The sequence below is a fragment of the Amblyomma americanum genome, chromosome 1 (assembly GCF_052857255.1).
Source record: "Amblyomma americanum isolate KBUSLIRL-KWMA chromosome 1, ASM5285725v1, whole genome shotgun sequence".
Classification (NCBI taxonomy): domain Eukaryota; kingdom Metazoa; phylum Arthropoda; class Arachnida; order Ixodida; family Ixodidae; genus Amblyomma; species Amblyomma americanum.
In genome coordinates this window covers 533,549,686-533,609,218 of record NC_135497.1, presented here as the reverse complement: position 1 = coordinate 533,609,218, position 59,533 = coordinate 533,549,686, and the positions used below count along the sequence as shown (strand labels likewise).

Below are 59,533 nucleotides of genomic sequence, written 5' to 3'. Positions count from 1 at the left end.
TAGTGTAGTAGATCAAAGCACTGTGGCTCTTCTTCTGTATGCACGATGCATGGTCACTGCTAGACACGACAGCTTGAACTACATCTTCAGCTTCACTGACGTTTCCGTGGTCAAGAAGGTCATCTATTTTGTCTGAAAGGAACTTACTCGTAGTTTCACACACCTCATTTAGGCTCAGCAGTGCTTTGATTACGTCTGGGGTGCAGTTCACTCCTCTAGGTGGCTTTGCCAGTTTGTAGAATGCGAGTAAATTCACAGTCATCAGAAACTGTGATACTGTCGGATGGTCGTTACAGCCAGACGACTGTCTAATTATACCAAAAAGGTTTTCAAGCTTATCCTGGCTTAATCTGGATGTTAAAAGATACTTGAAACCCACAGTCGACGTCAGGTAGGACAACAAGCCAAGTGTACTCTTGATGGTAACCCTTAGCCCAGCAGACGTGCTTTCTGTAAGAAAACCACAACCAGCTGGTTTTGCAGTTTGCTCCCATTCTTGCAGATACTCTAGGAAGCCTTTCAGAAATTGGCACATTTGGACTGTCAGGCTTGAGTTCCTTCTCGCTTGTTCACGATGTCATAACACGAATCAGGCGATTCATTTCTTTTACGAAATCTACTATCGGCTGCACGGTCCTATGTGAGGCTTCAATGTGTTCTCTATAAATGAAACGTCCTTTGATGATCTGGTCGCTGAAGAGCTGAAATGCGATGTCCACTTTCAGTTTTTCAAAGCAGTTTGGCTTAAGGTGTGCATTTGTCAGGCTTGGCATAACTTTCAGTGTAACATTTTCTCGATCCGCTTTGAAGGCTGCTAGTACAATACCAATGTGAACATGCCCAGCTGGTGTCAGGTGGTGTCATGACTGCAGATTTTCCCTTACTAAACTTGAAACTTAATCTATCTCTCTCGGTACTGCACATTTTTATAAACTTCTGCAAATCTTCCTTGTTGTCAGCTATTAACACTATATCATCCACGTACATTAGTCCCAGTAATGACTGTTTAATCCATTCTCGTTGCTTGAAAAAAGAAAGCTTGAAGCCCAGTCCGATGCTCTCTAGTTTGGTCTCTGACAATTGCAGGTTCAACGTGAGCAACAAAGGAGATGGAGGATGTCCTTGCCTAAGCCCCCATGTATCTCTGTTGGCCCGGATACATTTTCCCCTTTCTATAAGCACTCTGTTACCTTAATATATATCTTTTAAAAGATTAATTACTCTATCTTTCACATCCGGTGTGCCCAGTATGTCCCACAAATCCCCCTGAATAATGATGTCGTATGCTACCCTAATATCGAGAAATACTAGCAATAGGGGCCTGTTTCTTTTCAGCAATCGCTATACACTGTGCCAATGAAAACAGATTGTTTTCCGACCTCCTTTGTTTCCGGAACCCATTTTGTAGCTCCCCTAGAAACTCCTCGTTCTCCACCAAAGCCTGCAATCTGTCCTTTATAATCTGCATCTCCACCCTGTAAACCACAGATGCCGCTGTTGTGGAACGGTAGTTGCTTATGTCATCTTTGTCCCCTTTTCCCTTTTATATCATGTTCATTCTACTTAACTGCCACTCATCGGGGACTTTCCCAACCACTATCATTTTATTCACTACCTGTATTAATGTTTGGTTGGATTTTGGTCCTAGCTTCTTTATTAACATAATCGGAATACAATCTGGTCTTGTTGACGTGCCTCTAGGAAAGTTCTCTGCCCTTTCCCACTCTCTTTGCTCAAGTGAAGTAATTGCAGTTACTGGTTTATCCTCGTTCAGCAAATTATGTGCAACATTCCTTTCTTTAAATTTTTCTGTCATCCTTGTTCCTATGTGTTTCATTTCTTCATCCCCTTCTAGTTGAATACCCTGATCTGTAACTATAAACCTTTGCTCTAGCCTTATTACTCATTGTATTTAGATGTTTTCAGAATTTCTGAGGTGCTTTTCTAACCTTTTTATTTACTTTTGACATCCATTGGGCACCATTTCCACTAATTTTCTCATTAATCAAATAGGATGGTTCCCTTCTACACTTCATGAAGGTATCCCATTTTCTGCCTACTTCAGCTTCTGGTTTCCCCCTCTGATTGGAATATATGTGTTCACTGAACGCTTCCTGACGTTCCTCTATCTCCTTCTTCACCTCCTCATCCCACCATCTCTTGGGCTTGCGTCTTTTCCCTTTTGGCTTGACTCGCACCTTAGCTAGCTCTAACTCAAGTAATGGAGTTAATTTGGTTATAGTGCATTCTGTTTCACTATCCTCAAAAATTACTTTCTTAATTTGTTTGGCTGCTGCTTCCAATTGCTTTTCTAAGTAAAAATTCCCCTCTGATTGTTCATCTCGCTTTAGTCCTACATTGGTTTCTCTTCTGAAACTGAACTTGATACGTTCCTGGTCATTACCTAGACTGCTGGAACCATGTTCATCTGTGCTCATTACGCCTAATCTATTATACATCCTATGTGACATAAGGCCTTTTTCACAAGATGTGGCACCCTCTGATGAGTGGGGAAAATTCATCTGCTACTTGTTGAAATCAAATGCACATGAGAAATGCAGGTGCGATCTGGTTCCACAAAGGGTCACCTGTACCTCCGAACTGGCAAGTATGTGTGTGCATGTACATGTGCGTTTGACAGCTGCCACAATCTGTCGCATGTGCCTGTCACCAACTTGAACTCCGCATGCCTAGTATGAGCAGGTGGTTTCATTTTCAACCAGTGAAGCTGGAGGAGAAGAGAGGCACATGCGCAGAGCAGCCTTGTGAAAAAGGTGGATTCTCCATCATTATTGTGTATAGGGAGAATTGCTTGCTCGCTGCTAGTGCAAATCAGTGTGCAGAATTGCCAGAGTGAAACATGTTGCTGCGATCTGTTTTTAAATAAATCTGGATTTGAGTCCAACTGTTTGGAAGCGGCCAGCACACTTAGGTGCGGTTATAGCTGCGGAGTGTGTATTGCGTGATGAAAACAAAGACGTGGCTAGCCACACCCATGAATGTTCACCGCATTTGCGCTTGTCACATCAGCTTCGAACAAGCAATTTGTACTCACTGAAAATAAATGACGCGTCTGGGATGAAATATGTTTGCATATAGGTAGTCAACCGGTTGGTCAACTGAAATATAATCCACTGCTCATTTGCAAATTTTAATCTTTATATTCTTTTCTGGGACGACTCCACTATTGACACGTGCAGCTTTATTTTGCACGTCCAAATGTGCCTCGCTGAAAAAGGAAATCTTCACAGAAAGATGCTGTGAATTTCCTCTCTGTTAAATATAGAGTGCTGTAGATGATGTCTTGGGACTGAAAGCACTCAAGTGAAGGTTAAAAATAATAATAATTTGTTTTTGGGGAAAGGAAATGGCGCAGTATCTGTCTCATATATCGTTGGACACCTGTAAGGGAAGGGATAAAGGAGGGAGTGTAAGGGAAGGGATAAAGGAGGGAGTGAAAGAAGAAAGAAGAAGAGGTACCGTAGTGGAGGGTTCCCGGAATAATTTCGACCACCTGGGGATCTTTAACGTGCACTGACATCGCACAGCACACGGGCGCCTTAGCGTTTTTCCTCCATAAAAACTCAGCCGCCGCGGTCGGGTTCGAACCCGGGAACTCCGGATCAAGGTTAAAATGCAAAAGTGCATTTTAAGGTGGTGTGAGACTTAAAGGGACACTGAGGAGAAATTGAAGTTGGCCTGTAACCATAGAATACCAGCTCTTGATCACAAAAACGCCACTCTTCCTGGAAACAAAGCTCTTGTAATGTAGAAAATAGCAAGAACCAAAATACAGGTATCTGCGCCACAAGCCAATCTCGCAAGTACAAGCGTGATGACTTCCTAGGACAATAGGCGCCACCATGGATGAATTTTCCTTACTTCATGGAAGTCACGAATCTCTGAGGCTTGCAAAGGAAGGTTGCGCACCGCACCGCTAGCCGCCAGAAATCACGGAGTCTCCGTTTACGTCACGTTTCACGTCACTCCGTTCTGTGTCGTCATAAGAGTTCTCCGTGTCGTCAAAAGAGTTCTCGAGTTTGAATCGGAGTGGCGGGAAAAAATTTTTCAACTTCGAATCCAAATGTCTTTGAAATAAAGGCATCTTTCGCTCCCGGACAAGCATCAACAAAGCCATGAAATGCCGAACTATCAGATATTTCTAACAAAAAAATTTGATAGGGTTCTCGTCAGTGTCCCTTTAAGAATGAATAACAATATCAATGGTACGATCAAAGCTACCTTATACAACTTTGCACAAGTAATGCACAGAAGCAGTAGTTACAAAAAATGTATAAAATATCCCAAAATATTCTCATAATTTACTTGCATCTTTATTTTTTGCACGTTAGTACCTTTTTCTGTGAAATGGCTCGTAACGCACTGCTGAAATTATACTCCATCTCACAAGTTGTTTGCAGCACTGTGAAGCCTGCAGCTATCTGACCCAACCAGAACAACGTGCGCTACAAAATGTGTTTATCCATGCCCTCATCCCAGTACGGTGCCTCCATCCCAGGGAGGTAAAGAGCACTAGTGACCAGCTTCTGCACACATGAAACACTGCGAAACTCGGCGAACGCCTTGTTTACAAACGACGGCGCAGGCCTCTGCAGTGCTGTGTTTCTGAGGACTTTCTCTGATAATTTAACCAGTGCACATAATGCTCACTGTACTCTCAAAACACTATCGTGAACTACTTTTTTCATTACTTCAATGATTGTTTATAAGAGAGTCTCAACAGTTCTCGTATATTTCAGCGACTGTTTGTTTTCTTTGCGCCTCATTGGATGACAGAGCTGTGCCTTTCCCAGTGCTGCAAACTGTCTTGTGAGAGGGAGTATAGCAGTAAGAAAGGCACATTCTAAGCCTAAAATTTGCCTATAAGAAAAAGGGCTTTTTCTGGAACTTTTGTTTATTTCCATTCACTTAGAAAAAACAAAAAAATTGTCTTGTTTTGTAGATTATCCCACGAAATTGAAAGTAAGGTCAAGCTGAAGAAGCAGTCTGAGAAGATAGCCTCGATAGAATGTAAGTGCGGAAGTCAGTTGGAATACATTTCTGCAGTTATGTATTCCAACAGAAATGCCGTGATTTAAAATTTTTTTAACTAACTACTATGTGACAATATGTGATGAAAGCTGCCACATTATACCTGTGCATGGCACATATCTAAACCCAAAGAAGGGTAGTGAAGATATGCCGTAGTGCGCACCTTGTTTGTGTTTTCTTTTTCGAAATTCTAACAAAAATGAAAAAGCAATTCTAGCCAAGGCTCATGTGCAGTGCATGCATTCTTCTAAAGAATAATGGTCCATTCAAATGTACTTAAATCTACAATAAAGCTTGAGGGAACTTTTAAGCTCCGCCTTAAAGGTAAGACGCGATAGCATTAATGCGTTCTTTTAGCGGCCTGGGATCCTCTTTGCATATTGCTTCGCAGCATAGTCATTGTCTATTTTGTGTTCATATATCGTGGGAGTCCTCAAACCACTTCCGGTGCATAGGTGCAGCAGTTAAGCGATGCACCACTGCCCTGGAAGGTGGCCGTTTCAAACACAGCTGCCGGTGCAGCTTGTCGGACGCCGAGCAACCTCTGGCGAGCAGTCATTAATTCAAGTGCCACCTGCCATGGTGGGCAATTTGTGGTGACATCACAAGGTCAAGTGACCTAGGTGGCAGGTGGGCCAGCTGCTTTTTTCGGTTACAGCACCGACGACGCTGGATCTTCTGCACAATGAGAGCCTTAACGCTATCACAGTAATGCCTGGTTTTCCAGCTCAGTGTGGCGTAGTCAGGGCTGTTGCACAAGCCAGCGAGAAGAGGACAGGTTCCTTCCTCCGCACACCTGCACTTTGCTCCTAATTGCGCTTGAGAACAGGTTCAGTTCAGTTTGATGAGAATTGACCACCCAAAACTACAGAAAGAACTGCTTAATAGTGCAGGCATTGCATTTTCTTTCTTGCACTTCAGTAAAAATTAAGTGCTCCATGGTGTATCAGCCTTTCTTTGACTCATAATTCTGCACCTGCTGCACTTAGCCAAACCATTTTGCGAATTCTTTATTCTTCATCCATGAGAGAGAGAGAAACAACTTTATTGTAACACCAGTCAATGAACGCCAGGAGAGAAGTCCATCTCCCCTGTCGGCCCTAGCCGTCGGCCGGGATCCCTTGGGATACAGCAGCAGCAAGGGCTTGACCGATGATGTCTTGCTGGACGTTGGGGTCTGGGCTGCGGAGGAAAGCCTCCCAGGATTCTATAGTGCGTGAGCTATCATATTTAGCCGGGCACGTCCACACCATGTGGACCAAATTTGCTGGCTGATCGCAAAATTTGCACTTTGACCTGAATACTGTAGGATGCCACTTGCTGTAGATTACTGGGTTGGGAAAAACCCCTGTCTGTAATTTCCTCCAAAGAACCTCCTCTTTTTTATTGAGCGTTTTGTCCGCTCCCGGATATATCTGACGATTTAGTCTGTAGTATTGTGTGATTTCCTGGTATGCGCGCATATCCTCTGTGCTGTTTGTACTTCCAGAGATTTGGGAGGTCCCAGGGGTCGACCGGTAAGTGAGACCTCGGGCGACTGAATGAGCCTCCTCGTTCCCTTTAAGTCCTTGGTGAGCTGGTGCCCAAACGAGCAGAACCAGTTCTCTGGGTCCTCCTTCCCTGCTTAATATACGGATGGCAGTCTCCGTCACCCTCCCCGATTCGTAATTTCTCACAGCGTTTTTTGAATCGCTAATGACCACCTTGACCCCTCCTTTGCTGGCGGCTAAGGCTATCGCCACTTCCTCAGCTTCTACTGTCTTGACACCACTGACTGTGCAGCACGCCACCGGGGTTCCGTCTTCCTTAACCGCCACAGCCGCGTGTGCGGCTTTGCTCTCATATATTGCAACGTCCGTATACAGGACGTCCTGTCGACCTGTATACCTAGCATGTATTGCTTCTGACCTGTCTTTGCGCCTGCCTTCGTGAAAGGCGGGGTGCATGTTTCTGGGCAGCGGATGGATTTTAATCTTGTCCCTGATTTGTCGTGGTATGTCTCGTGAGCGGGCATGTTCATTGTGGCGTTGAGCTCTTATAGCCGAAGGGCCCATCAAAAAGGTCCTGCAGGGTCTCTTGAGATTGGTCAGCCGACATAATGTGATGGTCAGCGACCAACTTGAACAGGCATCTGTAAAAAGTAGGGTTTGACCTTTGTAATCACTCAAACAACTGTGAGCCATTCGTTGTCTGTCATCAGGTAATTAGTTTATGTGTTGCATAATACCCGACTTGCGCACGCAGTGACACTACATTAACACTTCTTTTTGGGCGAGTTGGTGCATACTTGATTTGAAGAAAATAGCGCCAGAGCATGCAAACCAAGAAAAGACAAGGACGAGACACAAAGCGCTAACTCACAACTAATTTTATTGAAACCAGGCAGCGCCTTTATATGGCGACGTTTCACTGAAAAAAGAAGAAGGAGGAGGGCAGGAAAAGTAAAGAAATCTAAGCGACCATCACAGCGAGCACACATGAGCAAGCGGTAACCAAAACAAAAAGTTAACAAAGATTATTTAAGGGCGGCATCTAAAAATTCGAACTCGGACGAAAAAAGTGATACAGATGTGGTGCTTACACACCTATTGCCAAGTTTCCTTATGTAGAAAGCATCCAGACATTCACGTGCCTTCTTATCTGTGCTTTTGCCAAGAATCTTAGTCTGACTCAATCGTGCCTCGCATCCGTCGCAACCCATATTATGCGCTACCAAATGTGCATATTTATCCTTTAAATCTGATAAATTTCGGGCATGTTCCCCCAAGCGCTCGTTGATGCAGCGCCCATTCTGGCCAACATAGGTCTTCCCACATATTAAGGGGATAGCATAGACCACTCCTGTGGAACACATGATGAATGTAGGCGTCGCTGAACACCAGGACTGGTGCCTCCTAGAGGGTGTGGACCGCTTAAAAAACAGTGCTTCTGACTGCGCTAGAGCACAGGGTGACAGAATGTTAAACGGTGTAGTGACCTTCTTTGGGCAGAACCGCCTTAAGCTGGTTCAAGCTGACAAGGAGACTGGTTTTGTTGTTCTTCCAGAGGATCTGTACGATCAGAAGGCGTACGTGGCAATCAATAGGAACTTTGTACAGGTGAAAAAAAGTGCTGTCAGAGTTAAAACAAAATTCAGCAACTTCTGCAAGGATTTAAATTTAGATTCTCTCGCTAAAGATATAAAAAACTGCCGAGGTAATAGCCTAAATGCTTTCTTTACTGCCAAAACTCACAAACCCGATGTACCTTTCCGGACTATCGTGAGTGAAGAAGGTTCTTGGCAAAAGAACGTCAGTACTTTCTTGCAAAAGCAACTTAAATTACTACGGATGGACGATCCCTTCTTCACAAAAAATTCGACAGCTGTAGTTGAATACTTAGAGTACCGAGGATATTGGTTTTGGTTTTTCCATAGATGTACAAGATTTGTTTTATTCGATTCCTCAAGACCAGCTCTTGGCGGCAGTATAGGAATGCATAGAAGCAAACGGTGACGTTTCTTTCCAAAATTCTTCAGGTTTGTCGGTTGACAACTTTATCGCATTATTGCAGTTTTATCTTAGTTCTACTTTTATAAGTTTTGACAACCTGCCTTTTTTGCAGCGCAAGGGTGTGTGCATAGGTTCCTGTGTGGCCCCCATCCTTTGCGATATTTTCTTAGCGAAAGTTGACCAGTCTTTAGACATAGTTTTTAATGGGGGGGGGGGGGGGGGGTGGTTTTAAAGGTGTTTAGGTACGTGGACGATTTTTTAGTGCTTTTAAAAAAGCTGACTTCCTTCACCTACCCCTCTACAGTAGGTGAAGCTTTAAATGCTTTTAATAAACATGGACTTGGGCTAACGTTCACCCATGAACTTCCTGGTACGTCTTACAATTTTAGATCTAAAACTAACCTTTCTTGAGAGACATGTTTGCTGGGGCTATTACCCGCGCGCGAAGAAAGATCTTTTGCCTTATGATTCTATGCACTCAAAGACGGTGAAAAGAGCAATAGCGTCGCATTGCTTGGAGTCTTCTTTGAAAAAGTCGTGCCCGCATCAGTTGCAGGCTAGCTTCCAGAATCAGGTGAGCCGGCTGCGTCCGAATAAATACCGAGCTGAACCCAACTCCAAACCGTCCCTATGCTGTCCCTAGCTGAACCAAACTTGACGCTGTCTGTTCTCTGTAATCTTAGATGTCCCCAACCATAGTATGTGACTGCGAGGTGCGCTTTTTTCCACGTTTTCTACGCGCGCGAACTTCAGTTGCCGCCAGTGACGATCCATCATGCCGTTACGAGGCGTGCTCGTTGGCGATAGTCAGCTGAAGCGTTTGTGCAGGTCTCGTCTGCGGTTGCGTCCGTCGGTCGAGACCTGCACATTCAGCTTCAGCGGCTACGATGCCGTGCGCCTTGCAAGCGCTGTGCGGCGCATTAACCTGCTGCGCGCAGACTTCTGTGTTGTGTACGTGGGAGGCAACGACATCTCTAGGCCAAACACAAGTCCGCAGGAGATTTGCGACAACATCAAGGTATGTACTACGTGGTGGTGCAACGCGTCGAACTTCTGCCGATTTCAGTAACGAGTTATGAACTATCATTTCGCATCCTAGGCCCTCGTCCTGCAGCTGCTACGCGACGTGGCCCCTGTGGTCCTCGTGGTGAAGGTGCTGCCACGCTGGTTTATTACAGCGGACGCCGAGGTGAGCCGTAGCTGGTTGAACCGCCGTCACTTGCTCAACCGCAAGCTGACGGCTACGCTCAAGCGGATGCCGTCTGTGTTCATCCTGAACCCGGACGTGAGTACCGACATGCTTGGCTTGTTGTACGCCTTTGGGGTGAACAGTGCACAAAAAGGCGAGTAGAATACCAGGTGAACATAGAGCTGGTGTGCAACAACATTTATTCTTAGTACAGGAAATCTCCGTTTGTTCGTGGCGAAACAAAAAACAAACAGTTTAGGAAAAGTTGTTTGTAACTGCCGGCCTCTTCTGATAACAGAGAAAGTGAGCATACATTGACATAGTCTTTGCCCCCTGTTCCTGTCATCTCAGCTTCCATATTTTGCTGTATCAGTTGCACTTTATATTTTTTAGAGCAAAACAGTTGAGAATTGAGGCGTGCGCCCACAGGTACTACAATGCAGTCATCCATCATGGGCAGTTTCCACCTTGTTGGCGTACTTTCTCAACTGCTTGCAAGCATACTAACTGCTTCCTGCATGAGAAATGATTGCATGCAGTATACCACATGTTGCGTGCTCACTAATCGAACTCTCAGTAACAACTCTTGACAACACATAGTGACACGACTACCTGCACTATTCAGTTGCACACATTACAAAATTATGAAAAGAACATTATGTATTGTTTAGATTTCTTTGAAGAGGTCTTGCCCTGACGAAATAGACAAAAGGTTTCAGTAGCTATGCATGCAGGTGACATGTGCCAGTTGCCCAACTTATATTCTCATTTGCATTGAAGAAAATGTGCTGGAGCCATCACGTTTTGTGAATGCAGTTTGCTCACAGCTTTAAAAAAAAAGGCAGAACACACTGATGCTGTAATTTTTTACCTTCACACTCTGCCACACAATCTCAAGAGGTTGGCCGTTGTTAAGTTTGATTTTTCAGCACCTAAAATGCTGGGCAACATACGTAAAATCATAATATCTGTTAACTGAGTGAGTGTTCAGAGGAGTGCAGGGTCTTGGTCTCTCACTCACGGCAAGTAGTACGTTCGATAGAGTAGCTGATGTCATAAAATTCTCAGTAGGCCTGCCAGCAAGGTTAAAACTGCCCATGAAGGATGCATGGCTGCACATTGCAGTACCAGTGGGTGCATATATGTCGGTTTGCAGATTCATTCTGAAAAACATGAAGGTAAATATGAGCAGAAAACTATAGAAAATCAGAAGGCTGTGCCAAGAGGTGGTGGCTGCATCAGTATATGCTCACTGTCATGATGCAGAGCTCACCTAGCTAAGGGGCACATGCCGGCATTAAAGTATTTATCCCAGCATGTCTTCTTGGTGACCTGCCGTCAATATATGTTCAGACATTTTATCTTCACTTTGTTTTCCTCAACTACCACCTATGGAGGTATTATATGAGGGTTGGGGTTACAGATATTTAAGAAAAGATATGAGTACAGGCATTGCGTTTGAAAATGCATTGTCAAGGCTTCAAGAAATGAAAATGGGCATATGATGCCAGCGACTATATGGGGAAGGGCATTGCAGTCCACAAATGCTCGGGGGAAAAAAAGATTCTGAAAATGTGTGAGCAACAGGCCGAGTTATCTGAAAAGGATGCACAGCGTGGTGAGATATGTGGGTGCGATGCACAACGTAAGGTGCTTGACTGAGTGAACTGCAAAGAATTTTGTGCTCCAAAGAAAGGCTGGTAATGCGGCTTCAAAGTAAGAGGCTTTCAAGGCTGTTGTCCTTCAGAGATAAAACGCTGATGAAATAAGGGTACGGGGCATGATGCACAAAATGGACAGCATAGCTTTGATTTGATTCGAGCACATTTGTTAGGTGTATCTGAGGTGGGTTCCAGATGGGACTGGCGTACTGAGGTTTTGATCTGATGTGTTTTATATGCCAGAAATTTCACGTGTTTGAGTTAATTCTGTTTTAAGCAAGTGCTATGTTTGTGTGGTCCGCTTTGTTTCTGCCTGTTCATGAGTTGTTTACTTCAAAAATATACCAGAAAGGTAAAATGTTACTCTAGCTCTATACTGTTGTGATGTCTTAAATGTTTCCCCGCGCTGGTTGCTCACGTTCACCGAGCCGGTAACAAAATGGCGCCAATGTGCTGCTATGTGATATTGCAAATGGTCGAGGTTAATTTGGAACCCTCCACTGTAGCAGCCCTCATACCTCAAGTCAGTTTTGGACATTAACCCTAGATACCATACCATGTTTGACGTATTGCCTCAATTTGCCCTATTTCTGAACAAATTCTGTTTTATTTTCAGCATCGCTTCTTGGATGCACGTAAATTTCCAAAGAGGCACCTTTTTGGCGCCGATGGATACCATCTGTCGGCTGGTGAAGGAGTGGAGGAGCTGGTGGAGATCCTCGTCAGGAGCCTGGAAAAGGTGTACGGACCAGGCATCCTTGCTCCTTTCTCAAGGGTGCCAACCAGGCACATCATTAATGCGTGCCATCACTGCGGTACAAAGGGCCATGTGAATGGGGACTGCTACGAGTACTGCAGGCCGCTGGACCTGCACTACTATCTGCAGTGCTCATAGCAGTGGGTACTGTAGTGAAAGTGAGACCTATTTCTGATGTGCTTTTGAGCTACATCTGCTCCTTGGAATCTGTTGACATTATCTGGGGTTTTTTGACATGCACTGACACCGCACAGCTTGCAAGCTTTCTTGCATTTAATCTTCATGACTTGCCACCGCTGCGGTTGAAATTAATCTGGAGCTCTCCACTGTTATTTAGTAAGACTTTCTGACAGGCTAGTTGGTACATATTCATTTCTGGAGGCTGTGCGCTAAAAAAGACGTTCACAGGAAAAAGGAGACAACGGAGTGGGTTCCAAGAGAAAGTAAGCGTAGCAGGGGGCGGCAGAAGGTTAGATGGGCGGATGAGATTAAGAAGTTTGCAGGCAAAGGGTGGATGCAGCTGGCAAAGGATAGGGTTAATTGGAGAGACATGGGAGAGGCCTTTGCCCTGCAGTGGGTGTAGTAAGGCTGATGATGATGATGCAATTATGCTTTCACCAAGCTGGGAATTACTGACAGATGTCCAACACATGTGTTGGACAATATGAGTATAGCCACACAGTGGTGATCATCAGTCATCACCTTTCTTACAGTCTGCACAGACCCTGACCTGGCTCTGCATTATGTACAGACTTGGCCAACCCAGGCCTTGTGCTCAATTGAACCGTTGCAGTCACAGCCGTGTGAATGCCCTTTCCAGGCTCCCTTGTTTAGGCTGATCAAGCGTGAAGCTGTTCGTTCAACGAAATAGTAGACATAAACTGCTGCCTCCGCTGCAGCTCTCTAGCCCACTACATCATCTGTGCAAGTGGGGTCTGCCTCCTGCTGCAAAATAAGCCTGGTACGGCACCCTTTTGCAATGCTGTGGTGCACATGTCTTTCATCCAGGCCTGTCATTGACTGACACTGTTTGAATGAAGTGCGGTGGATAGCGTTACCTACTATTTAGATGCCTAATGAAAAAGCATAAGTGCCTCCGACAGTCAGGTGCAACAGCACCACTTCCTTACTCTTTGGCTCCTTGCACTGCATAGCCTTTCAGAAGATCTTCAGGGCTCGCAGCTGTGTTGTACAATTTTCTCTCTCAACGTTTAAAGCTACAGAACAGTCGGTACTGGACCCACCTCCAAGAACATGTCTATTCTTATCTTGGTACCCCCGTTGTCCTGAGATTCATAAGAATCTATGTCTGCGAAACTAGGATCACCTTTAAATTTGTGAGCCCAGGATGCAAGAATTTCTCGAGGTTGAAATGAATCAAGTTCACAAGCATTCCCCCGTGTTCATTCTGCTGTTGTGCCTTGCATGTCACTGCCTGGGTGGAGAAGGAGGCTAGTATTGCACTTCTGTTTTTATAAGAAGGGAAGGAGGGGTCACTTCAATCATTGTGACATGTTGCGATGTGATGTGTACTCAGTGAACTTGGTGAATGACTGCATGTTTCCAACTGTTGTGTGTGTATTGCAACTGTAGAAACTGCTTCAAGAGTACAAGTGTAATAGTGTGCAGGTGTTATCTTTTATACAAAAATTTTAGCTCTACACATTTCTTGACCCAGTTCCTCCCCTCATGTTTTTTTTTTGTAGTGCAGAAGAATAGAATACCACGCTACAAGTAATGCTTATGGAATGTCAATATGGGTAGCGTTGGTTGAATGGTCCTACCTGTTCTGTGTACATGGCAATGTTTGTCCATCGAAAAATATGACACTCAGTGTTTATTCTACATGTTGTGTGCGTTTCTGCGACTGCAGTTTCTGAGCTGCTCTGGCTTCTTGGAGAGTGGTATCGCAAACTGGTGCTGAGGAAGGATTTTCTCACATCCAACTATACTTTGCCTATTAGTCAGCCCTGTAACATTCCCACTGCTTCTCACGCGTTTTTGAGTGCGATCTGCATTAGAATGTCATGCAGCCATTTGCTGTGCATTAGAGTTTACACTGACCACGTAGCTCAGAGAGGCTCAGAGAGGTGTTCCTAAAAGCCTTGCACCTGGTCACACAAAAGTGTGCTTATGGTGTGGAATGATAAGCGCTCTGTGTGTGTGCAAGCCTATAAAGCAGAGAGAAGGCTTCAAAGGGGAAACTCGAGACGCACTTTATGCCTGAGTGAACAACAAACAAAAACAGCACATTACACATACATCAAGATAACACAACAGAAAACACCGCATTCCTATCACACTAATGGTCCTCACGCATAAACCACAAAGTCGCACTCATACAGTCTTGCTACCGAATGCGGGTGGTTTGTACGCTCTCTCGGACGCGGAGTACGGACATAAGCCCAGGTGGTACCTTGTTTTAAGAGACGCCGCTGTTCTATGAGAAGAGTGGTGAGGAGGATCAGGTGAAAGTGTAGCAGCAGCGGCGGCCTTACGCATCAGGAGCAGCACCAACTGCTGAAGATGATGACGCCGAAGTGTAGCCGAATTGAGCTTCCTCCGCGTGCCGGCGTCACGCGTCGTTCGGCTGCACGCCATCATACGTTCTAACACTTCAGCCAGTAAATCAACCATTTCCTTTATCGTGCCGGCCTCATACTGATTGGCACAACAACGAGAGTCGGTGCTGCCACGTTGCCTTAGCTGGATGTCGGCGTTGGAGCATCTTCGTACTGATGACGAGGTCTGGCAGATAGCAACAGCCGCAGGCTAAGCGTCAATCCGGAGGCGTTGACACAGGGCCCGCATTCCGAAGACGGGGTCAGCGTCGTGATCCACAGGTCCGGAGCATCAGCCGGTGGGGACCACGCCAGGTCAGTAGGCCTCGCGATCTAACACCTCCTGCTGCAGCTCATGGCAATGCGCCAACGTCCGCACCTAGAACGTTCCTCCTGTCTACCTCGCCATCCCTCCTTTTATACGTCCTTCTTCACCCCAGGTATATGGCACATACCCACACAGGGGTTTGGCCAAGGTGTAGTTGAATTCATTTTCCTTTACTTCTACCTTGTTTTCAGTTTCGTCGTCGTCTTCTCCATCTCTTCCAAAAATACGACTGCACTCTCTTCCCTCTTCTCTTTCTTTCAAAGTGCCATGTGCCAATTAACATGCCTTTCCTTGCGTCCAGTGTTTCCTCATCCCTCTTTTCTTTTTCGCTCGTGACACACCCTTACATCTGTGAATTTCAAAACTCTATTAGCAATTCAACAGTCCAGTAAGTTTTTTTTGTTGTTGACTTTTGTTGTGCTGCTTTTTATCCTCTTTAGGTTAACTTGTGAGAAATGTGACTATAATTAGCATGAAGCATAACAGAAGAGAGCATGGTGTAGTCTCCTTGTCATTCTCATAATTTAATATATCTGCATATTAGCACAGGCTCATTTCAGCTCCGAAATGAATTCCCTTTTAAGTGCCTGACGTTTCCAGTGCCCTTGCAGTCATGCTCAAATTATCATTGTAATGATGCTATGGCAATGACTGTGCTTGTTTTTACCTGCCCACATTGTGGCATGTTCTCATTGTAGTCCTTCCCAAATCACATGGTGCCTGTCGATGCAAGCACAGAACGGTCTTGGGCACTGCCCATGCTTTCTGCAGATAGTGTTTGCAAGAGTCCTGGGGACGTATTACAGAACTGTCAAATAGCAAAGTTGCCAAAACTTGTCGAAAACAGTCAGTTAGCCTCAATCCTATTGGTCGGTCGTGGCTGGCAGCCATATTGCTTTTTTGCATCATGGGTGGCTGCAGATTACGTCACGGATGTGGCAGAAGTGATGGCGTTGCACACCTAATTACGCAGGTGCAAATTGATTTTTTTTGTGATCGCCTCGAGGCGGTCAATTTGACTGTTGCGTTTGGGACAGAAAATGGCGGCGGTGAACGCGGCGATACAACTGAGGTGGTTGCGCCGGTGCGAGCAACGGCGAAGGAGGGCGCATGAAGACGCGTTTGACCTGCCGGACGAGCTGTTTTAACGCCTTTTTTCGACTGTAGAAGCAGATTGTGGAATGGCTGTACGACGAAGTCTCCGATGAACTGCTAGGTGCGCGTGCGAGCGCGTTATCGGTTCGGCGGCAGGTGCTATGTGCACTGCGGTTAATTGCCACGGGCAGCTTTCAAGCTGCCGTTGGTAGCAAGGCACACATCGGCATCACACAACCGATGGTAAGCGAATGCCAATCTGCTAACTTAGCACGCAGAAGGGGTGGGTTTCCGTGGTCACCTAAGTGCAATAGCTACACATAAGCAACACAGGCTTATGCTGGCAAAGCACTTCATTTTCCCAGCAAATCGCACTTCGTGGTTGTGTTCTATTTCCTCAAGGGAAAAGAAACAGACGGCCCCACATCACATACTGCAACACTTCACCCTTTTGCGTTTTCAAACGTAAGCACCGAACACGGCGATTTTTTCATTGATTTCTTACCAATCGCTCCTTGCAAGTTTGCTCAGCAGGCACGCAGCCTTCATTGCCTTCGTTCAAATTTTTCTGTGCACTTAGGTCAACCGCACAGTAGCCTGATTTTTAGATGCCGCGTAAAAAACAATAACATTGGGTGGAATTGGCTGCTTCGGCTGCTTTCGTGCCATGGAGGAAGGACTCCATGTTTCGTACAAAGCGGCTTGTTGACATTTTACCGTTGTGAGTGCACCTCCTCGGCACCAATAGTCACCCTCCAGAAAATTGAATAACACAACTTCTTATGCTTTTTGCGTTGCTTAATATGTTCTAACTTTAAACACAATTTTCTGGCAAAATAAAATATTAATTATTTTGATCACTGTATTTCTGAATGCTTTTTACAAAAAAATTAGCAGACGGTCTATCGCCGTGCAAATAAATGCTCTCGGGGTGGCGCCCTGATGTAATTGGCTGATTCCTCGTAGCATCAAGCGGTGACGTCTCATCGTTTCACCAATTTGACGTCACTGTCATTAACTTTTGACAGAATTTATGACAGTTACGTGATACGGCCTCTGCTCTCTAAATCATGTTAATGAGTACACAACGGTTCCTGAGGTCATTGTGACTGAAAGAAGTAAAGTTAAAAATTAGGAGCACATTTAAGCTTTGCCTTAAAGTGACCCTGAAATGATTTCGATGAGTGTATTCTAGAGCAACAATTGTGTAGAGGTGGCCTTTTTGTGTATTCAAGTCAAATTTGAAACCTCTGCATGAACCGTATAATTTAGAAGTAATTGTTAAAAACTGCTGCTCCCAGTAGCTCACAACCGATTAGGGTAATGCACCTCACTGCACATTCCCTATCCCGATGACATGTGGGCAGACTGGGCGAGCTTGAAGGCTGGCGCTTTTGCTCACTGACGTGTGATGTGTGAGGTGTGTCGCTCTAATCAGTTGCGAGCTACAGCGGTGCACTCGGAGCTTTCAAATTTGACTTGAATACCCGCAAAGCCCACCTCTACAGATTAGTTGCAGTAGAAGATGCCCATGGAAATCATTTCAGAGTCCCTTTAAGATAAGATGCGATAACGAATTTGCCTTCTTTTTAATTTTTTTAATTACTATAACAGTGCATATCCCTAAGACGCCTTACTGCCATACACCACGTGTTCACTTGGTGCCCCTCTGACACGCTTGAACCAACAACCCTTTGTGGCATATTAAGTGCCTGCCTGGCACACAAAGGACCTAGGTTCGAACCCCAATGGCAGCGAATTTCTTTTCGTTTGAAACTTCTGGGAATATTTTCGCCAAGTTTGTGAGGCCTTGCTGTCAATCCTAGGTCACAGCAATGGCTTTTTGACCGAACGAGCTGTATACGCTATTGTGTAAAATTGAGTGCTATGTCACTGCACTGCTGTGCAATGGTGTGTGCAGTGTGAAACAGTCAAGCAAATATTTTGCGGGACAGTAGGACTGTGTGAATGAAGTATTTCACGTTTTGTCACAGGCACGAGATGGAGTCCGGGGCATAGCCTCCGCATTGAAAGTGGCGATCACTAGATTAGAACGTGGAGGTTTCTGCCGTGGTTCTGGTCTCAAGCATGGCAGATGCTATGATGTCAGCGCAGCCAATGTGTTGACGGCCCGACGTCATAGGAGATGGATATGTCAAGCTTTCTTAGGTGATTCCTATGTAGCTAGGCCAGTTCTGCAGTTTTGCACAGAATCTGTTTCTGTGCCCGAAAAAAATATTTCCATTAAACTTGGTGTACATGTGCATCTGTGGTAATAGTTGGCCACATGTGGTCCTGGTTTGTTCCACAAAATCACATGTTCTTTTAGTCGACTGCAGTACGCTAAGAAATGAAAAGCCATTGTGCTGCAGTTAATCGCCATGCATGATAGCAGTCTTGGTACTCATGGGTTGACTATATCACACTACTTCTGCACTGGTTCTTTTCGCAAAAGTTATGGTTGGAGCAGATACTTGGAAAGATTTGTACTTTCCTATGTGACTTCTTATTCAAAGATAAGAAATTTCTCCCTCCGATCAGCAACTTCTTGGATTGCAAAAGCATAAAACAAAACGTAATGCTCCTACACATTTTGTTTCCGCACTCATAGGAGACAACACAAATGTAGAACCCATTAGTTTTTAATACTTGCACAGCCAAGATCGTTAGACATCGGCATCAGTGCTGTTCAAGTTATGCAAGCCTGACTGAGTTGTCTGTTGTCGAAGTTATAGAACCAGCATGTGTAGAGAGTCCAACCACTGGTATGTCTAGACACTGCACCTTTGGGTTCAAACAGAAAAAGACCAGTAACAGTATGCCCAATTAATTGTTCAAAATTTGGTTTCCACCTAGAGAAGTCTATCCTTGAGATGTCTGCACTGCTTGCTGGCTATGGAGTATGAGTCCAGTCCAAAAAGAAAACAGTACGAGAACCAGGAGCGTGTGCGGTAGTGTGATTGGCAGAAGTAATGCTGTTGGCCGCTTTCAGATATTAATCCGCTATCTACCTCATTAGAGCAATTACTTTGTCGAGGTTGTTGCACTGCATGTAAGGACACTGACAACACTTGCAATCGTAACAAACCACTGTCATTGTAAACCATGCACAAATGTCACAAAGAAGTGTTGCAACTTGACTTCCATGGCGGTTCACTCATCACTGCATTTCTCCTTGTAGTGGATGTCTTTTTTTTCAACACAAAAGTTTACTTTTGTGAAGCATTTCTTACTTTCACATTTCGTTCCATGAGTGAACAATTCAGCAGTGAGCGGGAAGCAAGAAATAGTTATGAACTGATAACAACCAGATAAACTGATCAGGAAGGGGAGGCGACTAGACAAAGAAAAACGTTCCACTTGCACATGTGTGGCAACTGTACATGTACATAGTTTGCCTGTTGCTTTGACTCATTGTTTTTTCCACCCCGAAGATTTTAGAAACTAAGTTCGATTTATCGTTTCGCATCAAGGCCTGATCGCTTGAGTCTTGCACTGCTGCATACCCTATGATGATAGCATTTCATTTTGTAAGCACCGCTGTATAAATGAATACTGTGAAATGTGCATTAATTACATGTAAATCAACCACTGTCACTAACAAAGAAGCCAAGATGAACTGCACGTCAGTTGTGACTGCACATATAGATCACCAAAAAAAACTGACAGTTCTGTCAGAAGTAGCATTCTGAACAAAAAAGAAAAGGTTCTGAAACTAGCTCCGGAAAAAGTTTACTGAATGTTTAAATACAAACCTCAAGGTTTAGTACCCAAATATAACTGTCTTTGTGCGGAAAGAGAATAGAAGTTAATATTCTTGTGGTTGAGCCGATAGCTTTTCTCAAGTATCGAAGACAGACAGTACATGAACAGCATTCATAGACTTTTGCTTTTGGCAATCTATGTTATGATCTACATGCTAACATTGTATTCTGCATGCTCCTTTTTTGTGGCCAGTTCTGTGACGTTATTGCTATCCTTGATGACCGTGTCAACCTTTAAAATGACTGAAATGCCGCATTTATATGGTGGGATGCTTGGCAAATGGCTCGTTACACATCTAATTTGAAATCACTTTTCTTTTTCCATGAGTGCTCGAAATTGATTTCCCATACACGGTTGTAATACCAGGTTAGCAAGACAAGGATCCTTATAACTACATATTTAGATGTGTTTCTCATGCATCTGTCCTTGTTTATATTGGCTCAGTTCGCAGCCATGATTGCTCCATGACATTGCTTTGAACTGGTGCTTATGATAATGGCAATACTGAAGCAAGTTGAGGTGTGGGCTGCCTTTTGTGTTGCTAGTTGCAGGCTGTCAAACAGGCCACAACGCACAACTGCACATAACCTTGTTGGCAGGTGGTATACATTATCCACATAATATAAACGTCTGTGAAACGGTGTCAATAGCATTACACTATACGCAAAACTTACGCGAATCACCCTCATTAACTTTTCTACCCACACATGATATTGGCCTCATCACTACAGTTACTCCCTCAAGAATTCAAGAATGCCTGAGATATTTCACTGAATGAATGCAATACAAGACTGCCCACTTTAAGCACTGTTCACAATGGGTACCCAGCACAACAGAATTACACATGACATTCCTGTAGAGCCATTTGAAATTTTTTCAACACTTTAGCTTGCTTCATTAGCATAACTCTTCAAGCCCACCACTACTACCACTGGAAGCACCCTTATACATGTCAACTTGAAATTATGTTCAGTGCAGCTTTATGCGCTGAACAAATTTCAAATGATCCTTTTATGCAATCGCTTGCGGCTGTCATTGTAAAGGCTTTCACACTTCTCCATGTTCAGCGAAACTGTTTGTGACCATTTGGCAGCACATAATGATATGTGTGATGATGTGTTTATTTATATTTTGTCTGTACTACCACATGTTTGGAGTGCGTAGCTGTGCCCCCAGTTCTTGGTTGTATGTGTGCTTTTGTAACAGTTCTAAGTGTTTAATTCAGAAACCATATGTTGTATTCATTCCTGCTACATTGCTTTTCATTTGTACAATTCGTCATGCAGCACCTGCCAGGTGCAATAAATGAAATATAACGGGGCGCAACACAAAAATGGTGCAAATGAAAGAAAATTGTTGTTTCATAAAGAATTTTTAATGTGCTGAGCTATGCAATGTCTTCAGGACTAGATTTTTCACTCATCACTTCCAGGGTGGCTCTGTCTAGGCATTTATGAGGTGGCTCTTTTTTTCGACTGAGCACCATTACCATCCTTTTAATTTGCCTGATAAGGAAAGGCACCTAAAGGTGTTGAAGTGCCTGCTTTTCTCGGCGCCAGTGTGCAGAGTGCAGTGCAGTGTGGCGTTAGTTGCAGGAAAATGGAACGGCCTACTAAAAGTTGCGTAAATGCACACTTACACTCATTTATTGTGCGTCGTGAAATTTGGCAGTGAATGTCAGGTTAATATACAGGAATGGGAGTGTAGATGTTTTCAAAAACAACAGGTGAAGGGAAAGGTTTAACTGGGGATGAACTTGAAGATATGCGTGCATCCTCCACAGCCAGGCTGGAAGAGAAACCAGGAATAGGAAAAGGTAATGAGAAGGAGGAAGAATTTCAAGGCAAAGTGCTATGCACTATTAAATGCCTGAGGAGGTCAGAACCAGTTATTTAGAAGGAGGTCAATCAGGACTGCATGCTTAAATCGGTGCCTGCACAATACAACGAAATGACTTCACTGTGTAACATAGCTGTAGTGCCGAGAAGCTGCCGATATTGATGACAACACCACTGGGTATAAATATAATGGAGGCTATTCATTTGTTTTTATGCACATATATCACTCACGCAAAGTGAAGTAAATTGTCCATATGAATAAAATTGAGCACGACACAGGTATGCCACACGTATGGCTGGAGCCATTTTAAACGTTACATTTGTTGCCAGGGTTTCAAACTATCGACCTAGATTTCGCTCAGCATACATTACACCACATCGAAAGGACTACCTTGGCGATGTGGCAGCAAACATTGAACCATTTGCTACGAAAACAAAGTTCTGAAGGAGCATGGACATTAAACCTTCAGTTGAGTGTTCTCTTGTTTGTAACGGTGCTTAATTAGCACACAAGTAGATATCGAATACCACTTTCGTCCATGCCTACTAAAAATCTTGTAATTCTAATTCGTTTTGTAAGCTTACGTAATGAGTACATAATTGCACTAGTCCATTTTGCTATTCGGATGCTAGACAGCGGAACGAGAATAAGAAATTCATTGCAATTATTTACTAGACGTAATCATATTCTACATGGCAGTTTATATTCACTCACTTCTCTCGTGCTTACACAGAACGTACAGCCGAAATGTGTCTGTACTGCTTTGATGAGAATTTGTGCACCTTAGGCCGGCTTTTGGTAATGTATACATGGTTTTGTCGAGCATTTTTCGCTCTGTCGACACCGCCATTTAGCCCCAGAGCACTTCCTTTTGAATAATTTGGAAGGGCGCCTTTCGCGAGCATGGAGATAATAGAAGCATCGAAAGATGGCGCCTCACTGGCGCCGTGTCGAACACTGCGCGTTTCGCTTGCCGCGCTGCCTTATAAAAACCACTGCGACATGAATTATCTGTGTTAGCACTTTTTCAAATGCTGCGCGGCACCCGTCGTCTGCACTGGCCCAAACACGGCGCAATCGTTTTCAAACGGCGCGCCATTTATGCCAAAAGCGCTGTTTGGCTAGTATCATCAGCAGCAGCCAAATTTGTTTACGAACTTACAAACGCGAAAACCATTTATATAGTTGTGAAATCTTGGCTACTTGGGGTGTGTACGTTATTAAGTGTTGCCAAAACTAAAATGTGAGGATGTAATAGTGCTGGCATGCATTTTGACATGATTTTTTTTTGTTTTGTTTTCAAATAAGCTTGCTATGGCAGTGCTTGCGTCAACCGCTAGGGGACCAAAAAGCGGTAGACTAATAATTTTTGGCCGGTTTTTACGTTGCGCAGGGTCGGGGGCTATCGGCATAGGAATTTTGGCGGGCTTTCACAAGGCGTAGTCGGCCGGACGATGGGTCGGCAAGCTAGGAAAGTTAAGGAGGATGAGGACGGGGAGTTAGTACAGTGCCAGTAGTGCGACCGTTGGTGTTACTTAGATGAGACTGGGTTCGGGAGCTTAGCCGAGGCGGATGAGGCTAGCTTCGTGTGTAAGATGTGTAAGCTGTTTGGGGACGCCGTTCATGCGTTAAAAGGGGAATGGGAAGCTGGGTTTAATGCACTTAATGCGGACCGGCAGGTGGAACGAGAGGCACGGATTAAGCTGGAAGCTCAGGTCGCCGATTTGATTAAAAAAGAGGAGAATAATGCCGCCCTGTTGAAGCGAATTGTGGGCGAGATTAAAGAAGAGCGGGAAAAGCGGACCCAGCTAGAAAAACAGGTTGAAGCGCTCAGGTCGCGGCCGGCTGGGCACCCCAGTTCGGAGAAGTGTCAGGTGGGGGACGAGGCTCGTCTATCGTACAGTGCTGTAGTGCAGCGAGCATTGAGTGAGAAAAATGAGAACGAAATGAAAAAGGTTAAAGCGGGCATGGAAACTCGCGACAATAGCGTACAGCGGCAGGAGAGTCAGCTAGAGCGATCCGGAGGCCAACAGATGGAATTAGGAAGCGAACGTTTGGGGCGCAGGAGAGTTCTGGTGGTTGGGGACTCGAATGTAGCGAGGGTTGAGGGAGGCGTTCTGACGGCAGTGAAGGCAGACAGGCGGGTGCAGGTGGAGGCTCAGTCGGGAAAGTGCATGGTGGATGCAATGGCCAGAGCCCGGGAGGTGGTGGTGGGCAGCATGGATGGCGAACACCTTGTGGTCATCCATGCTGGTCTCAATGATGTACTGCAGGGGAGGAGCCAGAATCTTGAGACGCAGTTGGAGGTGGGGATGCGTAGGCTTAGAGAGGCCTCTGAGAGTGTGCATGTGACCATATGCGCAATCCCAGAGGTCCAGAGGCAGGCTCGCGAAACGGAAAGGAGGGTCGTGGAGACTAATCGGGTAATTAGGCTATTGAGTCGACGACTAAGATACGAGGTGATGGAGGTCAACAGGGAAGTGTACGAGGTTAGGCCCCACCCTTTTGCACAGGATGGCATCCACTACGGTGGTGCCACTGGCAAGAAGGTAGGTAGTAGGATAGGTCGGCAGGCAACAGCTTTTTTGGGGGGACCCAGAGCTCTGAAGGAACCAGTGTAGAGAAGAAAGAATTAAGATCAAACGGACAATGGAACCATAGGGGAAGAGAGAGACGCAAGCGCCAGGGCCAAGTTAATTCACCTGATGCACAACTACTACAAGATAGACGTATCAAAATACATATCTTTCTCGCAATCACGCCCGTCGAGGCATAAACACGCAGCCGCGATAACAGAATACTCATGCCATAACGACACGTTCATGTATTCGTACTTTCCCCTCGTGATCAGAGAATGGAATCGCCTTGATCCCTCAGTCATAACTGCAACCACATTATCTCAGTTCACGTCACGGATAGAATCATTATCAATTAACGAATAAAGCAGTTTCACTGACATACTCAACCGCCTCTCATCACTTCATTAGATTGTTAATTAATTGTGAAGAAAGTCTTATTTTTTCCGCTGCTGTGTTCCCATGTGCTCTAATTGAATTCCTTATGGCAATGCTCTACCCGACTCCTAGACATGTATTTTTCTTTTTCCTTGCTAATGTTTACCTTTTCTTGTACTTTTCTTGTTCCTTTCTGTTCACGTGTGTTTGATTTGTATTCCAAAGTGCACGGCTCAAATTTTTATCATGTTTGTCATTTTTGTTCACCCACCTGCTATGGTCCCTGATGGGACTGGCAGTATTGTAAATAAATAAATAAATAAATAAATAAATATTGTAAAAAAATAATTCAGATATAGGTTTCATTAACATGCAAGGTGGCAGGAATAGACTGAAATGGGAGGAAATAGAAGAACAGTTAAGACAGGAGAAATTAATGGTATATGGTTTAGCGGAAACACATCTTAGAGACATGGAGCAACCACCTTGTAACCCAGACTACGCATGGGAATATTGCAATAGAACAGAGGGCAGCAGAAAGGGAGGTGGAATTGGGGCATTCATTCATAAAAGTATGAATTTTCAAAGGGTTAGACTGGGATGCAGGGAACATTTATGGCTAAAAGGAACAGTGGCAGGCAAGCAAACACGACTTGCCTTTGTATACCTGTGGACAGGGGTTAATGCCAAAGAGGAAAACAGGAAAATGTTAGAATGTATTGCAAGCGACATTGATGAGCTAGGAGTACAGGGCGAGATAATTATATTAGGCGACATGAATGCACACATAGAAGACTTGGATGGGTACACGGATTCGACAGGAAGCATGCTGCAGGACATGTGTGACAGGCATGATTTAGTTGTATGCAACAGCACCGAGAAGTGTGAAGGGCTCATAACATGGGAGGCGGGGAGTCTGCACTCGACGATAGATTATGCACTAATGTCACAGAGGATGTATAACAGATTAGGGGTAATGAGCATAGATGAAGATGGTTCCAGAAGTCTAGGTAGTGACCACAAGCGTATCAAGTTGAGCTTCAGAAGAAAAAGCAATGTAGGACTGAAGCAAGATGAACAATCAGGGGGTAATTTTTACTCAGAAAAGCAATTGGAAGTAGCAGCCAAACAAATCGAGAAAGTAATTTTTGAGGATAGTGAAACAAAATGGACTTATACCAAATTAACTCGATTACTGGAGCTAGAGCTAGCTAAGGTGCGAGTAAAGCTAAAAGGGAAAAGATGCAAACCCAAGAGTTGGTGGGATGAGGAGGTCAAGAGGGCAATAGAAAAGCGCAAGGAAGCATCCAGGGAACACAGATATTCCAAGAAGAGGGGGGAACCAAAACCCGAAGTAGACAGGAAATGGGATACCTTTATAAAGTGTAGAAGGGACGCATCCTATTTGATTAATGAGAAAATTAGAAGAAAGGGTGCCCAATGGATGTCAAAAGTAAATAAAAAGGATAGAAAAGCAGCCCAAAAATTCTGGAAACATCTAAATGCAATGAGTAATAAAACTAGGCAAGAACAAAGGTTTATTGTTACAGATGAGGGTATTAGACTAGAGGGGGATGAAGCAATAAAACACATAGGAACAAGGATGACGGAAAGAGTTTCAGCAAAGCACGTGGTACATAATTTATCGAAGGAGGATAGACCGGTTACAGCAATAGCTTCACTTGAGCAAGGAGAGTGGGAAAGGGCAGAGAAGAAGGTTCCTAGTGGCACATCAACAGGACCAGATGGTATCCCGATTATGTTGATAAAGAATTTAGGACCAAAATCCAAGCAAACATTAATACAGTTAGTGAACAAAATGATAGTGGATGAGAAAGTCCCCGATGAATGGCGATTAAGTAGAATGAACATGATATATAAGGGAAAGGGGGACAAAGCAGACGTAAGTGACTATCGCCCCATAACAGTGACATCTGTGGTTTACAGGGCGGTGATGCAAATTATAAAGGATAGACTGCAGGCTTGGGTGGAGAACGAGGGGGTGTTAGGGGAACTACAGAATGGGTTCCGGAAACAAAGGAGGTTGGAGGACAATCTATTTTCATTGACACAGTGTATAGAAATTGCGGAAAAGGAACATAGGCCCTTATTGCTAGCATTTCTGGATATTAGGGGAGCCTATGACAACGTTACTCAGGAGAATTTGTGGGACATATTGGGCACATTGGATGTGGAAAATGGAGTAATTAATCTTTTAAAAGATATATATAGAGGTAACAGAGTGCTCATAAAATGAGAAAAAAATGTATCTGGGCCTGTAGAGATACAGCGGGGGCTTAGACAAGGATGTCCTCTGTCCCCTTTGTTGGTCATGTTGTACCTGCAAGGTTTGGAGGCCAAGCTAGAGGGGAGCGGACTAGGCTTCAACCTATCTTTTTTCAAGCAAGGGGAATTGATTAAACAGACATTACCCGGACTAATATACGCGGACGATATAGTGATAATGGCTGACAACAAGGAAGACCTGCAGAAGTTGTTAGACATATGCAGTACAGAGGGAGATAGATTAGGCTTCAAGTATAGTAAGGAAAAATCTGCAGTCATGATATTTAATGAAGAGGGCGGCGATCATAGAATACAGGAGTTCGTGCTAAATGTAGTGAATGAGTACAAGTATCTTGGGGTGTGGATAAATAACAGTGTTGAGTATCTGACAGAGCATGAAAAATATGTAATGAATAAAGCTAGTAGGAATGCAGCTGTCATGAAAAATAGGGCACTGTGGAATTACAATAGGTATGAGGTGGTAAGAGGGATCTGGAAAGGGGTGATGGTCTCTAGCCTGACCTTCGGGAATGCGGTCCTGTGTATGAGGCCAGATGTTCAAGCAAGGCTGGAAATTAGGCAACGGGGAGTAGGGAGGTTAGTTTTGGGAGCACATGGCAATACACCAAATCAGGGGGTACAGGGTGATATGGGATGAACGTCTTTCGAGAGCAAAGAGGCTAGCAAAAGATAGCATTTGAGGAACGATTGAGAAAGATGGAGGAAAAGCGGTGGGCCAGGAAAGTTTTCAGATACCTGTATATAAAGAATGTTGACACGAAATGGAGAAAGCGAGCTAGAAAATTGACAAGCAAATATCTGGACAGCATTAAGGGGGCAAATCAGCAATTATCGGTTAAGAAAAAGGTTAAAGGAACAGAGAGAGCTTTGTGGAAAACAGGGATGCTGACGAAATCGGCACTAGAAACATACCGGACCTTTAAACAGGAAATTGTCGAAGAAAATATCTATGATAATTTTAGGGGAAGTTCTTTGTTGTTTGAGGCCAGGACTGGAGTTTTGCGGACTAAGACGTATAGAGTCAGGTACCAGGAGATAGACACTTTGTGCATTGCGTGCGGAGAGGAGGAGGAAACGGCTGAACACTTGATACTTTTCTGTAAAGGGCTTCACCCTACAGTGGAAGGCAGCGGGGCTGACTTACCCAAGGCATTGGGGTTTAGGGATAGTGAAGGGAAAGTTGATTTTAAGAAGTTAGAAGCAACCAAGCGAAGGTTATCTGATTGGTGGCTAAAAGCAAGACAGGAGTAAAATTTCACAAGACATGGCTAGGTGGCTTATGCCACCGCCCGATGTAAAGGGTTCAGCCGCATACATCCATCCATCCATCCATCCATCCATCCATCCATCCATCAATCCAGATGGCCGCCTCCATTGTGCTTGCGTTACATTCAAAACATCGCGAATAGTTCGCAAGACGCCAGCATACGAAAGGCAAGTGAACGTTTCAGGTATACCAAGTGAATCAATGCGTGCTATTGTTTTAAATGTGGCACAGAAGTTTCGTAGCTGGCCTTCCGTGATAAGCAAGTGCGTGAGCAACGAGCGCAAGAGCGGAGGAAAGCTTTGCTTTTACTTGCATTATGATTAAGTACCAGCAGGCTGTTTTTGAAATGGTGGAAGATGAGCAGCACAAGAAATACAAGCCTTTGACGGAACTGGTGCTCATTAATTTCAAACGTCAGGTCCGGTGAGTTACACCAAGCATTGGATGTTTCAGTTCTGTGTGTGAATTGAACTGCTGTGAGCCTTTCGTCTTGCCTGCCGCGTCTGCATGCTACTTTGCACTGAACGTTGTGCCAATTAAAGAACTGTTCAGTGAGTCTTTCGCCTTGCCTGTCACGCGTGCCTGCTACTTTGCACTGGAAGTTATGTGGATGTGAATTCCTGGCGTTCAGTTCCGCTTCAATCTATAATAGTGCCACAGCGAAACTGTAGGATCGTTCACCAGTACGCAGCGTGAACGATCACGCCAGGATATCGCGGAGAGTTCGGGATATTGGTAGGCCTGCTAATTTTTAGGTTTAAAAATAAGGCATTTTTTGTTTTCAATACTGCATAGAGCATGGTCTTCGACGGCCAAGTCAAAGGCAGCAAGCCTCACTTAGCCTAACGAGGCCCCACTACCCATGTAATTCTCGCTGGCAAATAAAAGCGAAAAGCGCTACGAACCAAAGTACACAGCTAGGTATCACCTTGCGCTTATGATGTCTGTATACACTTACCGCAGCACCTTTCTGTCTCAGACATTCCTAGATGACATCATGGGCTCAGTCAACATGGTTTTGCAGACATTAATGGGCTGTTTTGGGCTACTGTTTATGAGGTGCCAATATTTAAGTGTATCAATAAGTTCCACTGTCATATTGACACAGGTGATAGAAGAGGAGGACGAAGGGAACTCAGGCGATAGAAGCAGAGGACGAAGAAAATCTTCTTCCTGCTCGTGCTCGCTCTACCGGCTGTGTAGCTCCTTGGTCCTCGAGTGTTTTTGGTGTACTATTCGTTACAAATCTGGTGGAGGCAGTGCTGGGTACGCTTCCAGACCCGCGCAGCCCACCTGTGATCACGGATCTCACCCCGGTCCACCAGCGCCGCGGCCGCCGCCTGCGAGGAGAGTCCCCAGAGTTCGGACCCCTTCCGACAGCCACCAGGACGACACAGCCTCGGACGTCGGAGGAGCCAGCTGCCATGTCAACTGAGAGTAGGGTCCCAGCTCACATCCTGTGCCAGCAGCCACGAACACCCCCGTCTTTTCATGGCGACGTGTTCGAGGACGCCGAGGACTGGCTCCAGACATTTGAGCGTGTCGCCCGTTACAACGGGTGGAGCGATGAGCGGAAGCTCCACAACGTGTATTTCGCTCTCGAAGAGTCGGCGCGGACATGGTTCGAAAACCATGAGGCTTCGTTTCCATCCTGGGAGGCCTTCTGCCGCAACCTGCTCGCCTCTTTTCCAAACGCCGACCGCCGGGAGCGAGCTGAAGCTGCGCTACACTCGCGCAACCAGCGCCCGAACGAGAGTGTCCGCATGTTCTTTGAGGACATGACCCGCCTTTTCAAGCGCGCGGACCCCTCTATGTCGGAAGACAAGAAGCTTCGCCATTTAATGCGTGGTGTCAAGCAGGAGCTATTCGCGGGACTCGTGCGCAGCCCACCGCGCACTGTGGCCGAGTTTCTCAGCGAGGCGGCCACCATGGAGAAGACTACAGCAACGAGCCCGCCAATACAATCGTGACGTCAACGCCTTCGGGCCAGACACCTGTTCTATGCATCTCGGAAGCGCCCCGGACGACTTACGCGAACTCATCCGTTCCGTCGTCCGGGAGGAACTCCAAGCCCTTCGGACGCCTTCTAACATGCCATCCTTCGCGTCGCTAACTGACGTCGTCCGCGACGAGGTGCGCCTCGCAGCTCAACAACAAGCATCTGAGGTACCCCTCCAGCTTGACGCAAGACCCACGTACGCGTCTGTACTCCGTCAAGCTCCGACGTCGGGCTACACCATCAATGCCGCGGCTCCATCAGTGCGGCCACCGGGTCCCCCTCGTGACCCCGCTCTGCCAGCCTACGAGCGGACGCGTAAGAGTCAAGTGTGGCGGGCCCCAGACCGTCGGCCCCTCTGTTATCATTGTCGCGAGGCGGGTCACCTCTATAGGGCGTGCCCGTACCGCCGCGTGGGCCTGCGGGGTTTCGCCCCGGACGACCCCTGCCCTCGCAATGGCGAAAGCCCACTTGAGATAGCCTCTCACCTATTGGAGCGGCAGAATCTCGTCACATCCGGTCGCCGCGGGTCTCGATCACCGTCCCCAATGCGCTACCGTTCTCCAAGTCCCCGCGGAGCACAAAGCTATTCCGGACGCCATTCGCCCAGCCCACGCCGGGAAAACCAATGCTGGCGGCCTCCGGAGGCAAGGCCGCTGCTGTAGGGAAATGTGAAGATCCTCCGCCACCATCACGCCGATACGCCATTTCGCCGGGGGCAGGTAGCGACAGCATCCGACACGCTACCTCCGATTTGTACGTAACAATTGATGGAGTCGACGTCTCCGCCTTACTCGACACCGGTGCCGATTACTCCGTAATGAGCCGTGCCCTCGCCCAAGAATTAAAGAAAGTTTTGACGCGATGGTCTGGGCCGAGCATTCGTACTGCTGGGAGTCACCTGATTACCCCTGCTGGCAAGTGTACTGCAAGGGTCGGCATCCGTGGTTTTCTGTACGTCTGTGAATTCGTGGTATTGTCCGAGTGTTCGAGGGACTTGATCCTGGGCCTCGACTTTCTGCAGACGAACGGCGCTGTCATTGATCTGAACGAAGCCCGGATCACGTTCTCGTCGAAACAGGCCGTGGCGCATACCGACAGAGATCCGGGAATCAACGCTCTGCGTATAGTCGACGATGACGTGATGGTGCCACCACGGTCTAGCGTCCTGGTTCTCGTGAGACATGACTTGTTCCACGATTACGAGGGTATCGCGGATAGCCACCTCCCGCTGCTGCTCGCGAAGGGAATAGCCGTCGCTCGAGGCCTCGTCCAGTTGCATAACGGTTGTACTAGTGTCCTACTCACGAACTTCGCCAACGAGGTTCAGCACCTCGCCAGGGACACGGCTGTTGCCTTACTTCACGAAGTTACTGTGTTGCCGGATTTATGCGCCATCGGGGCCAGCCCTCAAGACGAGGCCGCACCATGCCACGCCCTGCAGACCGTGAAAATCAACCCGGACTTGGCACCTGAGCAGAAGAATCTTCTGTCTGCTCTTCTAGCAGATTTTGCAGATTGCTTCGCCACCAGCTCCAGGGTCGGTCGTACACCTGTCGCCAAGCATCGCATCATCACAGACGAGGCCACGCCGCCTGTATGCCAGCGCCCATACCGTGTTTCTCCTAAGGAACGCGAAGCCATTAAAACGCAAGTCGATGAAATGCTTGCAGACGATGTTATTCAGCCGTCAACAAGCCCATGGGCGTCGCCCGTGGTCCTCGTCAAAAAGAAAGACGGCACCTTGAGATTCTGTGTTGATTACCGGAAACTAAACAACGTGACCAAAAAGGACGTTTATCCGCTTCTCAGGATTGACGATGCCCTCGACCGATTACGTGACGCCAGGTTCTTCTCCTCATTAGATCTCAAAAGCGGATACTGGCAGATAGAGGTGGACCAGAGAGACCGAGAGAAGACGGCTTTCGTGACTCCAGACGGTTTATACGAGTTCAAGGTGCTCCCGTTTGGTCTTTGCTCGGCGCCGGCCACGTTCCAGCGTATGATGGACACCGTTTTATCCGGTTTGAAGTGGCAGTCTTGCTTGGTGTACTTGGACGACGTCGTCATTTTCTCGCCTACCTTCGATCAACACTTGGACCGGCTGCGCATCGTGCTTCGAGCCCTGAAATGCGCGCAACTAACGATCAAGCCCGAGAAATGTCATTTTGGTTTCACGGAACTTCGCTTCCTTGGCCATGTCAGCACACAAGGCGTTCTCCCGGACCCCGACAAGACTGCTGCCGTCTCCAGTTTTCCGCGCGCAACCGACAAGAAGGCACTTCGACGTTTTCTGGGCCTCTGTTCTTACTACCGACGCTTTGTGCCCGATTTCTCCAGAATAGCTGACCCGTTGACAGCACTGACTAGAGACGGAATACCCTTTCTGTGGGGAAGCGACCAAGAAGAAGCTTTTCAGGAGCTCCGCAACCGCCTACACAGCCCCCCGATACTCGCCCATTTCGATGAAGACGCCCCCACCGACATACACACCGATGCCAGCAATGTTGGCCTTGGGGCGGTACTTATCCAGTGGCAGGACGGCGTGGAACGCGTTATCGCTTACGCGAGCCGAACACTTTCGCGATCGGAGGCGAACTATTCGACGACAGAGAAAGAATGCCTTGCGGTGATCTGGGCCATCAGCAAGTTTCGTCCATACCTGTACGGACGACCCTCCCGTGTTGTCAGCGACCGTCACTCGTTATGCTGGCTGGCAAGCCTTAAAGATCCGTCCGGCCGGTTGGCTAGGTGGAGCCTCCGTTTGCAAGAGTACGACGTGACTGTCGTTTACAAGTCGGGCCGGCAGCACCAAGATGCGGATTGCTTATCACGCGCGCCCGTGGACCACGCTCCGCAAGAAATCACCGAAGATCTTCCTTTCATTTGTGCTCTTAGCCCATCCCATGTGGCTCAGCTTCAACGAACGGACCCGGAGCTAGCGCCGCTCATCGAGCACCTGGAAGGTCACAGTTGTCGGGTTCCGCGTGTTTTTCGTCGTGGCCTGCAATCCTTCACCATGCGAAATGGCGTTCTCTACAAGCGCAACTTTGGAAAGTCCACCGGAACATTTTTACTCGTGGTGCCCACCCAGTTACGACCTGACATCTTGAGCGCTTGTCACGACGAGCCGTCCGCCGGCCACTTGGGAGTCAGTCGCACGCTGTCAAGGATTCGGGAGAAGTACTATTGGCCCAAATTACTTCCATCAGTGCAGACCTACGTGCGAACCTGCCGCGACTGCCAACGCCGGAAGTCTCCACCCATGAAACCAGCCGGATTTCTTCAGCCAATAGCGCCACCGAAGATCCCTTTTCAACAAGTTGGAATGGATCTCATTGGCCCCTTCCCGAAGTCATCCACTGGAAAACGGTGGATCGCTGTTGCGACGGACTACTTGACACGTTATGCTGAGACCACGTCGCTTGCGAGCGGAACTGCTGCCGAAGTAGCCGAGTTTTTTGTGCACAGCATCGTCCTGCGTCATGGCGCCCCTGCGGTCATTATTACTGACCGTGGGGCAGCTTTCACAGCCCGCCTAACCCAGGCTGTGCTGAAACTGACGCACACCAGCCATAGACGTGCGACGGCGTACCACCCGCAGACCAATGGCTTGGTGGAACGGCTCAACAGAACTCTGGCCGACATGCTTCATGTACGTGGATATAGAGCATAAAACCTCGGACCAAATTCTGCCATACGCTACATTCGCTTACAAGACGGCACTGCAGGAGACAACGCGGCTCACTCCCTTCCAGCTTGTCTTCGGCCGTCGAGTTACTACTACGCTGGATGCTATGCTGCCTGTTGACCCCCACTGCGAGAGTGACCCTGACCTCGACATCGCCACTTTTGTGCAGCGTGCGGAAGAAGCGCGGCAACTGGCAAGGCAGCGCATACACCGTCAACAGCAACTAGACGCTGGCCGCTACAACCAGGGACGGCGCTTCGTTGCCTACGAGCCAGGCGACTATGTGTGGATTTGGACGCCCGTTCGTCACCGCGGGCTGTCTGAAAAATTACTCCGTCGATACTTCGGCCCATACCGTGTCCTCCGCCGCATTAGCGACGTCACCTACGAAGTTCAACCCGCCACCCAAGCCAGCTCATCCCACAGACGCAAGCTTACCGACGTTGTGCACGTCGTTCGTATGAAGCCGTACCACGACCGACCACCCGATTGAACTTGAGGCTGACCGCTGTGCCCTGTTCTATGTTGTGATCCTCGTGCCTCACCCTAGCACGCTCGCTTTCTGCTCGTCACTCTAGCGCACGATGGCCGCATCGGGGCGATGCTGCAGGGGAGGGAGCAATGACACAGGTGATAGAAGAGGAGGACGAAGGGAACTCAGGCGATAGAAGCAGAGGACGAAGAAAATCTTCTTCCTGCTCGTGCTCGCTCTACCGGCTGTGTAGCTCCTTGGTCCCCGAGTGTTGTTGGTGTACTATTCGTTACAATATCGACTGCACAGTGAAGTTTTCACTCTTTCACGCATTGCTATGCGTGGGGATCACATACGTTGTCATTTGAAAAATGCACAGCAATTACAACTGTGCTAATACAACCATGGGTGTTTCCACCACCTTCCAACGCGTAATCTGGGACTTGTTTATTGGTTAGACCGCAAAAGGATCGGGGCTGATGTTGCTTGTACTGCCTCGCCATTTAATTCCTCATGCATTGAACTTCTATGCTGTAACTGTGCTATAAATTGCTGTGCACCTAGCCAAAGCAATCGTTGCCTTCCCCGGCCGCCGCAGTGGCTGAGTGGTTATGGCGCTCAGCTGCTGGCCCCAAAGACGCGGGTTCAACCCCGGCGGTCGAATTTCGATGGAGGCGAAATTCTGGAGGTCCATGTGCTATGCGATGTCAGTGCACGTAAATAGGAGTATTTCGTGAGGAGGGCATATACAGAAGGCGAAGGACAGAAAAAAACCGGCATACATGTAGGACATCACTTTTTTAGAGAGAAGCTCTTGAGTGCATGTTCCTGCATTCAGCGTCTTTGGCACAGTCTGCATAACTGATTGCCCAATCCTCCACCCTTGGCATGGCAGGTAGTAGCAGAGCAAAACGCCACCTGCCAGGGAGAGAGTGGAGGAATGGGCAACCGGAAGGTGGCTAGCAGCATAACACGTCGCCTGCCAGCAGTGGCAAGTGGCGTTTGAAGAGCTGCACTCAAATTTCACATTACCCACTATTGCAATCTTATGTCCATATTTTTTTTCAAACTTGTGAACCTTCAACATAAATGGAGTACACAATACGCAAGTGTGTAGGGAAAGAAGTTACAGAACTGCACATGGCACAGAAAACCATATGTAGTACAATATAAGGCTTTGGAGAATAGTACACAAGACATAGTTCTGCTGTTTATAGGAACATTTAAAACATGACTAACAGTACAAAACAGCGCATAATAAACCAAGAAAAGCATAGCAGCACTTTAAGACTGCAGGGTCATGAATCGGTGTGATCAGAAATATCATTCCAGCAACTTATGGCTTGCAGGAGGTCAGTCAAATTAACAGCTGTTGTTCGATTAAGTAAGTGCCTAAAGCCGCGGTCTTTATAAAGACGACGGGATGCACAATGTGGTTCAGCTAGGGGAAGGTTAGTACGATGCATGACAAAGTAGGATGCCGTTTTGCCATGCAAGCAAGACTGCAGCTGTTCCACTCAGGTATGTGATTGTGTGCAGAGAAGTAGAGTCAAGGGAAGGGGCCGTTGCATCTTTTAAACAAAGCTAATCTTCCTCTGTAATGGCAGATGTTCCTGGTGTTGAAGCTGTGTGGTGCAAGCTGCATCTGCAAGAATGTCTCTTACGTGTGGATACCATCTACACAATTTAGAATTTTGGAGGAACATATCTTGGCTCTAATATATGCTCAAGCTCGTTTGGAAGTAAAATTATCATGGCTGGTGACCTGAACCTTGCTGGTATAAACTGGAACACACTGAATACCGGAAGTAGAGAAACAAATTGCGTATAAGATTTTATGTTCACCTTTAGCCTCAAACAGCGTAATGAGTTAATTCTCATATATACAGAAGGTCATTCTCTACATTCATAGATCCCTGGGAGTCGTCATACCGCTCCTGGCGCAGTGGTGCAGCGGTGCGCCACTGCCCTGCGATGGCAGGTTCCCCCAGTGATGGGCCTTCTGCGGCCCCACTTGCTCTTCCCGAGCGACCAATCATTCATTTAACTGCCACCTGCCACGGTGGGCAGTGTGCTCACTATCCAATGGGCAGGTTGTAATGACATTGCATGGTCACGTGGCCCACCTACCTCCTAGGTTGCTATGTAGGGACCACCTGCTAGAGCCATGCCTGTTTTTTTTTGCTCACAATGCGGACACCAGATGTTCTGGAGAAGGGGGCCATTAACGCTATCACTTTAATACAAAGGTAGATAGCAGTAGACAGTCATGTTCATTTGAGTGCATTGTTTGCACAAAAGGTAGAGAAAAATGAAAGGGTCAAGACTATAGCTGGAGGTAACATTTCAGACTGGCTTCAAATTTATCATGATCAATGGCACATGCAATGTTACCAGGCAGCTGATTCCATTGACGAATGGGGTGGAAGAGAGGTGAATGAAAAAAGAAATTAGATTCAGGAAAGGTACATTCCTCTTTCAGTTGATCAATGCAGGTAAAAACATGACAGGTCAGCGTGATATGGCACCTAGCAAAGGAAGAATGACTATGCTATTATTTGTGGAAAAAGGACAGAATGCAAAATATTAGCCGTCTTTCGAGCAGAGGCAAGTTCAGATATTTGTTTCATTTCTTTTACACTCAGTAATTCTTAGATATAAATTGGGCAGGCTCATTCTGCAGGCTCCTGTTTTGTTACTAAGTATCCGTGATGTCTGTTCCAAATCAAGCAGGTATATTCCACTTCGAGCACACTAATGAATTGTATGTTAAAAGCATTGTGTCTGGGTTTACTAAACAAAGGTTGCATGTAAGGAATCCAGATACTTTCGATGGCTTGTTTAAGGGGTCATGGTACCATTTTTCAGATCCAAATTGTTTATTGCATGTTGTTTGCTAAGCATCTCTGAACAAGTAGGCAATATATGAGCTGATTTGGTGCAGCAAATAATTATTTTTTTAAAGTTACCCTGAATCATGCAATAGTCGGGTAACACTGTCGTACCCTCGATCTGTGATGACAAACCAATGGTCGCCTGAACTGCGCATAGTGAGGGTAGGGCAGTGGGTTGCATACTTTTCAGGCTAGGGGTGTGGAGGGGCGATGCTGGCGAGAGAATGAGGAGCCCACACCCCACAACAGGGGGACAAAGGCAACAAAGGCCTGCGTCCTTCTGTCTTATGCCTAGCTTCTGCCGGATCTTGGAGACTTCACCACAGTGTGCCACGGCAGGACTTGAGTAGGTGCGTGTTGTGCTCCACACCGACCGTGCACGGCAGTTTTGGAGTTGATAGTGCTATCGACTTATGACAACACTCAGGCTGCATCAATATGGCCGTCACTGCTAGAGGGGAGGGGCTTAGAGCCGATCACTTCTAATTGCAATTTCTAGCTGAAATGTGCGCGTAGGACCGTACGCCTTTTTTTTACGTATAGGCAATAATTCCGCAGCTAGTGGCTCTAACGTAAAATCATTTGTTGGTAGAACATGTCACGACCCTTTTAATAACCGCGTCTATTTGACTGTTCCAAGAAAGGTCCGATGTTATGTGAACCCCTAAATACTTGATGATGGTTACTGATTCTATGGGACCATTGTTCAGAGTGTAATGGCATGTTACAGGGCTATATTGCAAAATCGACGGGCGTCAAAATCAGACGCATGCACAGCTTTTAAATTTCAGAACCTGCGTCAGGCCTCGAGATATTGAACATGAGAATAGGTTCTGAGAACTCAATTGGCTTTTGCCACATCGCTATTGAAAATGGGCGGCTTTAGAACATAAGTGATGTAGGCGCAATTCCTGTAACAATGCCACGTGCAATGCCTTTATGAACATGTAGTACGGGAAAGGCAATTTTTGCGAGTTGCCAAATGGATGTTTTCTGTGGTCTATATCACAAATTACGACACTGTTTTAGAAGTGTTTTAAACAGAATTTGCCTGCTATGTTGAAGGTCTTCAATTTGTCAGTATAATCTTGTGCTCTGAAAACAAGAAGTTAAAAAGTTCAGTTTATATCCGTTAATCATTTCGTTGTTTTAATATGTACGTAATATCCGCCTTGCTGTATAATCAACCTGCATAGATGTACGTGCCTTTCGTAGCTTCTCAAATAAAAATCCGTTTTCAATAATTTGAAACATCATGTTGTGTGTATGCATATATAAGCACATGTGTGTAGAAAAAGTTTCTACAAAAATACCCGGTGCAGTCATTTCATCCGTTTGCACGATGAGGTGTTCCTGTTTCTTCAAACACTTCTGTCGCCATTTAGGCCTCAAAATAAGAATAAGGTGGCCACTAACTCACTACAACATGGCAGAGTTTCTCTTCTGTGTGTTGCAACAAAGAGAGTTCAAATAAAGGTAAAAGAATAACTGCAGAACTGCTTGCTGGTCATCAAAATGAGAGCACAATACTATATCTGCAAGAAACACACCTGTGCATATGTGCTCCATTCACACCTGTAATGCAGGGTTGCAGTGTGCAGAAGTATTCTTGTGAAGCGATCATGTGGTTGCCAAGCACGATTCTGTACTCACAATAATCCCATCGAGTTGTACGGGAGCAACTTTATGAAAACAGGCGACAGAATACTTGATGCTGTTGGTCCTGCGGGAAGGCATGTTTGCTGTCTACATGAATTACCGGCTCGCAATTCTCCCTGGGCTTGTGTTTTCATTAAGTTTACACTAACACTTCTCAGCCGAAATCAGTGAAAAGCGCAGCCGAACTGGAAATTGGGGTACTGTGCTGCTAAGGAAACAGAATTGTGCTCCTGTCTTCTCTGTCCTATTTTGGACATCCAAACCTGTATTTGTGCAAATAAATAATTCAACAAAAATACGTGGTCATATCTTCCTTTATTTGATACTACCAAAAATAGGTTCCTGACAGGGAGGTCCTGGCAAGGCAGTCATGTTGTAATCACTCTGCAAAGAAGCGACTATCATGTATTCGGCACAGATAGCACAATGAAACCACAGTTGGGTTAAAATAAAACAGTGTATGCAGAAATGTATAATATATCCACAGAAAGGGAAAAACATGAAGCAGTAATATCACATAGCGACTACAAAACACCATGCTAGACCAAGTATACAGCCACAAAATTACCATAGCCAAAAGGAGAAAAGAATAGAAAGGTAAAACACAATAAAACAGCAGGAAGAAGTTTTGGAATCCTCTGAAACAAGACGGAAACCAACATGCAAAGAAAAAACAAGGCTGTAAAAAGTTTTAATCGGTACCAAGACAATTAAAAAACACGAACTGGTTTGACTGAGGCATTCGTTCGTGCCAGAGCCATACCTTGGTTGCCTACAGGGTACCCCTGAATATGCAAATGGAAGAAAAATGTGCTTATAAAAAGGAACAACTCTAAGTGAAAAGAAGCTTGGAGATGGAGAAAAAGCAATATGTGATGCCAGGCATCACACATCCGGTTATTACGCAGTTACCGCAAGCTACAGAATTATCCAAAACTGTTCTGCACATAGATGAAGCAAAAGAAACGAAGCATACATTTAGGGCATTTGCAAAAGTAGTGAGAAATTCCCTCAGTCCGACTTCCACTGAGGCAAAAAGGGAAAGCATTGTTTTTTTTTGTGTTAGGTGTGACGGACCCACCACCACCCGCAGACATGAGAACTGTCTGCGTCGTCACATCATATTACACCTGTTCACACCATGCAAGTGGCAACAGCACTAGCAACACCTCTCTCGCATCACATCCTGGCCTGTTTGTGCCACTTCCCTAGACTATGAATACATTAAGACCTTTTTGATATGTTGCCAGTTGATAGCTCTCAAAATCGCGAACAGCAGAAATGTCTCCTCCTAGAATTACAAATACAACATGCGACACGTTTCCCCAGCTGCCAAAGTTACAATTCTGACGAATTCTGGTTCGTATAATGTTTAATGACTAACCGTAGGTGCGCAAACGTTTAAACGAGCCAAACATGGCAGCACGCAACATGAAAAACTAGGATGCAGCAGCAGTCACTTACTGCGGTGTGGTGTGTGCGATGTTGGCACATGCCATAAAAACCCTAGGCGGTCTAAACTAATCCGAAGCCCTCCAATACGGCGTCCCTCGCAACCCATGTGTCAATTCACGACTTTAAACTGCTTTGATTCAATTACTGCTACGATGCGCTTACATACGAGCGGCCGAAGCGCGGAGAAGGCATCATGAAAAGCAAGGCACTCACTAAGACAGTCAGCTGCCACATCGCTTCCTTGCACTGCACAAGTTCAAGGAGGGCGAAGCATTTGAAGGTGACCAGGAAGAGATTTTGGCTGCTTTTACTACTGACAGACCAAATGCCTAGCGAATTTCGTTCCGCACTTGAAACAATGCACATGTGGACTGATTTCTGCGAGCTCGAGAAGCCATTGAAAGCTTATGCAAAGAAACGCCAGTCGACATTTGAGCTGTCAGCTGCCAAAGCGCTTTTCTGCACTGCAAACGTGCAAGGGGGTGAAGCATCTGAGGATGACCGGAAAGAGATTCCTTGGCTGGTTTTACTATCGACAGACCGGATGTCATCAAATATTCGCCTGGATAATGTGGATAACCACCCGCAGACATGAGAAATGTCTGCGTCGTCACAGCATATTACAACTGTTCACACCATGCAAGTGGCACAAGCACTAGCAGCACCTCTCGCATCACATCATGGCATTCATGCCACACAAGAGCAACTTGAGCACAAGTGGCGCCAGCACTCGGGGCACTCTCACTCACGTACCACCCAGGCGAGTTAATGCCACTTGGCTGCAGACCACAACTGTACACACCGAGCACACCACTGGAAAGCAGGACCACCACTGTAAGCAACTTTTACACTGTAGAGCCCACTATTGCTTTTTCACAAGGCACAGACAGACACTGCTGGGACAGGACAGACTTTTCAAACTAAAAACTCTAAATGGCTGTCGCCCATTCACACTGCAGCATTCATGGCACACAAAAGCAGCTTGAGCACAAGTGGCACAAGCACTGGGGGCACCTCTCTCTGGTGTACCACCCAGGCCAGTTAGTGCCACTGCCTACATAATATCACAGGTAAGCACGCTCACTCACGAGTGCACTCGTATCGCATGCATGTGACACAAGTGTGATAACGTGAGTGTGAGTGGGTGGTCGCGTGTGTGAGCCAGTCGCTGTCAGTACGTGTGGTCATGAGTGTGAGTGCGATTGAGTGGATGTGAGTGAGAGCGTGACTGAGCTGCCTTCCATGACGATGAGGTGTGCATAATATAAGGACAGTTACACGCCTAACTTTTTAAAAGGCCCCAGACCAGGTCTGCACACATAATGAACAGAAACATTTTCAATATGTGGCAGTTTCATGCACTGAGAGTTGAAATGTAAACCTGTACTGAGTTTTCAAATTCCAGAAAGCATACTGAACTCTTAATTGTGTCTAATTATCTGCCATTTTCTCAACATATCAGCAGGCTCATATTAATGAAAAAGCTGTTCCATACCTCCAATTACACAAAGCAAATTTAATTTTCAACTGCTGCCTGACTTGAAAGCTGTCAAACATATTCCCAGCCTAAGTTTAAATGACAGCTTTGTTTACTGTATTTTTTCCTTTCATATATCAGTGCTGGCCACCAAAAGATGAGCTACCAAACAAATGCCACACTCCACAAGTGTGCATTTTATAGTGTCCTCACTCCAATAACGCTTTCCTTATCATGCCCACAGCGTGAAGGCCACTGGGGATCCCCCATAGCTGCTGTACCCTTCTTTTAGATTTCTATGCATTTGCATACTTGTTACACGAAAACAAATAGTCTAAAATTTAGGGGTGTGCACATAATAGGAAGGTTGAATAGTTAGCTAAGCTGCTGCGGTTGCTCATTGTAATTGTATTCAGGAGAGCTTTGCGTAGTCGTGCTCTCTCAGAATGTGGATACATGTATCATAATTCGCGATGCGGATAGGTGGACCCTGTTGACATTCAAGCTGTTGTCTCACATGCTCCCCTTGAGAACATGTTCCAGCTGATGTAGAAGCGGTGGCATTGCTGCGTTTGGGCCAATACCTTGACTGCTTTTCTTGTCGCTTATCGGCAGGAGGTGGCCTAGGCTGTGGTGGTTCCTCCTCTTTGTCGGCACACCCCCTGACAACCTGCGCAAGTTTTCCAATGTATTCACGCACCAATGCTCCCACTTTTGGGTCAGTTGATGTTTTTTTACTGAATTTGCGTGTAAGAGCAGCAAGCTCAATGTCAACACCTGCCAGCACATTTGAGTCTTGTGACTGAATCATGTCACCTTGAATGCTCTCAAATAGTGCTGCAGGATCATCCACTGGGAATGAATCATTTGCAGATGTGTCGTTACTGACTGACTCGTGAACAGGAGGTTCATTCAGTGAGAATGAATGATCATCTGCAGATGCCAAAACAGAAGATGGATCCTCAATGATCGGATCATTAACAGTTGCATCCCTTCTCCGCAGCTCCCACTGCAGAACTGCATGGATATGGTGGCACATTTTCATGCACAGATAAAAATACCTACAGCTGCACTGGAACCTGTGGAAACAAGTGTTACATTCAGGACAGCTAAGCATGCACCCTTGGCACTGTGTATCCTGTCTGACAACAGTGTTGTCAGGACGTTCTTCGGATCGCGACTACACAGACCACTTTCCATCAGAAAGTCTGGTCACGCCAGACTTGGAGCCTTCCACTCCTGCAGCATGCTTCTTGAAGCAGTCTGCTGTGCGATGGTCTGCCCTGCGCTTCACTTTACAGATCAGCTGTTTCATTACCCGGTCAGTGGACAATTTCATCAAAGACACCAGCAGCCTGTCGAACCGCCAGTTCTGAAACCCTCCCAAATAACTTTTCTTGAGCTCGTTATGCATTGACTCAAGATGGTTGTTAGTAGTCAATCCGGTGTCCTGCCTGTAGAAAAGAGCCCACTGTTCTGGGCGCTTAGCATATACTCTCTCAAAGTACTCAACAATCTTAACGCACTCAACAAACTTCTTTAAAGTACGGAACTCTGACAGCTCCTTGTGAAAGTCCTCTTCGCTTCTGATGGTCCACAATGCATTCAACTTCTCCTGCACAACTTCTCGGCTTTGGCTGTCAGTTACCTTGGTCATGTTGCACTTCCAGTTCCGTCTGACGTGCCACACACACAACAGGCGTTTCACAGGGTTCCCCATGACCCTCGCCCATGCATTTGCATATGCTGGTGCATCATCTGACATGTATGCACCACAGCTAACTCGTTTGCCAAGTCTGTCCCTGATAGCAGCAGAAGATCTTACCATGACATCCTCAGACACACTACAAGAGAGGAGGAGGCACACGGAATGCCTGACCCATCATTTCCTATCACCATCACAGTTGTAAGTTGGTGCTTATAGCGATTTGTGCCATGAGTTGAATCAACACACACTGCTCTTTGACTATGCTTTAGCAGCATGTCACCCTGGGTAGTGTTCATCATTGCCATCACAAACTCACCAATGCCTTCTGTAAGTTTGTCTGCCTCTGCATACAACAAAGCACCATGATCCTGTAGGTCGACGATCCACTTCTGTATACTGACATAGTCATCACGATCTTTCTCCACTTCACTGCCAATATTAAACTTCATCTATGTTTTGAACCTCTGAAGAGGTAAAAAGGTGAAGCCTGTCCAGTGGAGCTCTGGCAGGCGAACGTGCATCTGAAAGAATAACCCTACGAGGGACCTGCAGCTTCAGCTTGCATGCAATGTCTTTCTGGTCAGCAATTGACAAGGGCTGGTACCGTAGCTCTTGCTCATGGCCGTAGTGTTCAGCTTGATAGTCTACTACCACATTTCCATTTTTTAATGACATCCATTGTCGCCAAGCAGTTCCTCTCACATTTCACACTACCATGAACCTTTGATTGGCGCTTACCTCTTCCTGTCTTCACATATAACCCTGAGCGATGACAAACCAGATACTTCTTTGTCCCTCCAGATGCCAGATGTTTTGTACCCCCTGACAGAACAAAGTGGACAAGCTCAGTCTTTTCCTCATGATCCTTCCAGCTTTCAAAATCTGCAAAAAAGGAACAGGCATCAATATGAGTTAAGCTACAGCAAGCAATCCCCAGAACTGCAAGTAAATTACTGCAAATTGATTGCAGCAATGTTACTTCCTGGCACTGAATGATGCATTTTTTTTGCATATGCATGCATTACTTATTCTGGAAGGCTTATTCTCAGCTGACACATATCCCAAATAATGCAGACAGGTTTTTGTTGTTGCCATATTTATTTCCAGCCACCTGAATGTGCTCCCATACCTATCTCGGTTCATTTCGCAACTGTTTAACGATATAAGCCATGTGTATGCACACCTTATAACATGCCACAGCGTAAAACAGAAAGTGCGCGTAATCTGGCCCAAACTGCTACACAAAAAGGGTGAAGTGCTTTAAAAGGCTGTTGTGCCACGAACCAACATTAATTCAATAGAGGAGAAATTCTAGAGGCTCGTGTGCTGTGTAATGTCAGTGCACATGAAAGAATCCCTGGTGGTCGAAATTTCCAGAGCCTTTCACTATGGCGTATCTGATAGCCTGAGTCGCTTTGGGACGTTAAACCCCATAAACTAAACTAAACTTATAAGCAGGCTATTTCATTACGGTAATGTTTCGATTCTGGTTCATTGCAAACAGAAGGCTTGCATGCACTGGCATCAAAAAACGAAATAAGGTGCCTGAAGTTACGGAACACAGAATGACATGACTGCTGCTACAGTTCTGTTAAAACACAGCACTTCAGCATTTCAGTTCCATCCTTAACAGACCCTGCATTCCTTTCTGGAGCTAACCCCTGGCATCAAATTTTTCCATCATGTTTTAATCGCAATAACACCTGTAGAAACTAGTGAAATTTGAAGGTTATCGCACCTGTTCCACCTAACACAAACCAATAAATTTTTCCTGTCATGATGGGCACTTGATGCGCAAAAAAGTGATTACAGGATATAGAAAAACTGCAGTGCACACTTAGGCTCCGCCTTAATAGTGTGATGCAATAGCTGTAATGTGTACCATATGTGCGGATTTCATCATTCTTGACTTCACATTCATCCGTGGACTTCATACCACACCTGGCACAGTGGTGCAGCAGTTAAGCGATGTGCCACTGACCTGTGATGGCAGGTGCTGTCACAGGTGAGGTGGCGGGCCTTGTGCACCGGAGGGGGTTGCCCTTCTGAGCAACTTCTCACAATAAATAATTTACCCGCCATAGACGCAAGATTTTCTGCTGAACGGGAGCCTTAACACTTGCATTAAACGCTTTGGCTAGCTACGTTCATATCGTGGTTGCAACCTTCTTTCGAATAAAAATATCGTGTTAGGTCGGTTAATCCAAGCTGATAAAGCCTAAACAGATCACCTTCAAATCGCAGTAGGCTGTACATATAATATCGCCGCACGTACTGTCGGGGGCAAAATTGCCCAGGACACGCGATTGTTATCAAAAGCATATAGCTTTGTTATCAGCCAGTGGTTGGAAATCACGCTTGTGGAGATGACACTAGGCCTTGGAATGTATAATGTGTATTAGTGAAATAAGGCAAACAATAGCACACTTCACACCTATAAGCCGAAATCATCAGTCGCGCGTCCTGGAAAATTTTGTCCTCAGCAGTACAACAGTATATTGGTGAATAGTTTGTTTTGAAGCACTTTGCATATAAAGCAGTTTGGCTTGTTTTGATTAGTTTACGTTAGGTTACAGAACTCAAGTGGCAGTTGTTCTTCCTGGACATAACTCCAAGAGCAGCTAATTCTTTTCAAAATGCCTAGCTCCACCCAGGCGGAACAATAGTTCTGCCCATATGTACTAGCGCATAGCATCACAAAACATCCAAATGTAGAGAAAGTTTCCGAGATGCGTTATTTCAACTTGTGTGGCTTCCCTAAAGGAGGTATTCACATGACGTCATCCGCAAGGGGCACTAGCGGCCGGCGCAGCATTTGCCATGTTGGTGGTCGCACGCGCAGCAGCCGCAGCATTTACCTCGCTTGTGATGTGTGAAATGTGAGTGTATTTAGCGTCTCGCCGCAGATCATCTCTGTCCGCCCCGTAACACTGGGTGACTTAGTGAATACGCCGTGAACTGTGCGAAGCAGAAAAGAGCGGGCACACTGAAAATATTACACTTCATGAAAACGTCGACCCGCAGGAATGTGCAGGCGCCGGCGTGGTGTGTGACGTACTACAGGACTGCAGTTGTGCGTTAAATTCACCGATAATGAGGCCCGCCTTGTGCACGGCGTAAGTTTGCCGACATGCTAAGGAATTAAAGCATGCAAATCTATGAAACGGTGAAATTGCTTGACAAGTGGGCGAGCCGAAGATCCGTGCTGAGGGTGCCGACGGCCGAAGTGCCGTTTTGGACAGGTGAGTAGTTAAACGTGTTTGTTCATTTAGCTAGCCTAACTTGTCATCTCTGTCTGCTGAAAGTGACATGTCACTACTGAATGTAGCGGAATTGCTGCACATCGTGCTGCTGCGAACCGTCCTATAGATTCCAAGTCTTGTGCACTGGAAGCAACGCTACGTTTCTACAATCAAACCTGCAAAACATTCTCGCTATGTCTGCCATTCGTGCTGTGAGTGCATGACAGTATTTGCTCGACCATTTTGTCGCGTAAATAAAGCAGCTATGACGCAATTTGCCTTTCTGCTGAAACAATGAGGCTTCGGCAGTTCGTGGACTACAGCCGCTAGCAATACGAGTTTCTGCAGCATGTTTTGGAATATGGGTGATTAATCATGTGCTGTGTTATCCACGATGTGTCCTGCACGAGTAGCTGACTGTTATGAACTGATATTAAAAGCTACAAGTCGTGTACGTTATTGCGTGCAATGCAGCCGGCCACTTTTGCTGTCGAGTCGCGGCAGGCAGCTCGGTAAAATCACGGTACAGAATCCTGCTGCAAACTTTATGCACAATAAGCGTTCCGCAAAGAAAAGTGGACGTTGACGCATTTAACAACGTGCAAAGATGTTACGGATCACTAACAATTCAGGCCGGATACCTCACGGCGTACCGTGACACTGCGCGAGCTGGCGTGAAACGACCACAAGCATGGCGCGTTAGCCGCGGCGGCACACGCGCCGTCTGGTAGTGCGGCCTCAGTGAATACCTCGTATACCGCAACCCCATGACAGAAAACGGTGCCTGCACAATATGGAGATCTCGTTTATACTTCACCTGTTAAGGAAGAGAACTCAAGCCTGATGCGCCTCGGCACAAACCCGTGGACCTGTTCGTGGTGCCGCAAGAGGCCACCACGGTGGGGAAACGCAACATTACAGCAAACATCACATTCAAACAAAGCACTACAATTGGGAACCAACGAGTCGGCGAGATCAGGGTGCTGTTTTCGCACGTGCCGCCTCCGTGCACTTTCAAATGTGAACGCAGCATTGCACACCGGACATAGATACTTATCTTGTTCAGCGGAGCCCGCAGCAAGGCATTCCGCGCTGCTTGAACTTTGGTTTTCCATCTTGGCGATAGAAACAGCAGCCGGGTAAGAGAAAATCTGCTCACGGAGATCGTTCGGTGACCAGCTAGGATTAATGGCGATGAGCCAAGGCCTTGACAAGGCATTTGAGCATGGTCACGTGGTAAACGCATTTACCACCGCGCCGACGGTAAATGTAATTGAACAATAGTTTAAAAAATAACTAAATGTTGAAATAAGGTTGAAATAAGGTTTAAAAGTTTATAATTAGGCACGTTTGTGGAAGCTTATTATTAAGCAAAACACAACAGGCACAAAAAAACAGGGACGGCTAGGGATATCCCCAACCGAGCCGAACCTAGGTATTATTCAACAGCCGTGGGGAAAGATGGCGGAGCCTCGCGGGTTCAGCTCGGTTTTTAATACGCCCCGCCGCGTGTCAGAAGCGTTTGCGTGTCGGTAGGCTGGAAACGCCGATTGGTCGGCGGGAAGCGTGTCTGCGTGGCGTTTTTTTCGCTTCGCCCTCGTTCTCAACCGGATGTGGGGTCGCCGCGCCTCTCTCGGCCTGTCCCTAGACGGCCTAGGGAATCGCTAGGTCCGGCCGTCCGCCGTGCTTGAGTGGTGCGCGGGCATTCGCTTCGTGAACCTAGGCGGCGGCGGGCGCATTTCGGGAGGTGTCCAGGTATGGCTTTTTTGCGTGGTGCGCTAGTCGGCTACAGCCAGCTGAAATTTGTGTGCAGTTCTCGCTTGCGGCTTTCGCCGTTAGTGAGAACATGCACTTTCAGCTTTAGCGGCCATGACGCAATCAGCCTAGCTGAAATGATTCGAGAGACATGCTTTCGGCACGCCGGTTTTGTTGTCCTATATATTGGCGGCAACGATCTCGACAGACGGGATGACCCGCGAGAAATCGCCAGCCACATAAAGGTACGCATTTTATCTCAAATTTCGCTTCATAAAGTGCTGGTACGCATTTTATCTCAAATTTCGCTTCATGAAGTGCTGTACCGCTTACCTACATGTCTTGCGCATTCCAGGACCTCGTTTTCCTGCTGCAGGAGCACGTGGCTAGTGTCGTGCTGGTGTTCAAAGTTTTGCCGCGCCATTGCGACGACCCACCTAAAGCCCGGGATACATGGAGCGTTTTTTGGGCGATTTTCGCCCGACGGCGCGCATTTGACGCCCGGTCTCGAAAAAAACGCCCGCCGCCGCCGATCTGGCCCCGCCAGATATTGACGCGCGGCGTCCGGAGAGACCGGAAGCGGCAGCCGGAGCAAGCCTATAGCAGCGCAGAAAGCCCGCTCTTCCGGTTTGGCCGCCTCCGCCGCCGCCGCCGCCAACATGGCCGCCATGGCCCACGAGCTCTGCTGTGTTTATTGCACGAAAATGTTGTTATCGTGAAAATAAACGCTTCACGAGACATGAAATGTCACATTTTTTTGGAGAACACGACCGAATCTTGGATCGAAATGACCGCTTTTCCTCCCTGAAGCGAAGGTGCCGAAGAAAACCGCAGCCGATGGTAGCCACGGCTGAGCGGGCATCGAAAGGTACGCGACCGCATGCATTCGAGCGCGCAAAACCTTGTAGATATCTACGCACGCGTGCTGCAATCAGTACAGTGGTGTCTAAATGAACAATTTCGTTATTCTGAATAAGGAGTCAGCGTCGCTGCTCTCAAAGAGGTCCCCGCTCAATGCTATTTGCCACTCGTTGATCATATTGCTTTCGCGCTGAGAGATACGCGGCGGCGGGCTGCCGCTTTTTCGCTCCATGTATCTCCGGCCGGGCGTCGCGCCGCCGCGACGTTTTCTGCCGCGCGAACATCGTCGGAAAAAACGTCGCATGTATCCCGGGCTTAAGGCGCGATTTGAGGACCGCCGTCGTTGCCAGCTGAACCGCCGTCTGACAGCCACGATGAAGCGCTTGTCGGGCGTGCACGTTCTCAACCCCGACGTAAGGGTTGAACAACGTTTTCGCTAGTTTTCTCGTGCAGAACTCACCAAATTGCGGCGCTTGTAACGTAACTTTTTTTGCAGCATCGCTTTCTGGATGCTTCTGGCGAGCCGATACTGTCCTTATTTGCCGCGGACCGATACCACGTGGCGAGAGGCCGGGGCATCGACCAGATGTCAAAGATTTTCGTCGCGGCCCTCGTCAAGGTCTACGGACCAGGGATCGCGTCGGCTTCAAGGGCAAGACCAGGAGAGGTGTACGTCGTGCACCGGTGTCGTCGGTGCGGAGCAAAAGGGCACAAGACGGACCACTGCTGGGCCTACTGCTCACCGCGCCGCCACGCCGCTGCAGGTCGACGTTGAAGTGCTCCTGTCAACGGCCCTTTTTAGGGCCACCTAATTGCTTCCTGGCAGAGCGCGAGTGTCCTGTTTCGTGCCCGTGTTCCCTCTCTTTGTCGAAATCGGCGCCAGGCGTCAAAACTCGCGCTAGCCCTTGTTGAAGGGTTAGCAGAGTGCAGTGCGCCATTGTTCCTTTGCAGTGGCAAGTCCAGGGTAAAAGTTGCCGCGATGATTCTGCCACTATAATCGGCCCTTTAGGATCGCTATCAGCTTCAACGGTAAGACCAGAAGTTCCGACTCGCGCATTGTGGAAATCGTGCTTGGCCTAGGTATACAGCATTCACCCAGTGCAGTGCAGCCTTGTTTAATTCCTTAGAGTCTTATCGCGCTTTATCGAAATCAATGGCAGCCATGAAAATTTACATGTTAGGCCTCGCTACAGCATTAGCGCGTTTTTTCTTTGCGTTGGCAAGCGTTAGAAGCGCGCGCCGTCTCGCGCTTTGTCCAAGTCGGCTCTAAAACTCGCGCTAGGCCTCGTTGCGGGTTGACAAAGTGCACGGCTTTGTTCCTTTCAATGGCAATCCTCTGCCACTACAGTTGGCGCCCTTAATTTTATGATCGCTATCAGCTTCAACAGCAAGTCTAAGAAAAGTTATGACGATCGTGCGGTGTGGAAATCGGCGGTAGACAAAAGGCCGTGCTTGTAGCTACAGACTTACCCAGCTCCAGTGCGCCTTTTGTTTATTTCCGTGGCGACTACTCGCGCTTTGTAGAAATCGACGCCAGCCGTGAAAATTTACAAACTAGTCCTCGCTACAGCATTAGCGCAGCGCGCCTTCGTTTCTTTGCGTTCTAACTTGTATGCAGCGCACCTTTGTTTGCTCGTTACTTTTATTCTTTTCAGTCGTTTCCGGATTCCGTCCAAAGAGCCGGGCTAGGTGGATGATTGTTCGCCGTGAGTGGAACCACATGGCGATGGCACTGCATACAGCACGACTTTGGTCCCTGTGTTTTTTAAATAAAAACATCAGATATCGAAGGTCATGGTCGTGTCCGAGGATTGCTTCGACAGCTGGGGCAAAGCCATCGGGACCGCACACGGTGTGTCGTCGCTGCCAAGTGAAGAGGCACAAAACGGCTGTCATGCTTTTTCGGGGTCGCCGCAGTGTTTCCTGGCAGATCACGCGCTTTCCACCATGTGCACGTGTTCTCATTTCCAATTAAATAGGTCCTTCAAACCCTGCAGAACGCTTGAATTAGGAACTGCTAATATCAAGATGGTGCATGGTACTTGAGAAACAATAGCGGCTACAATGACAAAGGTGAAGGAGGACTGGAGTTACACGCAAATAAAAAAAGGTTGGGGGTACCCAGATAACAAGCTGAAATGGTTGTGGACAGGACTCCGAGTTGATTGCATTTGGAAGAGAAAGACTTTCATTTTGCAGTGTAAGCTTGCGTCTCTAGAATGAACAGAGAACGTTGCCTCACCCTGCTTGGGCCTGTCGTACGTTTGACCCCTCGTTGACCCCACATAAAAAAAAGGACGTCTCTAGGAAACTATTTGTGGAATCTTTCCCTCGCTTCAGGAGGGGAGGGGGTGATGGCCTCCCCTTTGTCGGGTTCGCCGCGAGACGCGACGCACGATGGACAAGACGACAAAAGGGAGCGGGCAAAGCCGCCTTACCGAAATTAACCGTGACTTACAGGTGCCTAGCTGTGTTTGGATTCCAGCAAAGTAGCAGTGGACCTCCGAATCCTCCTCACCCATTCCCACGGGGCTCCGCGTGCCATGTCGCCATGTGCGGTGAAAAGAGCAGTGTGCAGAGTTTAAATGAAACAAGTATGAAGCTATACAATGAAGCCAATTACAGACAGCTAGAGGAATTTCAGGAGCATGCTGTGTGATGCTAGTCATCTCAGTCAAAACTAATGCAGCCAACTATTATTTCGTATTTTTTTGACCCAACAGACATGAAATGTCTGAAGATGAATGTGTACCATACACATAGGTGCATCAGTTGTGATGCCTGAAAAAATTTGTACCAACATATAAATGCCCATGGCGTGATAATCAGGAATACTGAAGAATTAAGAAAAATAAAGCCAGTTTTTTTTTTGTTCGGGCTCACACAACTTCTACAAACATCTTTATACGTAGCAATTTAAATGACTCTGTAGGAAGCTTTTTGGGTAAAAAGTACAGTATGGCAGAAATGAGTCTTTAGGAAATGCACTGTGTAGAAATAGCCATACCAGTTCCATGTGATCGTTTGATAAATGTAACAAATACCGTGCAAAGAAGCTTGCTGCATAGTGTAGTTTTTTTGCAAGTTACTGTTTGCAGACCGCTCTGCAGTCACTGGACTGTGATTGTGTGTGTACTGCATGACAGTGTGTGGATTGCAGAGCAGTTAACCAACAAAGAGATGCTTGTTCATATCGTTTACCACGCATAAAAACATCATCAATGAAACAGGATGCTATGTGTAACTTTTTGACATGTTCCTTTTTCGCAGCCCCTAAATATGTTTCCGCATAAATGAGCTAGCTTGTTTTGCAGCAATATAACCACGGGACTGCTGTAACTTGCCACATTTTCAAATTGTGTGAAAATCGTTGCATGTGAGGGGTCACAACCATATCCTGTTTCTTGAAGGCCCCGTCGCTTTGTTGGCAATGCTTGGGCAACCATTACCAGCTTTCCGCATTCATGTGCACAGGGTATGCCCATTACGTGCATGCCTTTCTGCCTATTAATGGCTTACAATGCAAACATGCCTTTCTGCCCATTAATGGCTTACAATGCAAACAGACAAAAAAAAAACCACAGAGCACAAGCACAGATAGTGTTTGTAGTCCACACTCTTCTTCTTCTTTACCTCAGTAAATATGGCACATACACACGCGGGGTGATTGGCCGAAGTACAGTGGAGATTGTCAATGAAATATTTGCCCGGGGAAAAAAAGGACGTGAGGCGGTGGCGTAGAAGACTGAATCAAGATAAAAATAGAACAATTCAATTAAATTTAAGAAATATGAATTACCAGGAATTGAACGAAGCATTTTGGACATGCAACAGAATTTTGTATACAGCTAACAGGGTGACCGATCAGTCGCACTTATGCAATCATGAAAGTAGCCACAAACACTGCTTAACGGGAATTCCTTGGCGCTCGCACCGAACGAGAGAAGAACTGGAAGAGACAGGGGGAGTCCTAACCTTGAAAGGGGGACCTCCAAATACTGCTTTACTTGAACTGTGAACCGCCGGCAGGAGAGGAGAAAATGATCTCATGTTTCGACTTGCCCACATGAGTCACAAAGGTTTGTCGCAGCGAACCCGCATCTGCGTAAGTACAAATTAAAGTGAGGGATTCTGCATCGCAGAAGCGTCATTGACACCTCAAAACGCCTTGATTTACACCACCGACATTCCATGGGTAGTTTAAGTGGTGAAAATCCACGGTATTGAGCAACGGATCACTCAAGCTGGCTGAAATATGTTGGAACCACTGGAAACGTGAAGTTTCCGACAGAATGAGGTGAGGGACGGGATATATTACAGGAGCGCTGAGAGCTGACCTTGCCAATAAATCAGCCACCTCGTTAAAATAGACACCCGAATGCCTGCAGGTACCCGGACAAAGCGGATCTCACGCACTGTGCACGGAACAAAAAACCTTAGCGACCGATTCAATAAATATTTTCCGGAATTTTGGAGAGAGACTAGAACTGAAAGGCAATGTGCAAGAATAAGAACCCGTGCTACATGCCTGGGAATTTTGAGAAGAACCAAACCAATAGCCAAAAACTCTACGAAGAATATAGGAGTATAAGCAGGGATACGAACGGAATAGCTCCAAGCCAGATCCTGCGAATATATCCCAATCGCCGCCTTCTCACAGCGGCCGGAGGCATCAGTGGAGAGAACAGTATGATGAGGAAAATTCTGTAGGTGTTCAGAAAGACGACCATTTAGGATATTTGCGGGCATATGTTTCGCATGGAACGGGTAAATATGGTCGTAATAGAAGACGGGGTCAGCCTGCGTATCAGCAACTCGTGGCAAGGAGATCAGATCGACCTGAAGCGGAGCTTGCGTGAATCTAACTTGCGGAAGCTGATAGCGTGACCAATGCCTCCCATGCATGCCTACTGTCTTTTTCATGACAGCATTCCGGCTCACCCCTTTCTCCATGCTTACACAGACATTTCTCACAACTAGCCGACCGTAGTATGGAATGAGCTTAGGGAAAATTACCTCTTTAGTCGTTCTATCTGCACAGCTTAGAAGTATGTGAAATGTACGTTGGCTGTGGGTGCTTTGGCCTTTCTCTCTCATAGTCCTTTTGCGAACTGAAATGGTGAACTATATTAACTTCTTCATTACATATTGTGCCATCATTGTCGCAATAACAAAAATTGGGCACATAGTAAAGATCTGCAAGCGCTGAGGATTTGTCTTTAAACTCTGACATCATTATGGATGGAATCAATACAATCTAGAGAGCCGCCGCGGTGGCTGAGTGGTAATGGCGCTCGGCTGCCGGCCCGAAAGACGTGGGTTCGACCCTGGCCGCAGTGGTCGAATTTCGATGGAGGCGAAATTCTAGAGGCCCGTGTGCTGTGCGATGTCAGTGCACGTTAAAGAACCCCTGGTGGTCGAAATTTCCGGAGCCCTTCACTACGGCGCCTCTCATAGCCTGGGTCGCTTTGGGACGTTAAACCCCCACAAACCATAAACCAATACAATCTAGACGAACAAGTATAGTGCAGCACATGTAGGATTGGTAGTGAAAGACGAATGTTGTTGATGTTGTTAGCCTATCAAAACATGACACATATATCCCACACTGGGCGATCGGCCTAGAATACGGTGGCTATTCACCTGTACTCAGTAATAAAAAAGAAAACCACGCGGGAACGGAACACCGGTGGATGTGCTGAATTTCAGGAACAAACCGTGCAACAAGTGGCAAAAAATATTCCTGAATCAGATTTTACATTGCATAATGAACCATGACTGTACCAAAGCAATGAGATATAAGTGAAGCATTTCATTTATTTCGTGACAAAAATGAGTTATTAGGTTTGTTGAATAATTAAAAAAGTGATTTTTGATGGCAGCCAGCATGGGCCGTTTAGTTATAGCTCAAGATTACAATCACATCTGATATAGATGACACGCATGCTATGAAAGCAAGATAATTTTTTCCAGTTTTGTGAAAAATGCAGAGGCAGTTTCAAGGCTTGCTTCCCAATCTGATTTCTGACGTGTACACAAAGGTATGCCTATAAATTATTCGTGTGTTACACCAGAACCAACACTACTTAAGTTGGTAAATCATGTTCATTACCTGGGTGTCATTAATAGCAAACATATACTAATGCTGCTAATCCTATAGAAGAACAAACAGCAGTTTTATGAAGACGTTAAGTAATACGTGATACTGTTAATTGTGTCCATCAGGTAATGAACTGTGCGGCAGTTTCAGTTTCTCTTCTTTTATTTTCAGTTTCGGTTCTCTTACTTTCAGTTTCACTTCTTCAGAGTTACAGTTTCAGTCACATGCATATATTGCTTGACACGTAGAGGATGGGGGTCGGCGGAAACTTGGCGTCAGCATGACATCGCTCGCTCCGGTGTGTCGTTCGATCTTGCATCTACAATACAACAACGTGCCGGCGAGGTAAACCTTTATAAGTTTCACGGGATCTTACGCGCCCTTTGTACATTCCTGAAAACCCCGGGCCAGCCACCAATACCATGGAACCAGTGGAAGGCACTGTTTTCTACCTATACTTAGAGGCGCCTGGCGCCTGAGTTTGCTGCATTCAGGCGGAAAGATATATATCCTTCTGCATTCGCGCGGCGTCGAAGGTCAGCGTCGTTCCGGAACGCCTCCCGCCACGAGCGCAATATTAAAACGAAGGAGCAGGGAGCTCAATTAAGTGAAGTTACGAAAGGCGAAGATGCGTTTCAAACAGCGCTCAGCACTTGCGACCGTCTGTTCTCAGCCAAGACGGAACACCACCGCGGTTCAAGATATGTTTACAGAACCCTGGTGAGCCTGTCAGAGGTTTATATTGCTCAGTTACGCGAACTTGCGAAGAATTGCGACTTCGACAATTCCGTGAGCACTGTTGTTCGTGATCAGCTAGTTTCTGGCGTTGCGTCGGACAAGCTCCTAGGATTAAATTGTTGCTCGAAGGTGCAGGGCGAACTGGGAAAAGGCGATTAATAGCTTGTACGAAGAGGCGCTTTTTTTAAAATTCAGTGGTCACTTTGGCGATGTAAAGTGCGCGAGGGGAAAGCCTTTCTGCGCGCACTGTGGCTCCTTCTTTTAATTCTTATTTAATTATTTTTAATTTTTGAAACTGCATTGTCACATACATTATTCTTCCTTTTTATTTTTTATTTTCTTTAAATTTTTATTAGTTTATTTATATATTTATTTCTTCTGCCGCCGCGGTGGCTGAGTGGTTATGGCGCTCAGCTGCTGGCCCGAAAGACGCAGGTTCGATTCCGGCCTCGGTGGTCGAATATCGATGGAGGCGAAATTCTAGAGGCCCGTGTACTGTGCAATGTCAGTGCACGTTAAAGAACCCCAGGTGGTCAAAATCTCCGGAGCCCTTCACTACGGCGTCTCTCATAGCCTTAGTTGCTTTGGGACGTTTCATAAACCAAACCATTTATTTTTATCTTTAACGTTTTGTTTCTTTCTTTGTTTAATAATTTATTTCTCAAATTTATTAATGACTAATTACAAACTAATGACTAATTACTAATCACCCATTACTTCGTAATTTCTAAGAGTATATGGGTTATAGCAATTATACCGGGGATTTCTAAGAGTATATGGGTTATAGCAATTATACCGGGGATGACATCATAGTGCGACAGATTTCGCAGATGGGCAGACAACGATGAGCCATTAAAGGCTTTCGCCTTAAAAGTTTCCATGAAATCGCCTCTTCTGACAGCGTGAAGCAAATATGTAAAGGCAAGTTCGAGCGCCTCTCGTACACGCGCCGTATCGTCATGCACGCAGCTCTGAATCTGGACGCTGCTCACTTGCCACTGTCTACTCCGATGCGTACATAATAAAGGTGGACATTGCTGTATACCTGGAGCTCCAATCAACACTCATTAGCAGTGCAGAAATTGTTCCAAATGCAAGAAAGTTTGTCATTTCCAAAAAGTACAGTTGGGACAGAGCATCAAGGAAGTATGCAAGGATGGAGATGATGGAGAAAAAACAAGTGAGTGAAATTCGTGGCTTTTCAGTGCTGCTGCATGGATTTTCAAAATGCCCGTGTTGGAATTCTGCCCACCTAGCGCTGTAGCAGTGAGGCCTGTGGTTCTTGGGGGCCCACAGAATCAGTTACTGCGACTTTTTCAGGGTTCTCTGTCCATGTGAACTAAAGGTTTGGCTGATAGTCTATCATGTAGACCCACTGCAACCACGACAATGGCAGGGGGGAACTGCTGGCGGTTTGGCCACAGCACCAAGTGATCTAAGTCGGCAACGCGCTGTCAGATATTTGCAAGGACAATCATCCATCAGATGCATTTCTGATTCTCTTAGCTGCTGTGGTTGCCACTGTGCTCACCCAGCTGATGATCTCATATGTCCGAAGCGTGTGGATGAGCCGACTGTCCTGGAAATTATTCAGTGCGACAGGTGCTCACGAGCAGCTGGATATGCCCTGCTGGATAGAAAAAGCTGCTCATATGCAGGCATTGTCTGCACAGCTGGTAGTGATATAGAACCTGGATTGGCAAAGTTAGTTGTTGCTGCTGTGGAAAAGGCTCTAGCTGGTATCCTCGATCATATGATCACGTTCATTGATGCCCTGTCCCAGGTGATCTCAGCACAGGTTGCATCATCTGTTGTGAGCAGCCAAACCATGTCCTTCCTCCTGTGGACTCAGTCCCACCTTCAACCTCTCTTACATAAATGCCAGTGTTGACAAATGTCAGACACAGTCCTTATCTCTAACGTTTTCCCCTCTGACACAGAAATGTTATGGCCAACTGAGAAAACGTCGCGCTTTGTCCTTGCCATCAAAATATGATTGTGCTCATGCCAAGACCACAAAAGGGTTAGTCTTTGGGTATCATGAAGAAAACTGACGTGTTGATAGAGGCTTTTGCCGCCTCCTTTCTAAAGCAGTAATTATGGTGAGATTAGCAGTCCTCTAATAAAATTGTTACTCAATCGCATCCTCCTTCAATGATTTACAGCAGCTCTTACTTAAGCATAGCCCAGACATTATTTTATTGGAGGAAACCTGGATTTCTCCTAATCAGCTCCTCACTTAAGAATTTCCGTGTGTTTAGAACTGATCGCACAAACGGCAGGGGTAGGAGTTTAACATTGATTTCATCCATGAATGTGTCACAAAAACTTATGCTCATGAATTGTGAGATGCTTGCAGTTGATATCCTTGTACTGCAGTGTGACACTCTAACAGCTGCGAATATTTACTTTTCTGCTGACGTTCATGGGATGGATTGCTTGGATGTTTTATTGTGCAATAACTCCAGCGTGGTTTTTGCGGGAGACCTCATTTCACAACATGCTATATGAGGTTTCTGCACAGATGTCAGTTGGCAAGTACATTGGTGTTGGATATCTGCAAATGATGTGCATTGTTACAACAGCTGTGCCATAAATTGTATGTGGGCTCATTCGCGTTCAGCGGTTGACTTTAATTTCACTGTTAATGGGGTTAGGATAACTTCATGGTCGCCAGTTGACTGTGGTACGTCGAGTGATCACTACTCGGTAAGTTTCATTACAGTGTGAAGCCCCCTTAGGGTGACCGGTTCAACTCAAAAATTCGTTAGCACTGTACAGTTGAAGAAATTGCTAGGTCTAACGCTTTCCTCTGTAGAGTCCTCAGTTAGCTCAAACCGAAGGCAGAAGGAGTTCTCAGCTAGCTCCAGTTACATTGGATATTGCAAAGGCATACGACAGTGTTAAACACAGTATTTTGCTTCATAACCTAGCTGACATCAAAGCTCCTTCGCACCTACTTGCATAGATAAAAGAGTTCTTCAATGATAGACATTTCTTTTGCACTGGTGGCTATTACAATGTTAACACATACGCTTGGTTGAGGGGCATGCCTCAAGGTTCAGTGCTCTCACCGTTACTGTTTAATATACTCATGCGAGATATTCCTGTCCGCCTGGCTGTCAAGGCCTAAGTGTACATAGACGAAATTGCATTTTTCGCTTCTGTGAAGGACGTCCACACTCTGTTTTGGATGTTGCAAGCGTACCTCAATGCTGG

At 46.4% G+C, this 59,533-nt stretch overlaps 1 protein-coding gene across 1 annotated transcript; it reads left to right on the top strand.

The window, feature by feature from the left end:
• Window positions 1-8,760: 8,760 nt before the first annotated feature.
• On the top strand, window positions 8,761-16,887 carry LOC144116277 (uncharacterized). The gene is made up of 3 exons (XM_077650998.1): window positions 8,761-9,561; window positions 9,643-9,828; window positions 12,010-16,887. The coding sequence occupies exons 1-3, from the start codon at window positions 9,319-9,321 to the stop codon at window positions 12,286-12,288; spliced, it is 708 nt and encodes a 235-aa protein (XP_077507124.1). The 5' UTR covers window positions 8,761-9,318; the 3' UTR covers window positions 12,289-16,887.
• The last annotated feature ends 42,646 nt before the right edge of the window (window positions 16,888-59,533 follow it).

Bases quoted from the DNA above. Each gene is read 5' to 3' on its own strand.
- LOC144116277 (XM_077650998.1), top strand. From the start codon at position 9,319: ATGCCGTTACGAGGCGTGCTCGTTGGCGATAGTCAGCTGAAGCGTTTG. The intron at 9,562-9,642 runs GTATGTACTACG...TTCGCATCCTAG, and splicing joins AGATTTGCGACAACATCAAG to GCCCTCGTCCTGCAGCTGCT. The intron at 9,829-12,009 runs GTGAGTACCGAC...TTTTATTTTCAG, and splicing joins TGTTCATCCTGAACCCGGAC to CATCGCTTCTTGGATGCACG.